The sequence below is a fragment of the Lygodium microphyllum genome, chromosome 21 (genome assembly GCF_053477565.2).
Source record: "Lygodium microphyllum isolate KBCC chromosome 21, Lygodium_microphyllum_v1.1.10, whole genome shotgun sequence".
Lineage (NCBI taxonomy): Eukaryota > Viridiplantae > Streptophyta > Polypodiopsida > Schizaeales > Lygodiaceae > Lygodium > Lygodium microphyllum.
In genome coordinates this window covers 92,018,256-92,090,344 of record NC_141155.1, presented here as the reverse complement: position 1 = coordinate 92,090,344, position 72,089 = coordinate 92,018,256, and the positions used below count along the sequence as shown (strand labels likewise).

Sequence of the window (72,089 nt, the reverse complement as noted above, 5' to 3'; positions counted from 1 at the left end):
TAAGAGAAGTATATAATGGTCCCTACTTATTGCAATTGAAAAATGTAATGGGACTATCAATTCCAATTGACAATAAGAGAAATATGTAATGGGTCCTACTTATTGCAATTAAAACATATTCACCCATAGAATCCCTAGAAGTTTATTATGAATATATTATTTATAAAATATACATTTATTAAACTAGGGTTTTCATAGGGGTATAACTAGGCTAATAACTAGGGAAAGAGGAGGTAGTAAGGGAGATCTAATAAAAGAAGAGGTGAAAAGAGAGAGGAAACATAAGATATATGTATTCCCTTCATAGATCTTAATATCTCAGTCCTATGAAACACACTCAAACACTAGATGAAAAGATACTAAAACATATGGGGGTGCAAAGATAATGATTAAATGTTACAAAACATCTTAGAGAATGTCTATTAATTTAAGACAATATGAGAAATATATAATGGACTCTAGTTATTACAATTTAAAAATAGTCCCCTATGGAAGCCCTACTTTAATATACACATGTTATTAATAAAAAACATGCATATTGAACAAGGATTTTCATATGGGAATAACCTAGGTTGATAACTATGTGAAGAGGAGGCTGTAAGAGAGGTAGAAAAAGAGAAGCCAATAACAAGTAGCAAAAGAAGAGATGGTATAAAAGGTAGGAAAGGAAGAGATAGAGATAGAAAAAGAGGAGGTGGTGCGAGCTTGCTTGAGAGATAGAGATTAGGGGTTGAGATCTTGAGGAGTAGAGAATGGAGCTTACTCAAGGTGAAAGCATAAAATTCAAGTAAATAAATTATAAGTGTATAAATATTAATCATTTCAATATCTTGTTGCTTAAACATGATAAGATTTCAATTGCTCCTTTATAATCACAAGCCAAGAGTCCATGATTTTATATATGTAAAAGGAGAAGTAGCATTTTTTTTTAAATGATGATGTGGGACAAGATAGTTAACTTACTAAAATCCCACTTTAGTAGTATGAATTATTATCTCCTGATCCTAAAAATTATCTTTTATATTATTCTAGAACACGAGTTAAGGTCCCACATTACGAGAGTTTTAAGGTCTCAAAATCACATTTTAGGATATAAAGAGAATGTGTGCTTTAGACCAATAGGAGTAAAGCCTTTGTAGTGAAACTTCTATGTTCTAAAAATAAAAAAGTCATTCTCTTAAAATTGTAATCTACCCAAACTTTTATAATATATGCACATGATCATGCCATATTTTCTCTTCTCACATACAAACTACCAAATTTATACTTAAATATATGTTCAAATACTCTCGCACAAACTAGTTTATTTTACTCCTTTCTCTATTTATTTTATTTAAAATATTTAATAAAGTTTTATTTTTAATTTTTAAAATTAATTCTAGTTATCTTAATTTATTTTATTCAAATTATAATGATTTAGCTTTTCACTTTATTTTCTTACTTTGTTCTAATTATTTACTCATTTTCCTCATTTATCCACATTTTTAATGAATTCTCTTGGCTTATTTCAAATTTTTATTACTTTTCTTGATTTATAATGAATTACTATCAAATTTCTTAAATTGTTTTTAATTTTTAATTATATTAATTTTCTTGTTGATTAACTTATCTGAATGAAAAATATGCAAAAATTTAATTAAAATTGTTTATTATTTATTTTAAATTTTAAAGAAAGTTTTGACCCAATTATTTGTTGATTTTATTAAATTTTCCTATTTTTCACGTTTTTTAATGTAAATTGTGATTTGAGAGAGAGAGAGAGAGAGAGAGAGAGAGAGAGAGAGAGAGAGAACAAAATAGAAATTTAAAAAAAATAAAAAATATAGTTAAAAAAGGGGGTTGGTTTAATCAATCATAGTTTGAGGGGGTCAAAAGTTCCCCTCTACCTTCAAATTCATATAAGGAAAAAAAAAAGACAAAAATCTTCCTTCTTTCTTCCCTTAGGAAAAAAAAAACAGAAATACTTTTTCCTTCCCTCTTTCAATCTTTGCTTCACTTTAACCCCCCCTTCCCCTCCCCTCCGCTTTTACAAATTAGTTCATTTTGGTTGTGAGAGAAGGCTTTTGATGAGAGAGAGAGAGAGAGAGAGAGAGAGAGAGAGAGAGAGAGAGAGAGAGAGAGAGAGAGTGTGTGTGTGTGTGTGTGTGTGTGTGTGTGTGTGTGTGTGTGTGTGTGTAAAAGAGAGACAAAATATGTGAAGAAGAGATAGTGGTTGTTCACACATCACCAATCTAGTGTTCTTCGACTACCATGGCCCCATGAAAGCGAATCGATGTTGCAAGTCCCTCCTCCACCGTTAATGCCGAAAATACTACAATCAACATAACTAAGGTTTATATTTTTATTTTAAAAATTATTAAACAAATAAAGTATTCAAAAAATATCTTGAAAATATTCATAAATTATAATTAGAATTATCATGAGACTTAACCCTTCTTTGTTCATTCTCAATTAAAGAAATGCATTAACTATATCTATAAAAAGTATTAAATTTATTTAAAAAGTTAAAACTTTATAGATGAAATTAAATTTATATTTTTAATTATCATAAAATTATTAATAATCAATTAAAATATCTTAGATAAATAAAATGAGTCATAAGTAAATTAAATTAGAGATTAAATCTAGATTTTTCTTAAGTTATTAGCCAAATTAGTAAGAAAATATTGAGAAAATGAGAAGATTTAGATTTTAATTCTATAAATTTATCAAAACTTTCACAAAAAATTATCTTTGGAATTATTAAACTCTTTTAAGTTATCTTTAAATAAAGCTTAGTAATATAAGTATTTTTAAAATAATGGCCTAAAATAAAGTAAAAATTTAATCTCTTTATATATCACGTGTGGATTATTTACATTTTTCATAATTTAGTCAAATATTGTAAGTAAATCACTTTCAAAAAGTTACATTAAATATTGTCTAGAAAGGTTTATTTTTATTCAATCAATTTGCATAATTGATTTTGATTGAAGAAAAATCTTGTAAATGAATCAAATGACATATGTGCCTTTGATAATCGGATGGGCTTAAGGCATTGTGTCATCCCCAAGGTCACACCCAAAAACTCTTCACCTAGAGTAATAATGGGATTTCCTTGTAAGAGAATTGGAAGACCTAATATTTGGGAGAAATAAAATACTAGTCACATTGACTAGGTATAAGATGTATGAGACTTCTATTTTTTCACCGTTCTACAATAATCAAGAAAGTCTATTTCATCTCACCTTCTCTTGCAACTTTCATGTCTTCCTTCCCTTTCTCTCTACTCGTCGATCTTTCTCTCCTCTTTTGTCTCTCTTTTGCACTCTTCTCTCTCCTCTCAAGTCTCTTCTTAACAAGGCTTGAAGATTTTTGAAGCAATTGGTGAAGTTAGTAGTTCTTAATAGTTCGCATGAGCTCATTATAGCTAGTGAGGGATGAATAATACTTGCTAATCTAGCACTATTTTTACATTATTTTTTATACAAAATAGATGGCTCTATTTATGTATTGTGAAATACTTTTAATAAAAATTAATCCATATGTTGCATTTAATGATGCAAGGAAAGAGTCAGAAGTGGAAGAAATTGGGATATTTTGGATAGGGAATTTTTAGAGTTTGAGAATTACTAAGTGATTACTGGTGAGTATAGGCTATGAATTTTTAAGCTTTAAACAAGTGGTGGACATTTTAATCCAAACATTGCATTTGATTATGCAAGAAAAGAGTTAGGAGTGGAAGAAATGGGGATATTTTGGATGGGGATTTTTCATTTTTACAAGAAGTGGCGGCCATTTTGTATCAAAAGAAAATGCATGTAAAATTTAGAACGTGGGGCAGTACATGGGGATTGATTTATTAAGTGTACAGTAGTAGTAACTACCTCAACCCAAAAATAATGTGGTAACCTTGCATGGCTAATCATACTATGAACTCGCTCCCGATTTGTCCTATTCATGCACTCAGCCATACCATTCTGGGGTGGGGTGTACAAGGTGGTCAACTGATGCTTAATACCCCTCTCATCACAAAATTGCTCAAAGGCTTTAGAGACATACGTATCCCCATTATCAGACCTTAGACATTTCACCCTTTACCCAGTTTGCTTCTCAACTAGACCTTATATATATAGTCATTAATGAAGGTAACAAAATGCTTCATGCCACCTAATAACTTGCAAAGCATGGGATTACATACATCCAAATGATTGAGAGCCAATTGCTCACCCATGCGTGTCATACCAGACTTTTTATATGTATGATGTGTATGCGTGCTATATAGAAAATGATCACAAGACTCAAATCACTTATAATCAAGGGACAGAAGATATTGCAAACGAGTAAGCATTTTCATTTCTTTTAAGGATACGTGGCCAAGGCGACGATACCAAAGAGATACGTGTGGAACTACATCCACTGCCAAAATATGGTCAACTACCTAGATATAAGCAAGGGGTAGAGAGTATTGGACTTAGCACCACGTGTAGTGATAAGATTCCCATGGGTAATCTTCCATGAGGAATCACCAAAAGAAACTATATAACCTACATCATCTAAAGTGCCAGTAGAGATAAGGCTCTTCGTAAGATCCAATACATGACATACATCATGAAGAGTAAACATGCAACTTAAACCAAATTGTAGGTAGACATCACCAATGCCAACTATCTCCAATTCTAGGTCATTACCCAAACGGAGTGATCCAGTCATACTGTGATAGGAGTGAAACCACTCTCTATGGGGGGGTCACATGAAAAGAAGCCCCTAAATATATTAGCCAATATTGAGTGTACCTGACAAAGCATCAGTTGACTATGGAAGTATCAAGAGAAGAAGTTGTAAGGATGAAATCATCATCAAAATTAGTATGCACAACATTAATCTCTTCAATCTTAACACTGGACTTGCTAGGGATAATGTTGCGATTATCATTTTTTTCTAGTGCTTTACCCTTGCCCTTTTACTTGCACTTTTCCTTACACATCTTGTGGCAATGTGGCCAAATATAACCTACTTTCCCATAGTAATGATAAGTCAATGAGGCCTTATGGCCACAAGACTTACCACAAGATTATCCACGTGATTGAGAGGAACGAGACTGTTGAGAGTCGCTTCCACAGCGGTCTTACCACTCCTACCATTATTGCCTCTAATTTTCAAAGCATGAGAGGTGAAGGAAGCATCAACATTCTTTTTGTTAACCTCTTCAATCAAGAGTACACCCTCTACATCCTGCAACTATAACCCATTAGGAGGTATGTTGGCACACATAGGAGTACAAAAGGTATCCCATGATTCATGTAGTATAACTGAGAGGAACAAGGGAAGAAGATTGCACTTGAATTCAATCCCCTACGAAGAAAAATAACTAATAATGGAACGAAACTCATTTAAGTGAGTTGACATAGAAGTGCCCTCCTTCATGCAAAGGTCCATGAGTTACTTCAAACAATGCATCTAAGAAGCAAGGCTCTGTTTATCGTAGACATTGCAAATCTTTTTCCATAATTCCCATACGGACTGCCTATCAGAGAGACAATATTATAAAACACCTACTTAGAGAGGGATAATATGATAATGGACTTACATATCTCATCTAAATCAGCCCAATCCTTTGCATCAATAAGTTCAGGCTTGATACCCTTATGCTTCAAAAGGAATCTTTTTCCATAATTTCCATATGAATTGTCCACCATCAAAGACAACATTATAGAATGCCTGCTTAAAGAGGGGTAATATGATAGTGGACTTACATAGCTAATCTAATTCAGCCCGGTCCTTTGCATCAATAAGTTTAGGCTTGACACCTTATGCTTCAAAATCACAACTTACATTTTTTACACTAGAACTTGCCAGATTTGGGCCTCCTAGAAATTGTAATTGGTGTCATCCAACTTGTCAATATTAGATATAGCACTATCATTCAAGCCACTATCCATAATGAAGGAAAACAAGTGCACAAACGATCAAATTAGGCTTTGCAAACAGCCCTAAAACCACTGCTAGATTGTTGAGATGGAAAGCTCAACACCTGTAAACATTAATGATGGGCCACCTGGCTAGATGGGTCCGCACACCTACACTTAGCACGTCATTGGTCATTATGATCCTCACATGGCCATTGACTGATCACTTATTATATTTAGTTTGTTGTACCTACCTACAGTTGGCATAGTTATAGTGCCAATTAATTAGTATAGTCAATGGCCTTTATGAGTTCGTTTCAAGTGAAGAAAATGAGAAAGAGCTAAGTATTCATGCAATTGCAGCTGAACTAAAGGCCTGGAAAGAATGGAATGCAATAGACAAAAAGGTGATGTATTTGTTATCTGCAGTCATTGATAATACTATACTAGCACATATCAAAAATGCAGAAAATTCACATGTAACTCGGATAAATTTTGAGAACATGTTTTTAATAAATACAAATGCACAAAAGATTCAACTCAAGCAAGAGTTGAATACCTTGAAGAAGGGAAAATGTCTATCAACAAGTATGTTTTAAAGGTGAGGAGCATTGTAGATGCTTTAGCAGCAATGCAATTGATGCAATGCCTGATGATGATGATTTAGTTTCATCTACTTTGGTGGCCTTAACAATGATAAGACTTGAAAATCATTTATCACTTTTGTATATGTATGGAAGCCATTTTCAAATTTTGATAAGTTAGTCTATCTCATGATTTACCGAAGAGATCAATATATAGGGTGACTCATTTGAAAGAAATGGTGAATACGTCCAAGCATTCTGATCAAGTTCAGGAAGGTGATATGGCAGATTCTCTTTGAGAGGTCGTGATATGGGACGTGCTGGTGATAACCAGCAAAACAGATTATATCAACAATTTAGTGAAATCGGGTTTCAGGAGGCCGTGGAAACTTTAGAGGCAGGGGGAGCTCTAGAGAAAGAGGTGGATGGCAAAACAAAGGTTCTAGAAATTCTGCTATTATTTTCCATTATTGTAACAAGTCATATTACAACCCATTGTTATACTGAGAAGGATGATATCTGCAGTGGCTATGAATTGCAGTAAGGAAACTATGTATCATTTTCATGACAAAATGAAGACAAAAATGAGCGTCTATTTGTTATGCAGCATATGATGAATGTTGTTACAAGAAGATGATGTATGGTATATCGATTCAAGTACATATAATCATATGACTAGTCATGTCGAATGGTTTGGAGAGATACATGACTTATAAAATCCAAGTTATGTGGAGATGGGTCATGATTCATGCCACCTAGTTTCACACATTGGAAATATTCCCTTGTCTTTGCATGATGGCCAAACAAAGAATCTATCAAATGTATTACATGTGCCATCAATCACAAAGAACTTAGTGTTTTTTGGCCAAATGGTAGAGCAAGGGTTGCATGTTCAATTTAATGCAAAAGGTTGTTTTGTAGAAGACTTTAATGATAAGTGCAGGGTGGTTCACAAAAGAAAGTAGAGTTAGTCGCATGTTCACTTTAGATGTTTGAATTCTTACAATGAATGCTGCTATGTATGCTAAAGGAAAGGGAGTGGTTGTAGACTTTGAAATATGGCATAAACATACTGGATATGTAAATTTGCAAAGGCTAAAATTAATGTAGTCCAAAGGATTAGTTATAGTATTTTTTGCCAACAAGAGATATGTTTTGTGTGTGAAGCATGCAAGTTTGGTAAGTAGAAAAACAACCTTTTTCACATGACAAAGATGTGAACAAAAATATATTGGATGTTGTGCATATAGATGTCTGGGGGCCTACACAAAATATATCTCTTGTTGGCAATAAATACTTTGTCACGTTTATTGATAATTGTTCAAGGAATCTATGGGTATATTTCATGAAGGAAAAGAGTGATGTATTTGAGCACTTCAAATCTTTCAAGACGACTGTAGAAATAGAAATAGGATTGAAAGTTACGTGCTTGAGATCATATGGAAGGGGAGAGTATCTCTCTAATGAGTTTAGTGGCTTCTTGAGGTCTCATGGGATAAAGAGACTGTTTACTTTGCAGGTATACTCCACAACAAAATGGAATTGCATTAAAAAAAAATAGGCATATTGCAGAAGTTGCACAGGCATTGATGGCTGAAAAGGATATGTCAAAACATTGTCTAAAGCTATTCATACTATTGTCTGTATTATGAATAGAACTCCTACAACTGTAGTTCATGGGATGACCCCCGAAGAATGCTTTACAGGCAAGAAGCCCGATGTGTCACACTTGAAAGTGTTTGGATATATTGCATATGTCCATGTGCTAGATGAGCTGTGAAAGAAACTTGATCCAAAGGCTGAAAAGTGTATTTTTATTGGATACTCTTTAGAGCAGAAAGGGTATTGTTGTTATAACCATGCCACGCGTGAGTTCAAAGTGAGTAGGGATATTATTTTTTATGAGATAAGCAATTATTATGCATCTACTGGTGATGTATTAGATTATAATAATGATCATGATAGTTATGTATAGAAAGAAAAGCAAGAATCACGAAGCCTTGGCAGACCGAAAACGTCATCTAGTACTTTACCTACAGTTAGCCCTTGGTCTCCTTGGTGTGGAAGACTAAGGAGTAGCCCCACATCTTCAGGTGGATCTACAAGTATTGCAGGTAAAGATAAAGGGAAGAAGAAAGTGTTGGATGTTAATGATGCATCTACTAGTCATTTGGGATTTAATGGAGATTCTAGTGGTTCAAAAAGTTTGGATGATGAGCTTGTGTTCCTTCAGTCAAGACACCACGTGTACAGAGAGCACACAGTAATGTAAAGGCTCCAGTGGTACGTAGGTCTAGCAGGGTCGGATACCATGTTAAAAGATTTGGGTTTAAAGGTTATGCATGTAAGCCTCTTCAACCATTGGAGAAAAATGTGAAGTTGAGTTCTGATGTTGGGGATGAGATAGAAGACCCTACTATGTGCAGGAGGATAGTAGGAAGTCTGATTTACATGACTATCATAATGCCAAACTTGAGCTATGTTGTTGGCCTTGTCGGTTAGTTTATGCAGATGTCTAGAAAGCCTCATCTGGATGCAATTAGATGCATATTGAGATATGTGAAGTCCACTTTACATTATGGACATTTTTATGAGGCAAGTAAAGATATACAAGTGTTTGGATACACAGATGTAGGGCTAGTAGCATGTGAGATAGAAGATCTACCAATGGATTCATGTTTTCTCTTAGTAGTGTAGCACTTACATGGAGTAACAAAAAGTAACCTACAGTTGCTTTATCGAGCACAAAGGCTGAGTATAGAGGTGCTGCTATGGCAGCATGTGAGGTGGTATGGCTACAAAAGTTATTGGGTGATTTGGATGTGCAAGGAGATGGTCTAGTTGTCATTCATTGTGACAACATGAGCAGTATACAACTAGCTAGGAATCCAATATTCCATGCTAGGAAAAAACACATTGAGGTGCACTACCACTTTGTGAGAGAGAAGGTACTTGCAGAAGAGATTGACTTGGTATATGTCAGCACACAGGATCAAATAGCTGACATTTTCACAAAGACATTGGGTGAGAGAAGCTTTGAAATTTTTGAAGCTTACTTGGAATTGCGCAAATACAATTGAGCTTGAGGGGGAGTGTTGAGATGGTAAGCTCAATACGTGCAAACATTGATGATAGACCGCCTGGCTAGATGGGTCCACATATCTACATTTAGCACATCGATGGTCATTATGATCGTCACATGCCCATTGACTTATCAAATATTATATTTATTTTATTGCGCCTACCTACAACTAGCAATGTTATAGAACTAGTCGATTAGTATAGTTGGTTATGCATTGTTTGACTTAGTAGGCTACTTTCCTTTATGTTTTAAATTATTTATGCTTTGTGTACATTGTGTTGTGTGTGGAAGAAGAAGTAGAAACTGGTAAGAAAACGTTTTGGCCTCTATCTCTCTTCTTGTGTTCTTGAGTGAGCTTCCTCTTATGTGTATGGTGTGTGTTTGGTGCAATAGCTCAAGAAAGTCCCCCCCCCCCCCTCCCATCATGCGATTCTTGACACAACACTCAATACTCAATGCAAACCAAGTAATGAACTGTCCATAATACTCAATGCAAAGAACTATCAAACGAAGGTTATTGCTTGCATAACTAGTGCAGTAAGCTACAATTACAGCATGCTAAAGATAAAGTACATCAGTAAGAAATCAATGCGAAAGAGGGGCAATCATTGATATAAGACAAACTGCAATTGCCAAGGAATAGCTCCAACTAGGAGTGAGTGAATATGCAATTGGCACAGAGAACTGTCAAAAAATTAGTGTGTCAAATTGAGATACATCCCATAGGCATAACCATTATCCATAGAGTAGGGTCTCATAGGTAACAAAAGAGACCAACTAAAGGCAAAATAGACTGAGCAATGTAATAAGAAGCTCAATACAAAACCAATCAAGATGCATACATCACCAACAAAATTGTGATAGAGATAGATGGTGACCCAAAAGTAATGTCAGATTAGCCCATTGAGCATCAACTATGTACATAAAGTATGACAAGAGTATGCACATGTCACCAAGTTCCATGGTCTCACTATAAGACCCTCAAGCTCCATCTGCATAACCAAATGCTCAATGTAACATGTAAGTGTCAAGAAGTGGCTCCCATTGGAATAAAATTTGAATTCCAGATGAGCAAATAAAGTGTAAAACATCATGTGGAAGGCATCCATACATCTAAGATCCAAGTAACATATATTCGAGAGTATCCAATCCATGTAGCTTGCAAAGCTCTTACACTAGAGCATCAAATAGCCATACCTAACAGTAAATAATAACCAATGTCAAGATTCAAAGCTCTAATCTCAGCTCAAAAATCATCCAAGAGTATAACCAAGCATGTAACAACATGAACCATAAGTATCGATACATCACCTCGAATAGTTGGTAAGCACCCCATAGCAATAAGCTTATGCTTTCACTGATAAAATAGCACTCAACCCTTCTTATTGCATAAATTTTAAAAAAAATCTCTATAAAATTGAGCAAAATCATGCTCAAATCAATCCCACATCATTCCAATACATTGGGATAACATTCCCAGATGATCCAACATCAAATAGACATCCTGGGAAGCATAAGTGACCTCTAGACAATGAATGAAGTGTTGTCTTGAATTGTATGATAGCAAAGTATCACAAACTATGAATCAATGGTTAATCCCAAGAGCTTCAATTGATGTCAATGCCAAATACATATTCCAGGAGGTGTTGCCAATGATGACCATGGATGCCAAGTGTGCGAGGAGCTTAAGGAATGGGGCAGACTGATCATGGGGATGAGGGGTAGCAAATAGGTGCAATTCACGTTGAACTGTTGGCCACTCATCCTATCACTGCTGATGGTACTAAGTGCTACTGAGAACTTACTAAAGCTTGAGCAATGGTCTTGAAGCTCCAAAACAAGCCTCAAGTGGAGGGAGCAACCAGGAAAAAAGCAAAAGCAAGATTCATACCTCAGGAAGAAGAGGGCTGAAATACCATGGAACCTTCAAGCTAAAGCTTTTCTCAAAACTAAAGGGGTCTCACCTTGAAGGGATAATTGAAACTATATTGCCCATAAGGCTAAGCTTGAGTACATGGCCAAGCTTTGACTCAAAGACATGTCAAAGAGAGAGTGGGAAACTATCTTGCCCATAGGACCAAGCTTGAGCACATGGCCAAGCTTTGACTCAAAGACATCTCAAAGAGACAATAGGAAAACATATTGCCCATAAAGCCAAGCTTGAGCACATGGCCAAGCTCTAACTCAAAGACATCTCAATGAGAGAGTGGGAAACTTATTTTTCCGATAGGGCCAAGCTTGAGCACATAGCCAAGTTGTACATCAATGGGACCTCAAAGTGAGAATTTAAACTATATTTCCTACTCTTGTGAAGCTTAAGCACATGGCCAAGCTTTACCTCAACAAGTTGATTTAAGCTAGAGCTTGGCAATGTGTGCAATCTTTGATATAGACCTTAGAGAGTAGGAGTTGATGTATGCTTGAGCACATGGCCAAGCTTTGTCTCAAACATATCTCAAAGAGGGTTGGCCAACATTTGGCATTTCCTAATCTACCGGTGCTTCATTTCAAGACTTGGTGTAAAAGAAAAAATTATTTCAAGAACTTGGATGTTCAAGGTGCATCCATTATGCACAGCTTGCTTATGGTGTAAAATGAGTTTCTATTCTTTGTGTATGACATAATTTACTCATACGAAGTGTGATTTCTTTGCTTCATGCTGTCCTTTTTAGTTTTAGTTAAAACAAGTGTCATATAAATTTATCCAATGTCAATCTAATGCATATAACAAAGGTTCTAATTATTGTTGTGTGTTTTAGAATTCCACGATGTACCACACATGAGCGACTTTGTGATCAATGTACCCTTGGTCTCAACAATGAAACCAAAATGTTGAGTAAGACGTGCTCAACAATATGACATTGGATACACCCCTATTGTTTCAAGATCTTTGATCACACAAAGCATAGCAACTCTCTCTCACTAAAGACTAACTAAAGCAAAAACTAACTAACATTAATAACTAATACTTTTTATCTAATTAAAAATAAATAAATAAATGAACAAATCGAGATTCATAATCTGACATTTTTTTCAGATTGACAAGGATGGTAGCCACCCTTCACAGAAGTTACAACGTGAACGAGAGTTATGAGCCATATTAATAACTGATGTTAATGTGTATAGTATGGATGGTCTGAATATGTTAGATTTTTGGGCAAAACTAGTATATTTTAGATATTACTTATTGTAAATGTCCTAAAAAGATATGGAATTTTCTAGAACTGGATGTCATGACTTGGAGATTTAAGACAAAAAAGAGGGATTTATGAAATCGCGTGCTGTCGTGCCACAACGCGCACACCGTGTTAAAAAATCTAAAGTGTGTCTTCCTTTTAGATTTAGAGAGCCAATGCCACTTTAGACATTAGTATTAGTGTCCATGGTTCAAAATATTAGATTTTTTTTGGACAAGTTTTTAGTCAATTTTTGATATTTTAGATATTATCTCTTGTAAAAATCCATAAAACTATAGATAACTTCTAGATTAGGAGGACATGTAAAAGAAAGCATATAGCTTTCAGCCAAATTGAGAGGATTTTATGTTTAAAAAAAGAGATTAGCGAAATCGCGCGATCGCTGTTTTTAGGCAGTGAACAGCACTCCGAAAGTGAGAGATGAAGAAGAAGTGATCTAGCAGGATTCTGGCCTGGTGTCCTGTTATTTAACCCCCCTTTCGAAGCCATTGGAAGCATCAGATTGGCAATCTGAGCAGCATAGAGAAATGTATTATTTTGTATACGTTTTTGTCTATTAGAGTTATATTTTCTCATAATGTTGAAAGAAACTAACAGGCTTCATCTCTGTTAGTATTCTTCTATATTTTCTAATTCTTTTTGGGAGTATTCTTCTACATCTTCAATCTCTTCGAGTCCCTTCTCTTCCGTCTACTCCTCTCCTTGAATCTACCTACACCCTGCTGTCTCTTATCTTCAATAACTCGGTTTGAAACCTTTAACCCTTCTCTTATCTCTATCATCTTCAAAGTCAAAGCTCTTGAACCCCCATACATTCTTCTCTTGCCAAACCCCTGTGGTGACCTTCAACCCTACGCGTTGTGACATTGGTGAACGCGATGTGAAGGTCGGTGTAAGAGAACTCCAAGATGGGGGATTCTTCAAGAGATACTCTACAACAATTGGTGCACATACTGCAGCAGACTCACCAACAACAAATTCAAATGTTACAACGACAACAACAAAGGCAAGAGAAGAGAAGATTGATTCCACAACTATCAAGGCCCTAAAGGAAGTTGGGCGTGAATTAAAACAATTTAATGGTTAAAATATCTCTATTTTTATTCGCTTATATGTTGAAAAAAATGCTCTTCTTTGGTGTACCACAACATGCATGGAGCCGTTATTTTGCTAGACTAGCCAAGCATGGTCTTCAAGAAAGAATCCATGGTCTTTTTCAACAAGATGCGGATTGGGCTGCATTCAAAAAAGCCCTACGTGAAGAATTCTTCTTAGAAGACTCTGGCCTAATGACAAAATAAGTTTCACTGCATGGGTTGAAAAACCCAACAAAGGTTTAGCTGCAACAGCTCTATACCATGAGTTTGAAAGTAAATTTGGACAACTTGATGATGAAGACCAACAAAGTATAGAAGGTTAGAAGATTGAATTATTTCTTAAGGCTGCAGATCCCATTTTGCAAGAGAAGCTTGTTGATCGCCTAGAAGATGCTACCTCCGAATCAAGAGTCAAGACTGCATGGACAGATGTTACTGATGCAGTTAACATGATTGCTCGAAGAGAGAGGATGCGACTAAGATTGGGCTCTACTTCAACTTCAACAACTCCATTGATGGAGCTTGTTCCACCTTCAAAATCCCCTATTCCTTTGACTAATCAACCAACTCTTTCTTCTTCTGTTCCTTCTAAAAATGATGTAATGGATGAACTCATTAAAAGCATGTGTGACCTTCATCTGAATCTTATAGAAATTAGTTCCAAAGTAGAGAAGCTGGATGTCAAAGTCAAAGAGCGAGGACGAGCATCAACTCAAAGACCCATGAGAGAAGGCTTTAAGAGGCACTGTATTTGGTGTGACAGCCAACAACATGACAAGAGGGAGTGTTCTGCCTTCCGTGAGGCTGAAACAGAGAAGCTCGTCTTTTGGAAAGACGAAAAAATTCATGCGGCTGAAACTAGTCTTCCATTGGAGCCAAATTTTGGCAATGGTGGAATGAAGAAAAGATTAGAATATTTAGCTGTAAAGAATGCCTATGCAGCAATTGATGCAGCTACCTATGGACTGCAAATTGAGCCAATTAAATCAAGTTTGAAAGCATGTAAAGCTAATGTGCAATCTAAAGTATGGATGCATGCAATAGATCAAATAGAACGTGGTAAATCAGCCAAAGAAGATTTGGCTAACGCCAGTCAGTATATTCGAGGAATAATTGGTTGGAAAGAACCAGTAGATTCTTTTTCTGCCTTTGCACATTTGGCTGACGTCAATCATAAAGAAGTCTTGATTGAAGAAAAGAGAAGAAGAGAAGATGAACAACATGATAGGGATCTTCTAAGGTTCTTTGTTGTTGTGGGATTGGTTCCTTTTGGCATGGTTCATGATCATCATCCCTTTTGGAAACTATTAGTGAAGGGAAACAATAGCCACTAGTAAAGGAGATTGCTATTTGTTTCTTCCACTTTGTGTGCATCCTCTACATACGTTGCAGACCATTGACGAGCCCAAAAGGAACCATTATCATTCTAGCCAATAGTAGGGGCTCTTCATCCTCTAAAGCCTCTATCATGTCCTCTTCATGGACATTTTCTTCGAGTTGTAGGGATTCTTGCTCTTCATTTATTTCATCATCTTCATCTTCAAAGTTATCATGTTTCTCTTTAGGCTCTATCTGTGCTTCTATAGGGGGCTCTTTAGTAAGAGAAGTACAAGCTCTCTATTACCTCTTCTACTTCTATCTCTAGCTCTACTATGGCTATAAGAGTCAAATGAGACTTCTATGGAGGTGGGTCCATGTCCTTTCTACAAACCATAGAGCTTCAACAAAAATTTATTGGGTCCCCTACCTAGGGTTAGGGTTTCTTTAAACCAATTAGTCCTTCTCGCTCATGCCTCAAACAGCCATAGTCTTCCCAACAAAAGGGGGGTAAGATGTTTTATAATTTTTTGGCTTCACTACTAAGTATGTCAACCTATAATCTCTTCTATAGTTGTGGATCTTGACATATGGGAAGATGCCTAGAGGCTTGATTTTGCTTTGATTTTTCAATCTGATGAGCCATTGTGTTGGTTGCATGCCTTGTAGGCCTAGATCTTTCATCATCACATCTATCATTATATTTACTGAATAGCCATCATCTATCAATGCACTTGCGATGAAGCATCTTTCTATCCAGACACCAATCTCTAGAGTGTCAAGATCCAAAAAAGGCATTGACCACGTCTACTTCTTTCACAAGGTCTGGGGCCTTATTGCTTTTTGTAGTGGTTGCAGGGTAGGAAATCTTTTGGCCACGTCTTCACATGAGAATGCTTTTGAATCTCTTTCTACAACTAGGAGATAACATGACCAATTGTTGGAATGTAAAATTAGAATGGAAGATATCCATGTCTTTCACCAATTCATACTCTTTTATGGGATCCACTGCCTTTTCTAACCAACTAGGGAATGCGTTAGTACCCACTTTGATTTTTCATCGTTCTTCAATCAATGGTTGCATCACCACATCTTCTATTAATGGAGATACATCCACCTCTTCCATCTCTTGGATCCATGGTTCTTCGTCCTAGACTCTCTATATCTTTTTGTGGAATTGAAGTGCTCCGCACTGTATTGTCATATTTTGGTACTCTATGGCTCTATTGAGAGCTTAAAGTCGACAGCTTTTGTAGGTGGAACATTTTCTTTTAAAACCATAGGTTCTCTTTTCTTTGCTCACATTATTGCAACTACTTCCAATTCTACTACATTGGAAGGCTCTTGATTATTCTATTGGTTATCCATGGCATTAGCTTTGGGGCTGAGGAGGACTGGGACAATCTTTAGCATTGTGGCATGCTCCTTTACATCAGCTCTACAAAGGGGCTTGTAATCCATGAATCTTCTAGGGCTTGGACAATTTGAGGGATGTGACCCTTCTCTTCGCATTCGTAAATTTCCACTTTAGATCTCTATCCACCACCAAATTGTCTTCCTCTATAACTTTGGGAGGGGAATCTCCTTGGACCACGAAATTAGGACCAAACTATGTGGGCTTTAGGCCAATATCTTGTGTTTTCACCTTGGATTCCAACAAGTTGAACCTTTCTTCTTCATCTTTCTTCCTTCTGTCATGCATCTCCTTCAAAGAGCATATATCCTCTATGTGGTTCTTTCTTAGGCAATAAGAATAGAAGGATCTAGGGATGGTTGGCTTTCAGGTACATTTAGTGGCTAATGTCTTTCTTGATGGCCCTTTCCACACCACGTGTTTGATCACATGACATCTCTTCTTGCTCCTATAATGTTTAATAGGCTCGAAATATTCACTTTTAGTATCTTTAATTATCATATGATTACATCTATTAGCTCCTTGATGTTTACAATTGGATAACTAGTCCTTCAAATTATCTCCACCTACTTATAGTAGGATTTTGGGGGGTCTTTGTAATCACTGCATAGACTGGTGGATTGATACAAAAATGCCTTTATTCTCATTCTAATTCAAAGCTCATTTTTAGACTATTGGCTGTTGATTCCAATTGGTAGGGTTTCATTGTTGTTTTGCTAATTTGCCCACTGGGGGAATTTTTTGAGGCCATTATTGTTGTGGTTGGACCATCATTGGAGACACTGTTTGTGGCGGTTGTGGATTTGGTGCACTATAGTATGGTAGTGTTGGTATTTGTGGGTAAAGGTGAGGAAACAATCCCTTGGATTGTAATTGTTGGATACACCATTCTTGGAATTGTAAGAGGTAGGACTCCTCTTCTTGAGGTCATAGACAATCTTGCATTAACTTCACCATACAGTCTTTCACCTTTTGCTGCAACTTACAAGTTAGCTGGTCTTCTCAATTCCATGAGCTTGTGAACCTCCGGTTGTAGGCCTATAGGGAAAACTCCCTTTTGGATGCCTTCATCCAAGTTATGGTTGGTGCATTGCTTGAGTATAGATTCCATTCTAGAGACATATGCTTCCGCTCATTCTTTAGAGGACTGGCTCAAATTCATGAACTCATTTCCCATTCGCTCTTCAAAACCTTCACACCCGAATCGTCCCATGTGTCGAAAGTTCCTACTGCTTGTCTTTCATACCACTAAAACACTATGCCTTTAAAAGTGGCAAGAAATATCTTCAAACAATGCTCTGGTGTTCTAGCATTATTGGCCACACAAGCTACCATGAACTGGACTATATGAAGTTTGGGGTCTTCATTGTATTCTCCCTTGAAAATTAGAAAATGGAACTAAATTCACTAGCCTATCATCAATATTTCTTGGACAGTGGATCTAGCTTGAAAGGGGACCTTGATTCACCATTGGGTCTTTTGTGAAGAGTGCTGCAAGGGTGTCAAAGGAGGCTTCTCATACTAGCTCGTTCTCATCTTTGATTTTTTCATTTTCTCTTCTCATGTACCTCTGAATTTGTTCTAGTGCTTGCCTCTTTATCGTGTCATTCATTAGGAAATTGGCTTCACCTAGTTTGTTGGTGCTCCACAAAAGGGAAACAAAGGGGCGTTAGTCTTTGGTCTTTCTACTTCTTTATTTTCACGATCTTTGAATTTTTCTTTCATGCCACTGTAGAGGGGAAAATATTCCATTCTGAAGGTATCAATTTTCATTTTTCTAAGAATTGCCATAGTGCCATCATTTTGCTAGTATCAACTACAGAGGATTTCGATGGCATAAGTTATGGAATACTGTCTTCTAGCTTTCAATGGGTTACCAATTGGACAAAGATAAGATTTTTAGTACACCAAGCATCCAACATGTCCTGTTGTTGTGTGTTCACAAGTAAATCCCAACTCTTTTCCTTCTTATGCTTATGGGCCTCCACTGACCACGACTCATGGAGCTTCTTCACAATCTCCCACTTGATAATGCCTAAAAACTCTTCAATGAGAGCCAAATCTACCATTGATAATCATTCTCTCTATTTTTGCTTCTTTAACTTTGCATTTCCGCATATATGTTAGAGAATTACTCGCACCCATCAAATGTTATTTTAACTTGCAGCAAATCTAGAGAATTTAGAGAGTTATTGGCAGGACAACAATAGGGGTTATTGCAAAATGTTGGGGTAAAAGGCCTCTGGGCCTACCCTCTATACTGTGACCGCCCATTCTTTATTCATATATAATATGATAGTGCAATAAGGCTGTCGGTTCAGTTGGACATCACCTACATTGTGTGTGCTCTTCTCTCCCTTCTTGACCTATAAGTTTCCAACAAGAGTTGAGAGTTGAAATGACTTGATTTTGTGTTGTTTTTTTGATGTTGAATGATTGATTTTATGATGGAATTGATTGTTTAAATGGTGTTTTGAAGTACTTTGGGATGGATTGAATGTTTTTTAGAAGCTCATGATGATTTTGGTTGAAATATGATGTTATGTTAGTCTATGTGGCATGTATAATTAGTTTTATTATGTTGATGATGATTGTTTGAGTCTTCATTTTGTTTGAGAGGTTGAGATTGTGAGTTGTTAGGTTTAAGTATGATTGAGTGAATGGTTTTGGTTTGAGTTAAGGGGTTTTATGATGTTCTATCGATCTTGTTGAGTCCATGCCAAGTATCTTGTCAATGGTTTTCTGTTGCAAATTGAAAATTTGCTCCAAGTGGATGCTATCAACAAGAGCAAGAGTTGGGAGACACTAGTATTTGGAGGATGTTGAGGCAAAATAGATAGGATGGAAAAGAGGCATATAAAGTTGGATGTTATGACCCTTTTGTATGTAAGTACAAGGGTTGATGTTTACAATTGAATATTCTATTTAGTAAAAACCAAGAGTATGGACATCCAAACTTAGGTCAAGTTCTCTTTATTTAGAAATAAGGGAATTGTTTATAGACAAACAAAAAGAAGAATACACTATTTAATAAATCGTCATTGAGTACCTATACATACAAAAAAGGCAGTAGGATTGTTAAGTCTTGAGTATCTACAAGACTACTAACTAAATGAATAAACACAGAAAAAAAAAACGTTTATCAGACTTGTGTGTAAATTTTGCATGCCACAAGATTGCTTTCTGACCTAAGTTCTATCTGTACTGCATCCAACTTGATACTTCTAGCATACATATGCTAACATATAGTTAGCATTTTTTGACGAGAATCCAAAACAGATAATCAATTGTTTTATCATTCATGTAACTCATGTGTATGTGTGATGTGCTTGTCATGTTAAGTGGAACAAGTGAAGATGGATTTTGTATATAACAAGGAGCAAGCGACAATTACTTTTGTTACTAGGATGCGTCTTGTAATAATGTGCATGTAATTGTGTAAATATGATGATAATTTAATAGGATTGAAAAATTTTACTGTGCAGCTTGTTGATGGATCTTTTGTACAACTTATCAATAATAAGGTCTAAGAGGTAATGTTGGGCAAAGAAGCATGACTACAGTAGTACTGAGTTCTGAGTTATGTCGATCCAACTAGGTGTGTTATAGAGCATATAGAAAAATGATCCCGAGGGATCTTACATTTGAAGTAAGGGAGGTCTTGATGTACGGGACTTCATGCATTATAGGGTATTTAGAAACAACAGTAAAAACATGAGCGGTTTGGAGAGGGAAAATAAGTAGGAAAGTTGCAGTTCCAAGGTGCTAAACTTGTACCAAGCCCTTGCTTGGGAGGATTGCGATCAGCCCACTAGATGTGTCTGTCTGTCTGTCTGCCTGTCTGTCTGTGTACATATATACATGTCTACATATTTACATATGTACACACACATACACTGGAGAGAGCCGACACATTGCTGGATGGGCTGCTAGAGAGACGGAGTGCTGGACATGACTGAACTTCTGTAGAGACAACAAACTGCTGTTTGGCCAACAAATTTGATCTTTGGATTCTTCTCCACTGTTTCCTTTCCAGTGTACAGGCTTTTAGATCATTCCTTTGCAAGCTTACAGAATGTACTTCATGTATAGAAGAGTAGCGTGAGACGCTCTAGACTATTATCTTGTGGCCTACCTACACAAGAAAATATTTGCTTTCATAATGCATTTGTGCAAATGAGAGCATTAAGGCTCTTGCAATACAAGTATACCCAATTACTTAATTGCTTGAAGTCCGAGCGTTAATGGAAGAAAGAATTTCTACATTAAACTTTTCGAGCCAGTGTTCTCTGCTTTGTGGCATGTTGTACAACTTTATCTTCAACAGGTAGGCCCTTTCGACGCCTCACAGCATCTATGAGCTTCCTTGCAGTGTTGGGGGGTACACTGGATCCATCCCCATACTCCTCAAGCTCCTCCTCTGTTCGAGGGACAAAGAACGGATCCTGAGGAAGGGCTTCCCAGTGGCTAAGAACAAGTTGCGGACTTGCTGCTCCAGATGTTTTCCTTCTCATCTCATCTGTAAAGCCAAAGCTCTCAGCAACTGGCATGTATGCATGTACAGTGAACATGGCTGAGCCTTCACGCATTTCTTCCTTTAAAACACGTGCACGCCTCTTCCCAAGTACACCATACATCTGACCCAGGTACTCGGTAGGTGTACTCACTTCACAAAAGTACATGGCTTCTACTAATCTGGGGCTTCTTGCTAACATTGCTGCACGACATGCATCCTTTACTGTTGACATTACTTGACCTGAAAAGGGGCCGTACTGCTCAGTGCTTGCAGACATGGCACCATTTTCACCTGCAGCAGACATATCCCCATTTTCAGCTGACCCTTTGGTTTTACTATGTATTGTAGCTTCAACAGTAAATGCTAAGCCCCACATAGGCTCCTCACAGAGTGGTCCTGCTGCAGTTGCCAACTGAAATCCCGATATTACACTGCTCTGAAGGGTTTCTGCCTCCAACTGCAAAGCACCAAGGCCCATACTTTGTGGACGACCAGATGACTTGGTCTCACTGTTGATGAAACCAAGTCTTTCTGAAACAAAAGGAGCTCCCTGTACTAATACCGTGTCTATGCTTGAGCTGCTTGCAGATGTCCCTTCAAGATCGCCAACTGGCATATGTGATTCTGGTGTGAGAAGCAGATTAGGCCCCACTTGTCTAGGCCCTAATGACCAGATCTTTGATAACCTGTTAAGCCATGTCCTTGTTTCAGCTTCACTTTTACGGTTTGTAGCTCCTTGTCTGCTATGTACAGTATCCATTTGCACTGCAGCCACCAAACGGTTTCTGAGAGCTGCCACAGGATCTTGAAACTCTCCTTCCTCCTTCAACAAGCAACCTTCAGCTTGACTTGTATGTTCTTGACCAGAATCTTGAAGAGATCTCTGCAGAAGCTCTGCACTTTGGTCAAGGACTTCTGTCATTGCTGGAGGCAATCTACAGACATGCACTCGAATAGTACATCTCCCATTAGGAGTAGTCTTCTCAATCACCTCTCCACCAGAATTGCTTCTGTGTGTTTCCAATGCAGCTAAATTTTCCATCTCAATGGTCTCCTTGAAAGCCACAAGTGGGGCAGAGACATCAATATCTACTTTGGCAAACCGTTCTTTTAAATCTTTGATGCACCTCTCTAAATGAACTTCTCCTGCAGCAGCAATAACATGCTCGCCTGTTGCAGAGACACTGATCTCAACAAAAGGATCAGCTCGGTTCAACAAGCGTAAACCTCTTGTTAAAGCTCCCAAATCTGCTGGATCAGATGGTTCAAGAGCTACTCGCATTATTGGGGCAGCTTGATATGTCATGCTTCTGAAAGGCCAGCAAAAAGGGGTGGTTGAAAGCGTGGCCGTTTTCAAAATATGCTGACCTAGACCCCTAATTGCCACAAGGTTGCCTGCTGAGACACAAACTTTTGGTTCTAAACCTCTACCCATCATCATGTAGAGTCCTTGCACAACTGCTTCCTGCAAGTCCCTTTGTCCGTGTTCCCCTTTAATTGGATCATATAAAGGGGATAAAACAAGCACTTTCTGGCCAGCCTGTAGTACACCACAAAAAACTCTGGCAAAAGCAAGAAAACACTCTCGGTGACCCATGTCACCTGAACTGTTCAATTCCTGCTCCATGTCCTGAAGCAGCTCCCCATCTGGCCCACGGCGAGGGAGTAAATCAATGGGGACAGCAAACATTTTTGAAACAAACACGACACACGGGGAATCAGCATTGTTTTCACAATTTCTCACAGCATTCCTTGTTCTCTCCAGCTCCTTACCGACCACACTACTTGTATCTATGGAGTTGCTTTCATCTGGGAAGAAACGGAATATCCGATCAGACTGTGCTGATATAGGATCTGGCAAGCATTCAATGACCATTGTAAAAATCATGTCTGCTAGAGGCAGCCACCGGCTCATGACAGCTTGAAGAACAACTTTAGGATCTTTGTGTTGCATATCACGAGCTGGGATGCTCAAATTCATGGACTTTATGATTTTGTTTAGCATTTCCAGACCTTCAGTACCTTGCAAACCTGTATTATATACCTGCCACAAAGGCTCTAGGATAAATTGGACAAACATAGGCTTTCCCTTACCACCAGATGCCTTTTTGCCCACAATTTTCTTAGCCTTTGGCATGTAGTAAAAATCACCCCACAAGGTCTTTTTCAGAGCATCCTGACTTGCCCCTAGTTTCACAGCATAGAGTGTGGCAAATTGATCGATACGAAAGCCCCAACCATCCAATGCACATGCAAATACAACATTTCCTCTCTCAGGTGCAAAGGCATCTTCCTCATCTTCCTCAAAGTCTGAGCCTATCTGTGAGCCAGGTAAATTGTTGGCTACCTCGTTCTCTAAATTAAGTCCCTCAGTTGCTTCTGCTGAAAAACTTGTCCCAGACAGAATGGAATCCACATCTGAAAGATACTTTTCTGAGCGGAACGTGTTAATTATATTGTTCACCTCCATAAGTATACTCTGCAAGACAGCATTGAGCTTTGCGTTAGTTTATAATCCATGTGCTTGAAATTAGGCAGATAAGAACATTGGCTCCTTTCAACAGAAAATTAAAATAGTTCAGCTCTAAGATGTTCTCGACAATACAGTTTATCTATTATTGACATCGATTCAGAAATCAACAAGATTACTAACTGAAAATCTTTCCAACATCAACACATCTTCAAAGACAAATGCATTAATGTCATAGCCAGTGAAGCTAACAGAATATTGTAGGTAACTGACCTGACTACACATGTGGATCATTTAAATTGTTGACACAACTTTATATGAAGATCATGACCTTATGTTACCTTATTCTATTCATGCAGGCCACTCTAATTATTGCATGACAATCTGTGTAATCTCCTTCTCCTACACATGGATCCTCTAAATTATTGACAGGACTTCATACAAAGACCGTCACCTTATGCTGCCTTATTCTATTCATGCACACTGTTGCATGACAATCAATATAATATCCTCCATGGAAGAAACTTCTTGTATGGGTACCCCCTTGAGCCCTCTGAAAGCAAAGAGCATGTAAGAGGTGGATCCTCCAAACAATCATCAACCACTAGATAAGGATCCTCTTGAAGATAGCTAAGAAACTCCTCAACAATGGCATCAAAGGAAATGAGATCATCCTCTAATATATGATCAAAACAAAGGACATCAATCGATGAATCAATTTCTACAACATCTTCATGAATATCCTGAAAAAGGATATCATGAGTGACTGAAGCCACTGAAACATCACCAAGAAAAGTATAAGGAGTACGAACAGGCACAAAAAGATCAAAGACTCATGATGAACCAGTTCATACCATGGAAGAATAGACCTACTAGATGTAGAAAGAGGATAGATAACTGTAGGTGAATTGGGTGAAACCTACAAGAAAGGGTGAATGGAAGGAATGTAGGCAATGGAGGATTAGAGGAAGGTATTTGGGAAAGAAGAGGGAGGGAAGACGTGGGGTGAACGTGCACAACCAAGAAGGGAGGCTTGACTAGTAAAGAAATGGGCATCTCAGCTTCTGAATGTGGGAAAATAGAGGGCCCATACTAGCCCTCATCTAGAGAGCACCTACCAGAGCACACGTCCTAACTGCTACTAGCCACAATGCCAAGAAGCCTATGAAGGAAGAAAATGTTATGAAAGCCTAGAAGGATGAGTGTCATTACAGTGCTTACTAGTTAATGTGATATTTGTGTGGAAACATCTTAAGGAGTTGGGATAGTGCGTATATAATAAAGTATATACATACAGGGTTAAAGGGGGTACGACTAATAGCGCACAAGTTACATGAGTGACCAAGGGTGTGCTTATGCCATTTAAAATACAAAGCTCCAGCCATTTAATGTGTGCACAAGGACTACAACCAAGTGGGTGATGTCACAGGCATGCATCACATCCTAAGAATTAATGCAATTAATGATTAATCACAAAAGGGGTCATGCCAAGGCTGCAAGGTCAGTGGTGCAACTCACACTCCTCTCTCTCATTCCTCGAAGGAACCTAAAAGAGCTACAAATCTGCAAAGATATGCTAGGGTTTGCCCTAAGGAAACATAGCATGTACGACCAAGACTAAAACACAAAGACTTAGACAAAGACAAGTAAAACTCAAACCCTAAACACAAAATGCAAAATGCAAAAACTCAAAACTCAAACACAAAGAGAAGAAACTCTAAAGTGAATGAATGCTATAAAAGAAAGTAAGAGCGTCCAAAATGCCCAAGGGCAGAGCAATGCAATTTTGAAGAGTAATATACACTGGAGATGGATCCCAAGTTCAGTAACAACCAGTTGGAGATGAGAGAGTACTAAGGCAGAGAACTGTCAGGCGACAACAAGAGAGATGTGTACTGATGTAGGGGGCCTATTGGACAGCAAAAATACAGGTACTACAGCAGACGCCTGGTGGGAGAAATGGCAACAGCCTATTGCCAAGCACTAGATGCTGAAAACGCAAGCTTATCAAGTGCTATGATGATGCAGCAGATGGAGACCTCCAAATTGTCAGAGTGCAACGGTGCGGAAGCGTAGGACTGAGAGAGAGAGAACGCAGAGAGAGAAGAGAGAGAAAGAGACAGTGGACGATGAAGATCTGCTGTATAAAGAATGCTGAATACAAAGATATGCAGATATTCACAGGCGCAGTGCGCTGGACTGTGTGTCTCCACCTCGACGATGCAACCTGCTGTTCACCTCGAAGTCCGCTGCAGTCTGCACTGTCTGCTGTCTGAAATCTACGAACAGAGACGGAATCTGCGCGTCACCGGTCTGTAATCTGCGAGGAGAGAAGTGTACCAGACTGCTGAAAGTGCCAGGTATAAATAACCGAGAAACGGGGCAAAAGAGGGCGCCAGAAATAGCCAGGCGGCTGCATTAAATGCAGCCGACTGGCTGCTGCAGGTCGGACTGCCACGTGGCAGTCCGACTGTGCAGTCCGACTGCCAGTCCGACTGCACCAGCCTGCTGCCCCTGATCAGGCTATGATCTGATCTCTAACACCCCCTCTCAGAGCCTAGGCAGGGCAAAAGCCTGAGGGATCTGGAATGTCTCCAAAGTAGAGCCTGAGGAAGCGCCTTCGTAAACAAATCCGCAAGATTGTCCTCCGTCTTGCAATACTCCACAGTGATGGTCTCATCCAGAAGCTTTTCTCGGATGAAGTGGTACTGGATCTCTATGTGCTTCGTCCGGGCATGAAAAACAGGGTTCCTTGCCAAGGCAATGCAACTCTCATTGTCACATCCCAGCAATGTAGGACGAGTCTGGCGGCACCCAAGCTCCTCCAATAATCTCCGAAGCCACACAACCTCGCATGTGGTGGAAGACGCGGCCCGATACTCCACCTCAGTAGACGAAAGGGCTACCGTGGGCTGCTTCTTGCTACTCCATGAAATAACACCTACACCCAAAGTAAAACAGTAACCTGTAGTAGACCGCCTGTGGTCCACGTCACCGGCCCAATCCGAGTCGCTCCAACCTGCAAGTACAAGATCTGACCCATCTGTCCCTGCGGGGTAATGAATCCCTAAATCAGACGTCCCCCTCAAATACCGAAGTATCCTCTGAGCAGCCTGCCAATGTACCGTCTTAGGTTCACTCATGAACCCTGCCAAGAGCCCAACAGCAAAACATAGATCAACCCTAGTGTTGAGAAGCCAAATCAAAGACCCAATCAACTGTCGATAGCGGGACGCATCCGCCAAAGGAGAAGCGGAATGGGAAGTGGCCTTCCAATTTGGATCCATAGGAGTAGATAGGGCCCTACAATCCTCCATCTCAAAAGACACCAAGAGCTCCTGTACGTATCTCTGTTGAGAGATAAAGATCCCCCTCTGAGACTTATAAATCTCATGGCCCAAAAAGAAATGGAGTAGACCCAAATCCGTCATCTCGAACGTCCGATGTAAAGCTGACTTCGTCTCTTGGACCTGCTGTGCATCATCACCTGTGACAATCAAATCATCAACATATAAGACAAACAGCACACAACCATCCTCGGAAGTGTGAACATACAGCTGCGGATCGGCCTTGGACCGCCGATATCCCAACTGAGATTGGAGGAACGAATCAATCTTCTCGTTCCATGCACGCGGAGCCTGCTTGAGGCCATACAAGGCCTTCGTCAACCTGTAGACTTTCCCATCTGAAAAACCAAAGCCAGGAGGCTACTCAACATAGATCTCCTCCTTCAAATCACCATTGAGGAAGGCCGACTTCACATCCAACTAATAAACAGGCCATCTCCTATGGCCAGCCAAAGCAAGAACAGCTCTAATGGTCGCCATACGAGCGGTGGGGGCAAAAGTATCATGACAGTCAATACCTGGGCGCTGTGCAAAACCTTTAGCAACAAGGCGAGCCTTGTGCTTATCCAAAGAACCATCGCTAAGGTATTTGGTCTTGAAGACCCACTTGACTCCAATCACCTTCTTCTTCGGGGGACGGGGCACGAGTAACCAAGTGCCATTCCTTTCAATAGCCTCCAACTCAGCTGCCATAGCTTTCTTCCATGGGGCGGACTGTAAAGCCTCTTTCACGGAGGTGGGCTCTCGATCCTGCATAACACGGGTCATCAAACAATAGTTGGAGCAAACAAGCTCCGTAGAATGTGCCTGGTGCCTCCGTGACCGCCGCGGACCATCCTGCGGTCCCCACTCCTCAGGATCCCCCTCGATCCCTGAATCACGGAGTGTGTCACGGGCCCAGCGAGGAGGAGGCCGAACCTCCCCTCGACGTTCTCCATCACCAGAAGACTCTGGAATATCCACCGGCGGTAACTCCTCAAAGGTGTCCGGTGGAACAGTAGACTCTGTGTCAGAAACAGAATCATAATCAAAAGGCACGGGCTCCAGTGGAACTGTCGAAGGAGTCCAACTCTCCCCTGGATCTCTAAGAACGGGATGCTCCTCACCCGTTGAAGTAGCCGGAACCTCCACAAACCGCACATCACGGCTAGTGTACACATCCCGCTTGACAGGATCATACAGTCGGTAGCCTTGGGACTGAGAGCTGTAGCCAACAAATACCTGTTTTCGGGAATCTGCTTCAAATTTATCACGGTGAGCCTTGGGGATGTGAAAATAGGCATCACACCCAAAGACCCGAAAGTAAGAAACATCTGGCTTCGTCCCAAAATAAGCCTCAAATGGGGTCATCCCTTCCACGGCCGAAGTAGGGGATCGATTAAGGATGTGAACTGCAGTAGCCACAGCCTCGGCCCACAGAACCTGAGGGGCCTGTCGGTGCTCCATCATGGTGCGCGCCATCTCGATCACACTGCGGTTCTTCCGTTCAAGAATACCATTTTCTTGAGGAGTGTTGGTATTGGCAAACTCCTGGTGAATTCCTCTATCTGCACAAAACCGAGCAAACTCATTAGAGACAAATTCACCTCCCTTGTCGGATCGCAAGGTCTTCAACTTCCGGCCCGATCGGTTCTCCTCAAAGAGAAGCCAATCCTTGAAGTGCGAGAAAGCTTATGACTTTAATGCCAAAAAATAGGCCCATGTCATCCTGCTGTAGTCATCCACGATCAGCATGAAGTACGAGCTCCCACGTAAGGACTCATTCCTCATAGGACCATATAGATCCGTAGATACTAGCTCCATCGGTGAAGTAGACCGCCGCGAAGCTGTGTGGGGAATGGCATCCCTATGCTGTTTCCCCCGTATGCAGGAGACACATGGCTGCTGGCTCACCACTATATCCGGCAACCCTCGAGCAAGCTGTCCACGTGACGCCCTCCGAAGATAGTCATAGTTCAGGTGACCAAACCGAGCATGCCATAATTCTGACTGTGACTGAGAGGTAAGAAGAAGAGTAGAGAGGGCGGTGGAAGACTTCAGTTTGTAAATGCCGTTCTCCTCATATCCGGATGAGAGAACCTTCCTCGATCCACGATCAAGGACTCGCACCGTAGAACTGTCAAACTCCACCAAAAGACCAAGGAAGCAAATCTTATGAACTGAAAGGAGATGGTACGCTAATCCTGGTACATGCAAAACCTCTGAGGTATGGGTACCACCTCGCCCATCAGGAATAAGCTGCATCTTACCCCAACCGGCAATAGATACTGAAGAGCTGTCTCCAATGAGAATCTGCCCACGCGAAGGTCGCAACTAGGCAACACCATCTGATGAAGGAGTCATGTGCCGAGAGGCATCACTATCAACTATCCACTCTTGAGCCTGGGGAGCCGTCATCGCAGCATCAGAAGCATTCGGTGAAGCGTCCTCAATGACAGCTAGATGAAGAAATGCAGCTGATGAGGGTGCAGCCACCGCTCCAGAATCCTTGGTGTCCTTCTTCTTGGTGTCCTTCGTATCTTTGTCAGGGCAATCCTTCTTCCAATGGCCAGTCTTTCCACAAATATGGCATGTGGAGTCTTTGTCATTGTCCTTCTCCTTGTCCTTCTTGGACTTGTTATCCCCCTTCTTCTTCTTTTGGTCCTTCCCCTTCTTCTGAGAGGCTTGACCTGTCAATGCCTCCGACTTGGAAGCATTCTGTCCCTTTAACTGTTCCTCTTGGTCCAAGACCATAGGAACCAACTCTTCCCACCGAAGAGTAGACTCTCGCCCCAAAGCAATAAGGGCAAAGTAAAATGTACCGAATCATGGCGGCAACTGGGACAATAGTGTGATCGCCATGTCTTCGGAGGAAATCGGCTTCCCCGCATTCTGAACCTGCATCTGTAGCTGCCTTAGCTTGTTAATGTGCTCCCGTAGCGAAGAAGACTTATTTACAGACAAGGTCCGCATCTGTACCTCCAAAGAAACCCGCTTCATTAGGGTCATCCGATTGTACATCTGATCAAGCTCCAGCCATATCTCCCGAGCCACCGTCAAGTGCTCGATGTGAGCGATCACGGCTGTAGTGCATAATAGAAAGAGAAAGGATCGAATCCTGGCATTCAGTTTGTCCCAATGAGACTGGGCCTTGGCCAACTCCGCACGAGCATCAGAAGAGAGTTTGGACTCATCTCTTACCGAGGGCCGGTCAATCTCCTCCTGTACCAACTCCGCCAAATCATAGGACTCAAGAATGGCCAACATCATGACGCGCCAAATGCGGTAGTTGTCGCCGTCGAGCTTCTGATCTGTAGGAAGAGCCGGTAAGACAGGCACCTTCCGGTCCATAATCGCCTGAAACTCCAAGTCAATCTCTGTAGACATCTTCACCTGCAATGCCTTCACAAACGCAAAAGCAGCCCCCTCTGACTGGGAAAACTCAGCCTGCTAAGGCTCTTCCGCGTCTTGAACTTCTTCACCCGCCGGAGGCGATGAAAAAGCAAAACCTGCACTTGTAGGCTGAAAACTCAAACTTCCTCCGCGTCAAACAGCAGTAAACAGCAGCAAATCCACCACCTATACTCCTTTCCTGTGCGCCCACACTCATTTCAGCCTTGTTCCAAGGCGCAGCCCTCCTGTCTGCCCTTAAACGCAAAAAACGCAAATTTGTGTCGCAATGGAAACTCCTCTTTAGGTTGATTCTGCGCTCAGTCAGCCCTCGAACACTGCTCTGATACCATGTCAGAGTGCAGCGGTGCGGAAGCGTAGGACTGAGAGAGAGAGAGAACGCAGAGAGAGAAGAAAGAGAAAGAGACAGTGGACGATGAAGATCTGCTGTATAAAGAATGCTGAATACAAAGATATGCAGATATATACACGGGCGCAGTGCGCTGGACTGTGTATCTCCACCTCGACGATGCAACCTGCTGTTCACCTCGAAGTCCGCTGCAGTCTGCACTGTCTGCTGTCTGAAATCTGCGAACAGAGACGGAATCTGCGCATCACCGGTCTGTAATCTACGAGCAGAGAAGTGTACCAGACTGCTGAAAGTGCCAGGTATAAATAGCCGAGAAACGGGGCAAAAGAGGGCGCCAGAAATAGCCAGGCGGCTGCATTAATGCAGCCGACTAGCTGCTGCAGGTCGGACTGCCACGTGGCAGTCCGACTGCCAGTCCGACTGCACCAGCCTGCTGCCCCTGATCATGCTATGATCTGATCTCTAACACAAATAGCAGGGCGATGGCTGAATAAGTTGCCTAGGGCTGAATAGTGATGGGCTGCAGTCAATGATGGCTGGACAATAGATAGTACGTGGCTGATGGCTAAGATCTGCTGCACAGTAGAGTGAGAAACCTGCACAAAAGGATAAGGCTAAATGGTAGAAAGCCTGTCTATTTATAGATGTTGAAGGGTGTCCCAAAAAAAAATGGTTTTGAGGGACCATTGAAACTCTCTCGAACCGCACACCAATTTTGTGTTTTTCATTAATTAAGCATGCTTTGGGGCTGTTTAAAAATGCTAACCAGCTATAAAGCATGTTTTAGCTCAACACCCCCTCTCAAGCCCAAAATTGAGCCTAAAAGCAAAGACTGGTAATGTGTACCCCAAGGCGTCCCACCCCAAAGCAATCAGGGCATCCGACAAACGAAGCACGTCGGCCGCCCAATGGCCTACCAAGACTACAAAGGCAATGGTTATCTTACCGAGGGAGTCCAAGTAGTCGCCCCAACGAGAACAAGGCATCATCGGACAAAGGGTGCTCGTCACCTGCCCAGTGGCCTACCAAACCCTACAAAGGAAAATGGAGCCACATTGACCTTTTTTTGGTGGAAAGTTAAGTTTAGGGGATGGCGGCCGATTAAGTAATAGTGACCCAGAAGACGGAAGTAGGGATGGTACACATCACAAAATAGTATAAGCTAACCCCTCCACTCAAAGATGTCAATGATGAGGGAAAAGATAATGAAGTATCATGTGAAGAAGGATAGTGGTATAATCTGCCGGAGGAAACAACGTGGGATCTATTCTATGGTGCTTTGCACAATGGGATGTATAGTATGCTACATGCTAAAGAATGCTCATGGAGCAGGTGCCACTTGGACAGTGTCCCTCGTAGAAAAATTATTCACTTGCCCGAGCACCCTAGTACAAAGATGATGAAATCATGCAATGCATAGGGGGAGATACAATAGGGAGGGAAAGGCCGATGTCAAAGACAAGTGCCAAATCCTGTAGAATACCAAGAAGAGTAGGAACCCCCTCTCAACCTAGATGTCGATGCTGAAGAAGAAAGAGGAGCCTGAGGATGTCGATCTTCATGTGGTGCCGAGAACCATGTGGATGAAGATGATGTACCATCCCTACTGGAAGAGCAAGAATAGAAGACATCGCTATGATAGCATCCAAAGAGATGTTGCATGATCTGCCTTGAGAGAGAAAGCCTCCATGCTAGTAGAAGAGCAAAACTCCAAGTAGATGGAACCATGAAAGGAACAACACGCATCTCCTGTCTCCAGCTCAGAAAGGATTGGTGCAAGCCTGCATGTTAGCTCTACACTAAAATACAAAACCTTGCAAAAGAGATCAAAATATACAGGCACGGAGGTGAGTAGTGAGATGCTTCAAAAGACAAAGCTGAAATAGAATAAAAGAAAGCAAAGCTAAGTGCAATACAATGAGTATGTAATTATGCAAAAGAAGTCTAAAAAGAGAAAAGCTAAGTCTGTGGCCACCATCGCGTACGGCGAGGTGGAAAATTTGTCCTAGAAGGTGCAGTGGATGTCTTAGAAATGGATGCATGAAGTGCAATAGGTGAGCCACTAGCAAACCAACCGGCCAATCCTTCAGGAATAGTGAAGGAGATACGCTGTTGAGACTATCCATGTACCACATATCCAGTAGCCGCTGGGGCAAATGGAGCTTAGGATGCAGCAACAAGAGTTGTAGCCATATTGGATTGGCCAGCCAAAGTGAAGGCAATTGCAATGACCTATTGTGGTTTTCTAGGAGAAAGACCCTCAGCCTTGGTGCTACACTCCTTGTCCACATGGCCCAACCTTTGGCTATGTGTGCAAAACCTATTTTTCTTAGGAATTTGTTGTCAAAGGGTTTATGTTTCTTTGGTTCCGTTGGAGGAAGTGGTGTCACCCTTGTTTTAGCTAGCCTTCACATCTTCCGAGTTCTTGCCACTATTGATTTTCCCTCCCGAAGAAGAAGAAGAAGACAACCAACCCTCACCCCTTTGAATGGATGTTGTGGAGCACTTCTTTTGGACTTGATCATGAAGCCTTGCATAACGCAAAAACTGATACGTAAACTCGTAGAAGGTTAACAAACTAGGTAGTGAGATGATGTGCTGGATAAAATGAAAGTATTTGTTGGGCAACTTGTTCAAGAAAAACATGACCAAATCGTCATCTGACTTCAGGGAGCCAATACTAGCAAACTCGGCGAGTAACAGCCAACTCATACAACTCTCAAAGGGGTTATACAAACCTAACACAAGGTCTGGTTGAGATAAAGGAGACGGATCACCAAATGTGCCGAATGTCATGGTCCCTCCAAGATTACAGAGAGAACCAATCTCACCAATCAATCTAGATAGAGTAATAGCACTCGTTGGAGAAGTGTAAACCGAACTGTACGTGATTCGCAAGTGCTCCTCAAACTCATCATCTGTAAGATGACCAAAATGAGAAGAAGAAGAAGACGGTAAAGGTGAAGGTGTGTCTACCTCCTCCTAAAGACCATAAAGCCTTCTCAAAGCCTCCAATGAAGGAGAACCATGCTGAATGCATGCTCTAAATAGCTCTAAATAGAGCTACCTCCTGCGTTAAAACACTCGAGAGACTGAGTGTCAAGGCTCTTAATGTCCCCGTGTGACTTAGACTAAGTCTTACAGGCAAGAGATAACTGTGTATGACATAAGACTACTGATACAAGATCATGTGATACAACTAGGAGTGTAATATATAGAAGCCTTAGGGTGATAAACGAGACAAGTGAGGAAACCCTAAAAGCCTCATGGTGAGACATGATACAAAAGAAGAAACCCTAAAATGGGCCATCCAGCTACCTCTATCCAATGCCCAACTAAAGGCTAAATACAACGCCTAAAGCCCATGACATGTACTAAACTAACAGTGTGCTGCCTTGAACTGCACATAAACCACTTCAATTGCATTGGATTGGTCTATAGTCACATTACGAAAGCTGCCACAAGCAGAGCAGGTTCAATATCAGCTACCAATGCAACCTCCTACTGCCATGGATCAAGAATAAGGAAGCGCTAAACACTGATGCAACAGCAGACATAATCAGCTGCAAAGCCTTCTATTGCAGGTTTGAACCACAACACTCCCACAAACAGCTTGCAAAGACCTTCCATGGAAACTTCAATGGTAAGATGGACTCTATTATTTGATACCATGATGGAAACATTAAGAAACACAGAATGTACAACCAAGACTGAAACACAAAGACTCAAACAAAGACAAGTAAAACTCAAACCCTAAACACAAAAAGCAAAACACAAAACACAAAAACTCAAACACAGAAACAAACACAAATGACGCAGTAAATAGAGACCTCCAAACAGCAAGGAGATGGCTGAGAACAAGCCGCATAGGGCTGGATAGTGATGGGTTGTAGTCAATGATGGCTGGACAGCAGATGGTAGGTAGCTAATGGCTGAAATATGCATGGTAGAGTGAGAAACCTGCACAAAAGGATAAGATTGAATGGTGGGCAGCCTATCTATTTATAGATGTTGAAGGGTGCCCCAAAAATTTAGGGCTATGGGGGACCACTAAAACTCTCTAACCATGCACCAAATTTGCATTTTTCATCAATTAAGCGTGTTTTGAGGTTGTTTAAAAATCCTAATTAGCTATAAAGTGTATTTTAGCTCAACATCTTCCTAGGTTTATTTGGATTTTATCGTAGATTTATTTGGATTATCCCTTGATAGATGTTCCCATGACCAATCGACTTGAAGGGAAACGGAAAGATTTTCAATGGGGAATAGACCAAAAAGAAAGCTTTGAAAAGCTTAAGGTAGCTATTGCTACAACTTTAGTTTGAAATATAGTGGATCCCAATAAACCCTTTGCGACTGAAATTGAGACAAGTAAATTTGTATGTGTACAGTCTTGTTACAAGAGGGTCTAACCATAGCTTTTGAGAGCAAGAACCTTGACCACGCACCACACATTATTATATTTAAAAAAGGGAGTTATACGAAATAGTCTATGCTCTAAAGAAATGGTGATCTTATTTGTATGATGCCAAAGGGATGATAATGTTTGACCAAGGAGCATTGAGTGGCTTACAATTCAATTTGATCTTAAGGACTGTAGGAAAGATGGGCCGATCTCCTACAAGATTTAACTATGAATTAAGATAGTGAGAAAGAAAAGTATAAACATTAGATGCTCTTAGTAGAATTCGCCCATGATAAATGAACTGAGGGTTACTCGATTTATTTAAGATCTACTTGAATCCATTAAAGCAAAATGTTAGGTTGATCATGCAAATTCTAAAGTATGGGAGACGTTGAAAGAGGGGATCAAACGTAAGGGCCTCCACCTTAGGAAGGAACAACTCTATGAAGGTATAGTATATTAGTATGTCACTTGAAAGATCAAGAATTTATGTGCTAGATACTCTATAAGCATCATGACATCCTACTGCGAGACACCTAAGAGTTAACAAGATCTATGGTCTTGTTAAGAGAGTTTAATTGGCCTAGAATATATAAGGACATCCTAGGTTACAAAATTGTTTATAATAACAGCCAGGTCAATAAAGCTGAAAGATTAAACTTCTTCACGGTTTAGAAACTCGTTTGGGAAAATGGAAGAGCATCTTGTAAAGAAAACTGCTAGGGTTTATACTAAGGAAACACAGAGTGTACAGAGTGTACGACTACAACAGAAACACAAAGAGACAAACACAGACACAGAAAGCAAAACTCAAACCCCAAACGCAAAACTTAAAACTCAAACACAAACAAAACAAGGGAGAGAAGAACACAACTCTGAAGTGTATGAATATTGTAAATGAATATAAGAGTGTACAGATACTCCAGGGCAGAGCAAAGTGTCGAGGAGTGACGTCCACCAAGAACGGATCCCAAGTCTGTGACCACCAGTCAAAGTGTGGAGTGAGGAATCTGCAAAATGTTGATGCCAGGAGGCTAAGGAGACTGAGGCGACCGCTATAGAAGAGAGAGATGATGCCGAGCAGCTCCAGAAGGGTGCAAATGCAAGCTCAAGAATGTTGCCTCATGGAGAGGGAAGCAGCCACACTGTCGCCGAGCAGAGGGAGCCCAAACGCAAGCAGCTAGAGAATGTGGAGACTAACGGTTGGCTGATGTGGGTCAAAAGCAGGCACCATGAGATGGTGGAGATGCTGGCGATGGTAAGTAGATGCCAAACATACTCTGGAAGATGGCGCCAGACAGTGAGCGACAGCTTGAAGGAAGGCGCCAAGGCGCTGCAAGGGTTGATGGAGAGGTAGCAGTAGTCACGAAGGCTGGACAGCCACGTGGAGATAGACTGATGGCTGAAATCTGCACACAAGGGTGAGAAATCTGCAAAAAGGGATGAGGCTGAATGGGGGCAGCCTATCTATTTATAAATTTTGAAGGGTTTCCCAAAGAATTAGGGTTTTTGGGAAACCACTGAAAGAGTGTGTTTTAGGACTGTTTAAGAATGCTAATCTGCTGAAAAGCGTGTTTTAGCTCAACACCCCCTTTCACGCCCAAATTTGAGCCGAAAGGTTAGGCTAGCCACTTTGGATTTTACTTTACCCAAGGCGTCCCATCCCAAAAAAGCTAAGGCATCGAATAAAGGGTACACGTCAGCTGACCATTGGCCTACCAAGACTAAAAAGGCAATGGTTATCTTACCAAGGGAGTCCAAGTAATCACCCTAGAGAGGATAGGGCATCGAACAAAGGGTACACATCGACTACCCAATGGCCTGCCAAGCCCTACAAAGGCGAATGGAACCACATTGAACTTCCTTTTTTTTAAGTGAGAGTGAAATTTTAAGGAATGTGGCTGATCAAGTAACAGTGACCCAAAAGACGGGAGTAGGGAGGGTACACCCAACACATCACAAAACAGTACAAGCTTACCCACCCACTAGAGGGTGTCGATGACGAGGAAAAAAGGTGATAAGAGGTATCCATGTGATGGAGGAGTATGGTGGTGTGGTGACAACAGCCGCCGATCGAAATAGCTTAGGATCTACTCAAGTGGTGCTCTACACAATGAGATACAAAGTATGCTACATGCTGAAGAATACTCATGCAACAGGTGCCACTTGGACAATGTCCCTTGCGGGGAAATTGTTTACTTGCCCAAGAGCCCCAATACAAAGATTATGAAATCATGCAATGCAAAAGGGAAAGGTACAACAAGGGGGGGAGAAGCCGATGTCAAAGACAAAGTGCTGAAGCCTGTAGAATACCAAGAAGGGTAGAAACCCCCTCTCAACCTGGATGTAAATACCGAAGGAGGAAGAAGAGCCTAATGTCAGTCTTCGAGTGGTGCCGAGAACTATGATGAATGGAAGAAGATGATGATGAAAAGGATGAACCACCCTGCTAGAGGAATAAGGTAGAAGTCACCACCATGTTAGCATCAAGAGAGATGTTGCATGATCCGTCTCAAGAGGGGAAGCCTCTATACTGGAAGAAGAGCAAACACTTCTAGGATGATAAAACCATGATAGAAACGGCACCCATCCCCATATCTCCAGCCCAAGAAGGACCAAAGCAAACCTACAAGTTAGTCCAACTAAAATACAAAACCCTGCAAAAGAGCTGAGAATCTGCAAGCACAAAGGTCAGTAGTGAGATGCTCCAAAGCAAAACACAACAAAAAGAAAAGGCTAACTGAAAGTACAATGCAATGAATGTGTATGTGTGTGAGTAAATGCAGCGAAAGATATAAGAATGAAAGGCTTTTTAGTTGGGAGACCTTGGGCTTTGGAGCGACACTCCTTGTCCACAAGGCTAGATCTCTAGCAGTATATGCAAAACCTATTTTTCTTAGGGAGTTGTTGCCAAATAGGTCTTGATTCTTTGGTTCCATCTGAGAAAGAGGTGTCACCCTTAGATTGGCTTGCCTTCACATCTTGCGAGTTCTTGCCACTGTTGGTTTTCCCTCCCGAAGAAGAGGCAACCAACTCCCTCTACTCTAAATAAGGCTGTGATGAGGACTTCTTGTGGACTTCATCGTGCAGCCTCGTGTAATGCAAGAACTGACAACTTGTAGAAGGTCGGCAATCTAGGTTATGAGATGATGTGCTCGATGAAATTGAAGTATTTTTCGGGCAACTTATTCAAGAAGAATGTAACATGATTATCATTTGACTTTGGAGAGCCAATAGTGGCGAACTTGGCAAGTAACCCCCTATATTCAATCAACTTGACTTTCAGATCATCCCCTTCCTTAATAAAGAACTCTTGAAGCTCAAAGTTGAGATTTATGCACTGAGTACGATCTCTTGCCACATAGTGGTTGAGAAGGTGACTCCAATGCAACGACGTGAGCAGAAAGTGTTGTAACTGAGAGTGAAACTCAAGAAGCAATCCCTGCATCAGCTCAACATTGGATGTGGCATTACAGGCTCTCCATTGACGGATATAGTTAGGGTGAGCTAGTTAAGGGTATAACATATTATGAAAGACACTTCCTAACCAAAAGGCAAAATTGCCACTAATGGTATAATCGCGAAAGATGGGCCGGCTCTTATCCTTAAATAGGGCTCTACCAAACATTCTTTAAGCCCCGCTTTTGTGACATGCTAGATTTCTGGTCTTTGTTTCCAAGTAATCAAGTAAGTCTTATGCCTCGCATGTGAATTGCGGTTTCACAATCAGTATTCCTATAGGTGAGCCTATGGCCGCTCTACCTAAACCAATCATCATATCACTTCCTGAGACGCCCCATTGCTGCTAGAAAGACTCCGCTTCAAAACCGTACATGCAGCTTACACCTCATATGGCTTCTCTTAGATTAAATAAATTTTATATCTATGTAAGCTAAAAGATTAAAAATTGTGTGTATTTAGCATAGCCGTGCTTATATGGGAGTTAAAGTTGATATCTTCTTTTTATTTCTAAACAATTTAAAATAAATGTATTAAAGGGTGTATATATATAGTTAAATATAGATCCGGATAGTTTAAAGAATTCATATCCGAAATAAGGCTAAGCTAGCTTTTGGCCTTTGCTTATAAAGTCTTTTTTTCTTTGCTTGTAGTTCTATTGATCTGAAATAAAAATAAGCTCTATGCTTGATAAAGCTCCTGTTCCATCTTTAGCTAGCCATTTTACAAGTTAACTGGGTTAGACGCTCATGCAAGCCGGGTTATTGTTTAGAAATTATGGAATTTCCACCGTGCCTTTCTAATTTGGCACTTAAGGAAATACTTGTTGAGCCTGATCCTTTCAAACGCAACCTTACATTGAATGCTGTCACTAAATTTATGTCTGAAGCTCCCGGCAACTTTATGGTCTAACCTTTGAAACGTGCTGTCACATTAGAAGTGTTTGCTTATTATTTTATTAGTTTTCACTTAATAAATTAAGTTTTTTCCATTCCATTCTTGCTTGAGGTCCATTCGGACACGATGGACCATATATGAAAATCTTAGCCAACTTTGTATTTCCTTAGGAGTCCGATTCCCTAATCCGACCAGATTTTGGCATTTTTATTGAGTAAGGATGCCTAGATCTGTTTTGTGACCCTCTTAATCTATGAAGTACAGCGTGGTGGTCACTGAATCTTATTTGTGTCAAAACTGTCTATTTGAAGTCAACTTGCTTACAGTGACTACTTTCTTAAGCTGTCTCCACTTTGTCGGCCAGCAGCTATGGAGGAATTACATTATAGATGAAGTGTCTATTTCATTGGTTTTCATCAAAGATTCCATTTCTTGGCCATAATATTGTCTATTCTAATTAAACTTAAAAACTACCGCAAAATAAGTAGGCGGATAAAAACAAAATCCGCTAAAATACGACAACGTGCCTTATACTACAGCAAGAAAATGAGTTGTGGAGGCAAAATCGATGGAAAATAATCAAAATTAGTTTCGTTTAACATGGCCTGAGCCTATAAGTTGTCCTTGCCAACTGAATTTTACTTTGTAAACTTTACAATGGGCAAAGAAACCTCTTCCTATTACCTAAATAACTTTCCTCATATATAGTATGTAACCCGGAACTCTTTATTGCCCACTCAGACCTTTGCCTGAACAATTCTGTGCATAAAATTCAATTGTCCAATGGTTGGTTAGCGATATGAGTGAAGATCAAAGAAGCCAAGCAAAATGATTGCTTCGTTTGCCTTGCTATCCATACCTAACAAATGGATGTTATAGCTCTGCCATTTGAATGTGGAATTTAAGGTATTTTTTCTTTCATCACCGAGCGTGACTTGTTCTAATATAGTTTTACCTTTCTATTTTGTATGAATCCTCTAGATTAAAGGGTATGCTAGGGGCCTGAGTCAATTTTTAATCAAAGTTTACAATCATGTTGCTCGGTCATAAGCCAAAGGATTGAAATATCGTTTAGATATTCTCCATGCAAAACTTACTTATTCTCTATGCCTCCCTTCATTAATCACTAAAATCCTAAGTCTTCAGGTAAGCATATTATATCAGGGCTCTGCTTATTGAAAAATCCTACTTTCATAGGGCTTATAGCTTGGCACCCTACCGTAAAGGAACCCTATTAGGATATTCCAATTCCGAGTATATTGGATAATTTTAGTGGCCCGTAGGCGCAAAATGTGCTTTATGGGGTGGTCAACTAGACATCGTCTTTTTATGCAATGGCCATTTTATGTCCATGGCCTATTGGATGTTTGATGCAAGGCCAATAATTGATTGACACGACTTGTACCCCTTTAACCTGCTCTTCGCTCACCGGGCTTGTCCCTCAGTGTGGTTAATAGTGGATACTTTTGGGCAGCAAAGCTTACATCTGTTCACTTATGAAGGTTCACCAGGGCCTCTTTTCTTCCCCCTTTTTCGCTAGTCTGTAATATTACTGCGATAGTTACGATATGAGGCTTCAATATTGCTAGATACAAAGAAGAGTAAAGTATGGCTAAAAATAGAAGGAATTGACCGAAAACTTTTCATTCTATTCGTAGCTAATCCAATCCTTGCCATTACAAGCCATACAATATAAAAATGCTTGAAATAACAATTGCAAGTCATATTGCCGAGGCTAAACAAACTTATGAGACTGTACAGGACCATTTCTAATAATCATAATTGACTATATGAAAGACATATTTAATATAATTTTATCATTGCTAGAACCTATGCATTTACCATAGATAATATATTTACTGAAACCAGAACATATTAATATATTTATTGAAACCATAGTCAAGGGTCTGACATAGGCTCTAGACCAACGACAAGGTCCCAAAGACCCTGAGACTCAAGCACTTGTTGCATAAAATTTGACCAAGTGGTAAAATTCAACCTGCTAAAACAAGTCTTATCCGTGAAAGCATTTTTGGCTCTTGCAACAAGAGTGGTGTTGAGCTCGAGTGCTATGGAGTGTGAGACTAGAATAAGCAAGGATAGAGCTAAGAGCTGAGAGGATCGAATGTAAGTGTACCAGTGTGTTGCACGGTACACAAAAATAAAAATGTATTTATATGTTAGGGTACAAGTAAAGGGTGTCTTCACACCCATAAGTTTATACACACGGGATGAATGGGAGTTTACACCCAAGGGGGCTTTACACCCAACAACCTCCCACTTAAAGGCCCGAAGTGGTGCCTTTAAACTATCCAACTCCCACTAGTCGAATACAATGCTCATGTTGAGCCTTTGCAAGGCTTTTAGTGAGAACATTTGCAGGGTTATCTTGGGTTTTGACCTTAGTTAGTGTAACAAGGCCATCATCCAAGACTTGTCAAATGAAGTGATACCGAACATCCATGTGTTTGGTACATGCATGAAACATGGCATTTTTAGCCAAACATACTGTACTCTGGCTATCACAACCAAGCACTGGAGTTCATGAAGAAAGACTAAATTCCTTGACCAAATGGCCAAGCCAAATACTTCCTTAGAAGTTTCTATGGCTGAAATATATTCAGCCTCTGTAATACTTAGTGCTACAATTTTCTGCAATCTTAAACACCAAGAAATAGCCCCACGAGCCAAAATAAAGACATACCCACTAGTGGTTTTTTCAGTGTCAAGATCTCCTGCCATGTCTGAATCACAAAATCCCTGCAACTCTAGTGTACCCTTTCCATAGCATATACACTGGTCTTGTGTACCTTTTAAGTATCTAAAGATACATTTCATTGCTTCCCAATGTGGTTTACCAAGGTTAGACATGAATCTACTAACAACTTCCACTGCATGAGCAATGTCTGGATGAGTTGCAACCATGGTGTACATCAAAGAACCACAAGCTAATGCACAAGGTATGTCCTTCATAGCAGTAGCAACTGCATCATCTTTTGGGCAATCAACTTTGCTAAGCTTTGTATATGATAGTAAAGGCACACCAAGAGGCTTAGCATCAGCCATATTAAATCTATCAAGTACTTTGATGATGTACTTGTCTTGTGAGAGAAACAAGTACTGTCCTCTATCTCTTTTAATGTGCATGCCCAAAATGTGTTCAATTGCTCCCAAATCTTTCATTGAGAAGGCTAAACTTAGCTGCATTTTAAAAGTGTGTAAAGTATTATTATGTTTTCCTGCAATCAACAAGTCATCCACATATAAGACCAGCACAATAAGACTTCCATCATCAGCCTTTTTAGTGTATAAGCAGTGATCTGCATGGCTGCATTTGAAACCATGGCTGAGCATAAAAGTATCAAACTTTTTATACCACTGTCTAGGGGCTTGTTTTAGCCCATATAAGCTGGTTTCAGCTTACAAACTAAATGCTCTTCATCCAGGTCACAATGAAGAAAAGCAATCTTCACATCCATCTAATCCAACTCTAAATCCAAGGATGCAGTGAGAGCAAACAAAACACGAAACGTAGTCATCTTCACCACCGGTGAAAAAACCTCTTGGAAGTCTATACCTTCCTTCTGCATATAGCCCTTAGCAACCAAATATGCCTTGTATTTGGGCTTTCCATTAATACATTTCACCTTATAAACTCATTTATTAGGAATAGCTTTCCTGTCCTTGGGCAAAGGTACAAGCTCCCATGTGTTATTCGCATACAGAGACTTCATCTCTTCCTACATAGCAAGCTTCCACTTTCTCTTGTTTTCACATGAATGTGCTCTTTAAATATCAAAGGCTCACCTTCATCAATCAATGAAATGCAATCCAAAGATGACTGAAACCTCGGTGGCTGCCTTCTGACACGTATAGACCTTCTCACCCAATGATCTGTATTGATAGGCAATGGGCCTACGTCCTCAGGTATGTGCACACCATCACCTGGTGGCTGATTTTCAGCATTTTCTTGCTGTTGTAACCTGTTTTAAGCATGTTCTTGTTGTCCTATTCCATCATGTGCATCAATTTGTTGTCCATTATCTTCTGGCTGTAACACAATAGGTTGCTTCTCATATTCAGTATTAAAAGGGGTAGAATCTTCAACTAATGGTTACTGAATGGTTGGCTGCTCATGCTGAAATTTGACCTTCTTCTTGTCAAGGTCACCATATGTAGCATTTTTCAGCAACTCTGTCTCATTAAATACTACGTCTTGGCTGCGTACTATCTTCCTAACCTAAGGAAGCCAAACTCTATATCCCACCTCTCCCTTGAAGATGCCCTTGATAGATTTCATGTCTAGTTTAGTCCTCTGATTTACAAGAATATGCACAAAAGCATCATAACCAAAGACACACAAATGGTCATACGAAGCAAGTTTGCCAGACCAAACCTCTTTAGGAATACCATTTTCCAATGCACAATTGGGAGATCGATTGCACACATGAACTGCAATTTTAAGAGCCTCTCCCCAAAACTGCTGCTGGAGATTAGCTGTGGACAGTATGCATCTGACCCTCTCACAAAGTGTGCGATTATATCTTTCAGCCATGCCATTTAATGCAAGATTGTAAGGGGCTATCAACTCCCTCTTAATGCCAGGCATCTCACAAAACTTTTTGAACTCATTAGCCCCATTATCCATTCTTATAGCTTTTAACTTAAAGCCCTTTCTATGTGGTAACAAAAGCATAAAACTTTTTAAAAGCATCCAACACTTCCTTTTTGCTCTTTAATACATACACCCATGACTTTCTACTGAAATCATCAATAAAGGTGACAAAATACCATAAACCCTCATGTGAATTAACAAGCTAGTGCACACATCAAAATGTACTAAGTCAAGAGCATTGGACTTCTTAACGACACCAGAGTAACAAGGAAACTTCACATGTTTTTCATATATGCAATCATTACAAATCTCCTTAAAGAGGAGAGAACCTGAAGGCTTTTTTGGCTCATATGGCCAAGTCATTTGTGCCAAAGTTCCATCTGTGAATGAACTTCAGCCATAGCCAAAAACTTGTTAGGTAATGCTTTACAATGCAAATAATACAAAGTCCCCTTTTTGGAGCCTTTAACAATCACCATAGAGCCTTTGTGGACCTTTCATGATCCACCACCAAAGGTAGTAAAATACCCTCTTGCATCAAGCTGCCCAACTGATAGTAGACTCTTCTTTATGCCAGGTACATATCTAACATCATGCAAAATCAGCTCTTGGCCATTTTTAAGAACCAAGTCAATGGTACCTATTGTTGGGTGTAAAGTCCCTTCATCTCCATGTAAATAGTAGGTGTGAACACACCCTTATTGTACCTTGTACCCTAACGTATAAATACATTTTTTTATTCTTTGTGTACCATCACGAACTAGTACACCTATCTCTACGTTCACTTCCTCTAACTCTCAGCTCTGCTCTACATCTCACGCCTTGATCTCGCACCCCATTGCACACTCTCCCCTTCAAACAGGTATCAGAGCACAAAGTGCACGCTTTCCGAGGTCAAAGGTAGCTTTGTGAACAGTCAGGACCAGGAGGCAGGTCCAACGTGACCAACGTGGACTAGCAAGAGCAGGCAGATGTGGGGCAAGCAGTCGATGGGACTACTGACTAATGGGCGCCAGGTGTAACTGACCAACGCACAAGAATTGCATGCGACGAAGACCAAGGAGACGAGCACTGTGGTGCTCCAAGTCGAGCGAGCAACTAACAACCAACGTGGGCGAGAGCAGGCAATCGACAAGACTACTGGGCAACAACTTTGCGACAGTCGACAGGCGACTAGACAGGTCATAGGCGACAGGCTGACGGGGTTCCAAGAACGCTCTTTTTTTGCAAGTCAACAGACCTCATCAAACAACAAGGTTCCACGAACGCGACTGATGAGTCACACGTTTGGCACACGGAGCTGGACAACGGAAGACATCATCTGACGGGCAGGTCAACGGACCTCACCACTCCCCTTTTTTTTTAGTCACAAAAATTGTTTTCTTTCTCCAAAATTCTCCTTGAATTTCCCCTTGGCATGACGGGGGGTCGTGCAAAGAAGCACAAAAATCAGATTTATACATATTTATGCCTAGAAATTTGGGGCTTTTCAGATTGAGTGTTGCTCATGCAAAATTGAGGCATCTGCATCAGAAATTGCAAACATTGTGTGCGTTTGAATTCGGGATTTCGCCAAAATTACTTAAATTTTGCTCATTTGAGTGAAATTTCTCAACATTGGACCCATTAAATTTGGGGCTTTTACTATATTGGTGAAATTTTGTTCAGCTCAGTCAGATTGACTAACATTGGTGCACAATTGGACCCGAGAAATTTGGGGCTTTTGCAAAATTTTATGAAATAATTTTTCCCGTTTTATGCTTTTGGGAACATGTATTAATGCAATCGAGGCAGATCGGTCAATGAATTTTTAGGGCTTTTGCTGAACTCTATGGATTTTGGCAAAGTTAATGCGTGAAATGCACTTTGGGAATATTGCTGAAGCAATCTTGTGGTTATAAGCAAAGTGATTTGAGCATTTTTATCTCCCACTTGTGCAATTTTGGAGAAATTGCAGAGATTTCTAGGTGTTTTGGGTATCAGAAGATGATACGAGCACATATGTATGCAATACACATGTTGGATAGCTCCTATTGAGTTGATGTATTGCTGATTATTCATATTGCAGCAGTCTTAGTAATCATTTGCAGATCTGGGATTGGTGCAGATGTATTTTTGGTGATATTGCTGAAGTGGGAGTTACCTGGCATTGATGTATGTATTTAATGTATGCTGAAATTGCAGTCATACTGCTGAAAATCATTCGTTCTACTGCTGTACATGTACTTGGACTGAATCTTGCTATTATTTGCTGAAAATTTGGGCTGAGCTGAATATTTAGCTCATTTTTTGCTGTCATAAATTACAGCATTGAATTTCTGGTTTATTGCTGAAAAATGGCTGCAAATGCTTCTAGCAATAGTGACACTAAATCCCTCTTTGAAATCAAGAGGTTTGATGGCACTGGCTTTGACTTGTGGAAGGATAGGATGAAAGGCATTTTGTTTCTCAAGGACTGTGAAGATGCTCTCTTGGAGACTAAGCCTGCAGCTATGACAGATGTGGATTGGATTAGACTTAATAAGAAGGCCATTGCATACATTAAGATGGCAGTGTCTGATGATGTACTTACAGACATCAAGCATCTTGATACAGGTTATGCTATATGGAAAAAGCTTGAGGACACTTGTGAAAATACAACTCCTGTGAATCAAGTGCATCTTATGTGTAAACTTGTGAGCATGGAGTTGGATGAGTCTAAGCCAGCATCTGAGCATTTGAGTGCTTTCACAGGGTTTTGAGTCAGTTGCACGACTCTGGTTTGGCGGCTTTCGATGATAAATTGAAAGCTATTTTCTTGTTGATGACTTTGCTGACAGCTGGGAATCTTTGGTTATGTCACTTAGCAACAATCCTGCTTTGACTTTTGATGGTGTAAGAGGTTCAATCCTTAATGAAGAAATCAAAAGAAAGTCTAGTGGTGAAAGCAATGGCTTAGCTTACCATGTGAGAGGCACGTCTGAAAAGAGGGATAATGCAGCCAGTAAAGGGAAAAGCAAAAGCAAAAGCAAGGGCAAACAGCAAGATGTCACATGCTATCAGTGTGGGTGTAAAGGGCATAAAAAGCCCGATTGTCGATGCTTCAATAAAGAGCAAGAAAGAAAGAAACAGCAAGGTAAGAAAAAGAAGGATGATAAGAAAGATGATGACAGCTCTTCCTCAAAAGAAGTTGCAAAGGTAAATGTTGCATCTAGTGTGGTGATTGAAGACCTTTCTGACACTGAAGAGATACTTGTTGTAGCCTCATGTAATGATGCAGACATTATGGCAGCAGCAGGTGATATGCACATCACCAAAAAGGAGGTAATTGATGCCTTACTTTCAGCTCATGATGGACTGTCACAATCATGGATAGTGGACAACAGTGCCGCTTTTCATGTTACTCCCTCTTTGGAGTCATTTTCTGAATACATTGCAGGTTGCCTAGGCAAGATTTACTTGGGTAATAACTATGCATGTGAGATAGAGGGTGTTGGTACCATTCACTTGGCTCTTGAAAATGGCCAAGAGCTGATTTTGCAGGATGTTAGATTTGTACCTAGCATAAAGAGAAGTTTACTATCAGTTGGACAGCTTGATGCTAAAGGGTATTTTACTACCTTTGGTGGTGGATCTTGGAAGGTCCATAAGGGCTCTATGCTGATTGTTAAAGGCAGCAAAAGGGGAACTTTATATTGCTTGCATTGTAAGCATTACCTGGCAAGTTCTTGGCTATGGCTGAAGTCCATTCACAAATGGAGCTTTGGCACAAAAGACTTGGTCATATGAGCCACAAAGGCCTTCAGGTTCTCTCCTCTTTAGGAAGATCTGATGTAAAAGGCCCTGTTCTCGAATTTTGTAATGATTGCTTATATGGAAAACATGTGAAGTTACCTTATTACGCTGGTGTCATTAAGAAGTCTAATACTCTTAACTGAGTACACTCTAATGTGTGCACTATGCCTATTAATTCGTATGGGAGTGCACACTACTTTGTTACTTTCATTGATGATTTCAATAGAAAGTCATGGGTGTATGTACTTAAAAGCAAAAAGAAAGTGCTGGATGCTTTTAAAAAGTTTCATGTTTTTATTACCACACAAAAAGGACTTAAGTTGAAAGCCATAAGAACAGATAATGGGGGTGAATATGTCTGAAATGAATTTGACAAGTTTTGTGAGATGCATGGCATTAAGAGGGACTTAACAGCCCCTTGTAATCCTGCATCAAATGGTGTGGCTGAAAGATTTAATCGCACACTTTGTGAGAGGGTCAAATGTATGCTGTCCACAGCTAATCTCCCGCAGCAGTTTTGGGGAGAGGCTCTTAAAACTACACATCATGTATGCAATCACTCTCCCAATCATGCATTGGAAAATGGCATTCCTGAAGAGGTTTGGTCTAGCAAACTTGCTTCATATGACCATTTATGTGTTTTTGATTGTGATGCCTTTGTGCATGTACCTGTAGAATAGATTACCAAACTAGACATGAAATCCATCAAGGGCATCTTCATGGGATATGGAGATGAGGGAGAGATGGGTTATAGAGTTTGGCTTCCTCAGGGCAGGAAGATTGTACGAAACCGAGACGTAGTATTTAATGAGGCAAAGTTGCTGAAAAATGCTACACATGGTGATCTTGACAAAAAGAATGTCAGATTTCAGCATAAACAGCCAGCCATTCAGCAGCCATTAGCTGAAAATTCTGTCCCTTTTGATGCTGAAAATGAGGAGCAACCTATTGTGCTACAGCCAAAAGATCATGGACAACAAATAGATGCACAGGATGAAATAGGACAGCAAGAAGAACATGCTGAAAACAGATTACAGCAATAAGAAAATGCTCAAAATCAGCCACCTGGTGATGGTGTGCACATTCCTCAGGATGTAGACCCACTACCTGATAATACAGATCATTGGGTAAGAAGGTCTACACATGTCAAAAGGCAGCCACAGAGGTTTCAGCCATCTTTGGATTGCATTTTGTTGACTAATGAGGGTGAACCTCTGACATTTAAAGAGGCACAGTCATGTGAAAACAAGAGAAAGTGGGAGCTTGCTATGCAAGAAGAGATGAAGTCTCTATATGCAAATAACACATGAGAACTTGTACCTTTGCCCAAGGACAAAAAAGCTATTCCTAATAAATGGGTTTACAAAGTGAAATGTATTGATGGGAAGCCCAAGTACAAGGCACGGCTAGTTGCTAAGGGCTATACACAGAAGGAAGGCATAGACACCAAATACAAAGCTTAGCAAAGCTGATTGCCCTAAGGATGATGCAGCTGCTAGTGCCATGAAGGGTATACCTTATGCATCAACTTGTGGATCTTTGATGTATACCATGGTTGCAACTTGCCCTAACATTGCTCATGCAATGGGAGTTGTTAGTAGATTCATGTCTAACCCTGGTAAGCCACATTGGAAAGCAGTGAAATGTATCTTCAGATATTTGAAAGGTACACAAGAAAAATATATATGCTATGGAAAGGGTACACTAGAGTTGCAAGGATTTTGTGATTCAGACATGGTAGGAGATCTTGACACTAGAAAATCTACCAATGGGTATGTTTTTACTTTAGTTGGTGGAGCTATCTCTTAGTGTTCAAGATTGCAGAAAATTGTGGCATTGAGTACTACAGAGGCTGAATATATTTCAGTCACAGAAGGTTCTAAGGAAGCTATTTAGCTTGGTCGTTTGATCAAGGATTTTGATCTTTCTTCACGTACTCCAGTGCTTGGTTGTGATAGCCAGAGTGCAATATGTCTGCCTCAGAATGCCATGTTCCATGCACGTACCAAACACATAGATGTTCGGTATCACTTTATTCAACAGGTCCTGGATGATGGTCTTGTCACACTGACTAAGGTCAAAACCCAAGATAACCCTGCAAATGTTCTCACTAAGTGTCTTGCAAAGGCTCAGGAGTCAGTATGAGCATTGCATTCATTTAGTGGGAGTTGGTTAGCTTAAAGGTACCACTTCGGGCCTTTAAGTGGAAGGTTGTTGGGTGTAAAGTCCCTTCGTCTCCGTGTAAATAGTCTTACGGGTGTGACACATCCTTATTGTACCTTGTATCCTAACATATAAATAGATTCTTTTATTCTTTGTGTACCATCACGAACTGGTACACTCATCTCTACGTTCACTCCCTCTAACTCTCAGCTCTGCTCTGCAGCTCACGCCTTGATCTTGCACTCCATTGCGCACTCTCCCCTTCACCTACACCCTCTATTTCACAAGCATAATTGTTACCCAAGTAAACCTTGCCTAGGCAACCTGTAGTGTATTCAGAAAATGACTCCAAAGAGGGAGTAACATGAAAAGAGGCACTGTTGTCCACTATCCATGATTGAGACAGCCCATCATGAGCTAAAAGTAAGAAATCAATTACCTCCTTTTTAGTGATGTGCATATCACCTGCTGCTGCCATAACATCTACATCATTACACGAGGCTAAACAAGTATCTCTCCAGTGTCAGAGAGCTCTTCAATCACCACACTAGATGCAACATTTGCCTTTGCAACTTCTTTTGAGGGAGAGTTGTCATCATCCTTCTTTTTATTTCCTTGCTGTTTCTTTCTTTCTTGCTCTTTCTTGTAGTAGCGACAATCGGGCTTTTTATGCCCTTTACATCCACATTGATAGCAAGTAACATCTTGTTGTTTGCCCTTGCTTTTACTCCTGCTTTTGCCTTTGTTTCTTGCATTACCCCTCTTTTCTGACCTGCCTCTAAGATAATAGGCTGAACCACTACTTTCTCCACTAGACTTTCTTCTAATCTGCTCATTGAAAATAGAGCCCCTAACACCATCAAAGGTTAAAGCAAGGTTGTTGCTCAATGAAACAACCAAAGACTCCCAACTATCAAGCAAGGTCATCAACAAGAAAATGGCCTTCAATTTATCATTGAAGGGCTGCAAACTAGAGTCCTACAAACAACTAACTCAAAATCCTTGTGAAAGCACTCAAATGCTCCGATGTTGGCTCAGACTCATCCAACTTCATGTTTACAAGCTTATACATGAGATGCACTTGATTTACTGGAGTTGTATTTTCATAAGTGTCCATCAACTATTTCCATATGGCATAAGTTGTATCAAGACGCTTAATGTCTGTAAGTACATCATCAGATACAACCATTTAAATGTATGCAATGGCCTTTTTGTTGAGTCTAGCCTGAGACAGAGTTTCAAGCGATCATGGACTAAAAGGTGCCCTATCTACTGGCTCTTCCATCAAATCAAAAGCTCGAAGGCGAGAACTAGTGCATCTGGCGGGTCATAATGCTTGCCATATTAGAGTCCTATGATTTGGCGGAGCTTGTTATGGAGGCTATCCATTGTCCTTCGTGTGACGAGTCCAAACTCTCTTCCAGTGAGAAGGTGGAGTTGGCAAAGACTTAAGCACATTGGGATAAATTGAATGCTCGCATTCGCTCGTTTTTATTTCTCTCATGTACTATAGCTATTATTTCTCATATGGAGCATTTAACAGTGGCTCGAGAGATATGGCTGGAGTTGGATCAGATGTATAATCAAATGACAGTCATGAAGCGAGTCTCTTTGGAGGTGAAGATGCCAACCATGAGTGTCAATAAGTCATCATCCATGCGGAAGCATATCAATAAGCCCCATCCTTGATCGTTCCCCTACTTAAGTTGTTGTTGGTACGACTCCTTATGAGGCATACTTTGGGTCAAAGCCAGATGTTTCTAATTTCAAGGTCTTTGGGTGTGATGCATATGTTCGCATCTTGAAGATACAATGTGACAAATTTGAAGCCACTTCCAAAAGATGGGCGTTTGTGGGCCATAGCTTGCAGTCTCAAGGCTACTAATTGTATGATCCTGTTAAGCGAGATGTCTACACAAGCGGTGGCGTTCGGTTCGTGGAGGTTTCAGCCCCAAAGGGAGGTGAGGACCACCCTATTCTTGGAGATCCCGATGATAGTTGGGCCCTTGTAATTGTTCCTCTCGAGCCCGTGTCTCTCGAGGACTCTTTTTCGGATGAGGAGCCTAGTTCCGAACCACCGAATTCACCAATTGCTCCTACGTTGTCGGTGGACCTTCTAGAAACTTCAACAGAAGGAGAGTGTTGAGGCAAGATCCGGCCTCCTTGTTGGGCTCGTGACACGCTCCAAGATTTAGGGATTGAGGGGATCCCTGAGGAGTGGTAACCGCAGGATGGACCGCAGAGGTCATGGAGGCACTAGGCACATTCTATGAAGCTTGTTTACTCTAACTACTATTTAATGTCCCATGTTATGCAAGATAGAGAGCCTACCTCCGTGAAGGAGGCTTTACAATCTGATCCTTGGCAGAAAGCGAAGGAAACCGAGTTGAAGGCTATTGAACGGAATGGCGCTTGGTACCTTGTGCCTCGTCCCTCTCAGAAAAAGGTGAATGGTGTCAAATGGGTCTTCAAGACCAAGTACCATAGTGATGGCTCTTTGGACGAGCACAAGGCTCACCTTGTTGCTAAAGGTTTTGCTCAGCGCCCACGTATTGATTTCCATGATACTTTTGCCCCCACTGCTCGTATGGCGATGATCTATGTTGTTCTTGCCTTGGCTGGTCATAGGAGATGGCCTGTCTTTCGGCTGGATGTGAAGTCGGCCTTCTTGAACAATGATTTGAAGGAGGAGATTTATGTAGAGCAGCTTCCTGGCTTTGGTTCCTCAGATGGGAAGGTTTATAGGTTGAAGAAGGCCTTGTATAGCCTAAAGCACACTCCGCGTGCTTGGAACGAGAAGATTGATTCGTTTCTCCAGTCAAAGTTGGCATATTGGCACTCTCGGGCCGATCTGCAGCTTTATGTTCACACTTCCAAGGTTGATCGTGTGTTGTTTGTTTTGTATATTGATGACTTGATTGTTACAGGTGACCATGCCCAAAAGGTCGGAGAGACGAAGACAGCTCTACATCAGAAGTTCGAGATGACGGATTTAGGACTTCTACATTTCTTTTTGGGCCACGAGATTTATCAAACTCAGAGGGGAGTTTTCATCTCTCAGCAGAGATATGTAGAGGAGCTCTTGGTGACTTTTGAGATAGAGATGTGTCAATCCATTTCTACTCCCATGGATCCAAACACGAAGGCCAGTTCACACTCAAATTCTCCTTTGGCAGATGCTACACGCTACCGTCAGCTGATTGGATCGTTGATTTGGCTCCTCAACACACGAGTTAATCTATGTTTTGCTGCAGGTCTCTTGACTGGGTTCATGAGTCCACCTCAGCAGTGCATTGGCAGGTTGCCCAAAGGATACTACGGTTTTTTAGGGGAATCTCCAACCTAGGGACTTACTATCCAGCAGGTACAGGTGCTTCCAATTTTGTCCTTGCAGGTTGGAGTGATTCGGATTGGGCTGGCAGTATGAACCATAGGCGGTCTACTACAAGCTATTGTTTTACCTTGGGTGCACGTGTTATCTTTTGGAGTAGCAAGAAGCAGCCCACGGAAGCCCTATCTTCGACTCAGGCGGAGTATCAAGCCGCATCTTCTACCACATATGAGACTATATGGCTTCGGAGATTGTTAGAGGAGCTTGGCTGCCCTAGACTCATTCTACTATTCTGCAATGCAACAATAAGAGTTGCATTGCCTTGGCAAGGAATCCCATATTGCATGCCAGGACGAAGCACATAGATACCACCACTTCATCAGGGAGAAGCTTCTTGATGAGACCATCAATGTGGAGTACTATAAGACCAAGGACAATCTTGCAAATCTATTTACGAAGGCGCTTCCCCAAGCTCTACTTCACTAACATTCTAGATCCCTCAGCCTTATGCCTCGTCCAGGATTTGAAAGGGGGTGTTAGAGATTGTCATCCCCTGGACAAGCATTTTTCTCAGTTAGGGTGTATACATATGCAGTTTGTTTTCCAGCCGGGCAGTCATCTGAGAGAGTTCCGGTGTGCAGAGCAAGTTTGCCACATCAGCAGCAGCCATGCAGGATGCAATCGGACTGCCACATGGCAGTCCAATACTGCTGTACAATCGGCCAGTTTTTTTGAACAGTCGACTGCATTTAATGCAGCCGACCTGATTATTTCTTGGCATTTTATTCAGGCTTTAAATAGCCTGCCACCAACACTCTCTCTCATTCTTACAGTTGCTGATTTCAGGGCAGAGATCGAGCAGATTGCTACAGACTTCAAGGTGTCCAGTAGGGAGACAATGTCGAGGTCGAGATACGCAGACATAAGGACTGCACCCGTGTACATATCTGCATTCCTTTGTATTCAGCATACTTTATACAGCAGATCTTCATGTTCTTCTCTCTCTCTCTCTCTCTCTCTCTCTCTCTCTCCGTGTTCACTCTACTTTCTCAATCTTGGTCCCACGCTTCCGTACTGCTGCACTCTGACAAGGTCCTGGTTGTCTATGTTTGTGCTAACACCTACCATGTTGGCGGTCTCTTGAACCACTAAGGTGTCAATGAGGATGACTAGGTCAGCTAAGGACACATCTCTAATTGTGGTTCGTTCCTTTCTTCCGTCTATTATCAGGTGGTTTAAGATTGTTCACTTCTCAGTGTTGGATTTCTTGGTTTGTTTCCGTGGTCCCAAGGATTTTGCAAGTCCTACTGGTGTTCGTTTCTTAGCTTAACTCCCCTTTAGTGAGTTCCTTGTTAATGAAATCTCTTCGCAAGTTCAAGCTTACTTACACACTTGGATGGTGAAATGCAATGTGCAATCACCGTGTACAAGCACCTTTTACCACGCAAGGGCACTGCCACATTGCAATACGGCAGCTGTCATCATTATTAGGTATTATTTTATGTGCAATCTGTTGCATTTATTGCTAATCGACACCTTTTTCAGCTGGTCAACCAGTTTGCTACCGCCCTACTAGCAGCCTACCTGCCCATCTCACTTGTCATTCCAAGTGGTGCAGATAGAGATCAGCTCGAGGAGACACTTCGACAGCCCATTTGGATATCTACCTTCTTCATTTTAGCATTCATTGACTGCAAATTTCTGCGTAATTCTATTTATTTTCTCTCTCCCTCTTCTCTCGTGTTCATTGTCTTTCAGCCTTGTCCATACGCTTCCAAATTTGCTGCACTCTAACACCCAAATGCCTACTTCTAAGCTAACACCCAGCTGTCTAGATTTCATACATGGCTGCGTTTTCAGCCAGCCTGCTGTCGCCAGCTGTTGCCCCATCATTTCCACCTGATCAGCTGCATTTTCTGCATTAGCAAGCCACCCTGCACCAGCAACACCTCTAGTGCTGTCATCCAGCCTTCCTCAGCTTTTGATGATCAGCTGCCTTTGCACTCAGGTGGTTACATGGCTGTGTTTACCAAATTCAACCTCCAGACTACTACATTTTGGCTTCCATCCTGCTACCCTTCCACTTTTCAGCATCATCTCAACTGCAATTGGTGTTACAAATCTCAAGATCCGTCTCCAATGGACATCACTCTCCAACTACTCCCATTGCTCTGGCTTTGAGCATCTTGTATACTCTCATTCATTTACACCATTCATTCATTCACTTCAGAGTTGTCTTTCTTCTCTCTATGTTTTTGTATTTATTGCATTCTTGTCTAAGTTCTTGTGTCTATGTCTTCTCAATGCAAACCCTAGCATCACTTCACACCACTTGGTCAACCAAGAGAGCGCAGCCATCTCCAAGCTTTGCTCAGCATCATCCACTCATCTCATCTCGTTGACTTAGTACCAATCTACCAAACAGGAAACCTTGAGGCTCGGTAGTATCATCGTTGTACATGATTCATCACTTCATTCATTCTTTGAGTTTCTGAGTTCATTCAATACTCTCTCTGTGTTTCTTATACACACTTTGTGTTCCTACTCGCAAACATTATAGTTTCTCCATAGACACCTCCTCAAATTGTTAAAATCTACTAATGTGGAAATAACCACTTGTCAATGTTTATAAGCTGCCGTCAAGAGCAGCTTATAATTGTTCAGTTTTTTTTAATGTCCTCATGTCAAAGTACAACAAATCTACTGCATAATTAGTTGCTTGTAGAGAACTCTAAGCAAGGTTGCTAACAAACTACTAAAAAAATCACAAAGGGAACACTCTCAATCAATCTAATCTTCAAAAACCATCCTACCTACTTTTTCCACATATGGGCCTACTCATCCTTGTGCATATCCATTTGTACATTACCAATCAAGAGCCGCATGGCATATTACTACTATTAAGATTTGGAGCTCACCCTAATTTCTCGACAAAATTCTGAAAATGTGAATTCAATCAAGATTTAAATTTTTTGTACAAAAAAAGTGCATTGGATGTGCTCAACATGCACCACCATCATAGAAACAGGAAACAGCCAGAACGGCTCCCCAACACGCCGAATCGCCGTCCCCAGCACGAAGCCATCATGGGACGCATTCCAAAACTATGGAACGTTCCCTGTCCAAAATGAGACAAGGAACGCCATGTGGCATCCCACTTACCTTCGGCCCACCTACTTCTCCCACCCGCTCTCCAAGACCTGCGCACTCCCACCCCCCTCTCTCTTGTTTACACAACGCATGTCCCGCCCGCCTCCTGTCCTGTCTGCTGTAGCAGCCAGTGACCAATCCCCCCATTCCGTCAACGGCCAGTCCCCCCGTCTCCTCCCGTCTCCAACCTCTCTTCTTCCTTCTTCCTTCTTCCTTCTCTTCCTTCTTCTCCTCTTCTCTTGAGGATCTTGACCATGGGCTTGCAAGCTTTGCCCATACAAGTGAACTAGTGGAGCAAACATTGTAATCCATTGAGCCAAGCATTTCTATTTCGATTTTTTATTGATTTTAATTTTTCAAAGTTACTTAAATATTAGAATATGGAATACCAATTGCCACTTGTTCCGTTTTATACATATTCAAGTCCAAGCTCATCTCCTACATGAGCCAAATTCAGAGATACAATTTTTTCCAAATGTAACCTTGAAGAAGCAAAGGGAGCTTCATGACCATGTAGCAAGTTAACAAGCTTATCTTGCATCTAGACCACGATGTGTTGCAGTTAACCCTACAACTTTTGTCACACCATCCCCATCAAATTGTCTAAAGCAAGGTTAGTATCAGGAAGTGCTACCTCCACAGCTACTGTAGGCATTGCATCGGCCATGGCATCAACAACGCCACATGTTGCACGTAGATAGAGCACACTTGATGCTAGTTGGAATCCCAAGAAGGAAGAGGTGGATACATTAGTGGCACGTTTTTTTTTATCAAGATCACATTCAATTTCATGCAGCCACGTCAGAGTATTTTAAATTGATGTGCAAGAAGATTGGTGAGTATGGCCCTTCGTATGTACCTCCATCATTAGAGACCTTACGCACCACTTTGCTCGACAAGGAAAAGCGTCTTATTAAGCAAGCAGCAGTGACTAGAAAGAGCTTGTGAGCTAAAATGAAGTTTCCCTGATTGCTTATGGTTGGAGTGATACACACAAGCGATCCATTCATGGTATGGTTGCTTATTCTCGAGGGGAAATGTATTTTATATCTTTACATGATGCATCGGAGACGAAAGTCAGCAGATGTACTTGCAGCAGAGTGGGTTACAGATATTGAGCTTATTGGCCTAGAGCATATTGTGGGATTTGTTGCTGATGGAGAGCCCGCAAATAGGGCAACAGGTGCTATTATCCAGGGATATTATCTGCATATCACAATTTCATATAGTATGGCTCATTGCTTGAACAACCTACTAAAGGATATTGGTAACTTGTCATGGATTGCACCTATCATAGAGCAAGGAGCTTAAATGGTTAGCCTTGTTTTGAATCACCAGTTTCTTCACCATCAGTTCTCTTTGTAGTCGAAGAAGACACTTTTAAAATATTCTGACACTAGATTTGCCTTAACTTCTTGATGCTAGGCAGATTAAGAGAATGCAATGGTATCTTGAGGCAGTTATTTCTTAGTGATGAGTTTGTTGTGCTAAGAAATGCACTTAGCCACTTAAACAGCCCCAAAACATCCTTATTTTAGGCTTATTTTAGCCAAAACCCTAAAACGGAAAGCGGATCGAGAAAGTTAAGTGAGAGAGGATCTAGAACCCTAATTTTCTATAAATTGGCAGCCAGCCCTCCACTCTTTCACAATCTCGTTTTTGCAGGTTTCAGGTGTTACCAGCTTGCTGCCCACACCCCGGTCATGGAGGACATCTCAGCCCTTGCTGTCCATCATTGTTCCCTACAGTCTGGTGCCTGTTTCCAGCCCTCCACACGCTGATTGCTGCTATTTCTGCCTGGCGACTGACTGCTGTTCGTCTACACTGCTGTCATACAGCCTGCCACGCCAACAAACTGCTGCGTTTGCAGGCTTCAGCTGCCGCCCTGACAGTTTTCTCTCTCCTATCTGCAGTCATTGCAGTCTTTCTCTCTCCTGCAGGCTGTCCTGCCTGCGTTTTTAGTCTTTCGCTCTCCTACAGGCTCCGTTTTTAGTCTTTCTCTCTCTTGCAAGCTGTCCTGCCTACGTTTTCAGTATTTCTCTCTCCTGTAGGCTCCGTTTTTAGTCTTTCTCTCTCCTCACTGCTGTCTGCATCAGATTCAACTTCTCACTGCTGCGTTTGCTAGTGTTCGACATCCGGAGGCTGCCTTGCTGCGATTCGGGATCCATTCGGAGTATGACACACTCTCCAACTCATTACCCTTGCCCTGACCCTAGAGATACAGGAGTTCGAGGTTCAGTATTCATTCACTGCATAGTGTGTTTGCTGCATGAGCATCGTATCATTAGGAGTCATACCATTTTATTTATTCACTCTGTTCATTGTCTCTGAGTTACTCTAACCCTAACCCTAGCTGTGTTCTTTTTATCAGTATGTGCTTTGTCGTACGGTTTCTGTTTATGTTTCTGTGTTAGGGTATTTTTCTTTATATGGTATCAAAGCCTGGTACTCTCTGAGAAACCTAGGCCTTTGATCTGAAAGCTCTTTGCAAGAAGCAAGAACAACAGTAGGTTCAAATGACTTCGAACACATCAACACCGATTCAGTCTCCAGATCAGCCTATGCCGAGAACCGAGCGAGAGTGGGCTGATCAGCTTGCTCCACAAAGTTCCGATATGGTGGGAGAAACATCTGAGTATATGGAAGAAAAGATAGGCAAGCTGACCTCTGAGAAATATAAACTGATCATAGCTTATCGACAAAAGAAGATTGAGGAGCTCGACCGAAGGATCGCCCTTCAAGAAAAGCTTCTAAATGAAGGTATGCATGGATTTCACTCTTCAAATGTTCCGCATAAGTCTGATGATGATGCAGGGCCGTCGAGACCTCCATCAAGGATGGGCCCCGCTCTTGGAGAGCAAGATCCGGAGTATGTTCCACTTTTTCAAACTCTTTCGTCCTCTCCGATACAAGGTACTTTTGATTCGTCTTTTGTGCCTTCTTCTTTTATCTCTTCTGTTTTGCAATATACTGGTAGAGATCATGTGGAAGAAAGAGTCCAGTCTGTTGACTACAGAAAAGGTCCTCTAGAGGATCAATTCTTGTATGTTAACACACATCGCGGGGATTATAAGAAAAAGCCAGGTAACTCTTCTTCTGTCCTTCCTTCTTTTCCATCTACTTCACATAATCAGAATGAATTTGGTGTTCCTTTCACTTCATTACATGGTTTATCATCATCTTCACAGTTTCATTTTCAGTCTTTAAATGATAAAATGAACAAAAAGAATCTGCACCTCATACACCTCACTTTCAAAACCCACCCATCCCACCACATTCTTCCACTGCTTTACCACTTCCATTTACACCATTTACATTTCCATTTCAGACACCTCATGTCGCACTACACATCACTCCGGGGGGTTATGAGAACATAGGCATATCCTTTAGGACCTCATCCTTCCCTCAGCCGGGTGGTGTTCCACCTACCTCATACACACTTTCGGGATCATTGCAGCCTAGGTATCCCACTCAATCTCTCCCGAGTGTGGATCAGTTGCCTCCATAGTTTGCCTCCATGGCATTGCCTAGTGGACCTTCTGGTCATAATGTTGTGTCCCAATCTTACTTTGGACAAGGCTATTGTGTCCCAATGCCTCCACCTACGCTGATACCTTATGGAAACATTCATGTTCCAGTGCCTTCGCATCAATCGGCACTCGTTGGACACTCACAGCCTACTTCTGCCTATCCACCTCTTCCCCCTCCTTCTTACTCTTATCAGACACTCTCACCTCCACCATCTTTCCCACCATCATCTTACTCCACCCACCCAACACCTCATGGTTCTAGCTCATCTTCTGCCAAGAATGCATTTAATGACAAGACTCGTTTTAACGAGTCAAACTTTATTACTTGGTCGAATTTGATGAGACATGTCCTTGATTCACAGAACCTATGGGATCTAGTGTAGAGGTTGGAACCCCAACCCGATCCCGCATTTGTTCCATACGAGGTCATCCGCTCATGGAAGGCTACGAATGCCTCCGCTATTGTCAAGCTGATGCAGGGCTTATTGCCAAAGTTTCATTCTCAGCTTCAGCATTTTGACTTAGCGTCAGAGCGATCGGCACACTTGACTGACCACTATGCGGCTCGAGATAGGACCCATCGTATTAATCTTGACCATGAGCTTCAGCTTTTCAAAATCACGAACCAAGATGACTTGAAAGTCAAGTTGGCTGAGTATCGGCATCTCCTCGCTGAATTCTCCACTACGGGGACTCCCAAGTCCTCTGACGATCAGAACACATTGTTCCTAAATAAACTCTCCAAGAAATACTTCAGTTTTGTGGAAGGAATAGTTTCAAAGCCTACCAAGCCTACATTCTATGAATTTGAGTGTCAGCTGTTGAGTTGCGCACGGTTGTTCGATCAGTTTCATATGAATTCCTCTTCAGAGAGGGCTCTTCTTGCTTATTCTCAGAAAGGGCAACAAGGGAAGGGCAAACCAAACCAAACCTCCACTCAAAATCAAAATCAAACTCAAAAGCTAAATCAATCTGGGGATTCTCAAGGAAACTCCCAGTCACAACTCAAACCTAGGTGGCAGAATGTACCTAAAAAGAATAGGTATTGTCAACATTGTCAAAAGGCTGGCCATTTTAACGACGAGTGTCAATCAAAGGCACGAGACACAGCACCAAAACCTAAGTCTCAGACCCCCGCTCCTCAGTCGAGCAACCCCCAGCAAGGGAGGCAGGGTGATGGCAAGGGACAATTTAAAGGTCAAACTCACACTGCCACCGCACAATCATCTCAATCGACAACGTTCTCAACTCCAGAGGGCTTGTCTGACTGGTTTGCAGAGGCCCATATCGTCTCCATAGAGACATCATATGCGAGTCTCGTCCACATCTGTGAGTTGCCTCCTGACGAGGTTACTGCACAGGCCCACTCGTCACAGCCGAGCACTTCAACTCCAGTTTGGATTGTGGACAGTAGAGCTACACATCACATGACTCCTATAGAGGACATTTTCCGTACCCGAGCCCCTACAGCCGGGCAGGTCCGTGTAGGAAACAACTCCTTGGTCAAGATTCAGGCTCAAGGTTGCGTCAGTTTTGCCACTGACAAGGGTCCAGATCTGGCATCGCTGGACAATGTATATCATGTCCCTCAGCTTGGGGTGAACTTGTTATCTGTTCAGTAGCTTTGTCGGTTGGGGCGAGCAGTTTTCTTTACAGCGACCACAGTCGAGGTCCTTGACTCTCTGACTGGCTTAGTGATTGCTCGCGGTGAGACCAACCTAATGGCCTATACCACATGACACTTTCTGACCGAGCCGACCGCCTAAGGCTCCATGTTCCATAGCTTCCAGGCCTTAGCCACATCTCAAAAGCCTACGCACAATGAGCGTCTTTGGCATTTTCGCTTAGGGCATCTTGGTTATGACTCACTTTATGAGTTGTCACGCCATGAGCTGGTTGAGGGCCTTCCACGCCTAAAGCTAGCTCGAGATGTTTGTAAAGCCTGTCAGCTCGGGAAGCAACATCGTACCCCATTTCCTCTGCAGTCTACACATAGAGCTAAGGATCCTCTTAGACTTATTTACGTTGACCTTTGCGGGCCGACATCCACTACTGCTTTGAACGGCGCGTTGTACTTCTTTTTGATAGTGGATGATCATTCTCGATACATGTGGGTGTACTTCCTTAAGCATAAGTCAAATGCTTTCACATATTTTTTTGCTTGGGTACTGTTGGTTCATAACAGACTGGTCGTCGTGTTGGGTGCATAAGGAGTGATAGCGGTGGTGAGTTTATCTCCCACGAGTTTTCCGAGTTTCTACAGAAGCATGGCATTTCTCGCCAACTCACCTCTACCAACTCCCTCTCTCAGAATGGAGTCGTAGAGCGTAGGAACCACACAATCATGGAAATGGCACGCTCTATGCTGTTGCAGCAGAGCTTCCTGAGCGCCTTTGGGTCAAGGCTATTAACACTTCTGTGTATATCCTCAACCGGTGCCCGACTGCGGCTCTTCCTCAGAAGACCCCGTATGAGGCATTTTTTGGCTCTCGGCCTGTTATTTCCCATTTTAGAGTCTTCAGGTATCGTCGTACACACACACGCCTGATAACAAGATAGGAAAGCTTACTCCCCGAGCTGATCTCCTTATTTTTGTGGGATAGTCCTTTGAAGCGAAAGCCTATCGTTTGTTCAATCCTCGGACAAACAAGATGATCGTTAGGCGGGATGTCGTCTTTGACAAGAGGGATATTGTGCAGTCTTCTACACCGGATTCCGATCTGCTTCCTTCTTCCACGTCATCAGAGATCGTGCCTACTGAGCCTGGTCTACTTCCCGCTCCTGACATTCCCACAGTTTCTTCACCTCCCAGGCCCCCTTCGCGAGACTTGTTACCTCGCTGGTACCAGCAGACCATGAGGGATTCGAGGATCGAATTCCACTTCGAAGGGACCTAGAAGATCTGCTCGGCTTGCTCCTCAGGCATCATTTGTATCATTGTTTACAGCTGATTACATAGCGCATTCTGAGCCGAATACCTGGCAAGAGGCTCTTCAACACCCTCAATGGCGAGAGGCCATGGAAAGGGAGCTAGAGAATATTGACAAAATGAGACTTGGACATTGGTGGATCGTCCGAGCAACAAGAAAGTCATCGGAACAAAGTGGATTTTTCGAACAAAGCTAAAAGCTGATGGGACTTTAGACAAGTACAAGGCTCGCCTTGTAGTGCAAGGGTTTCGAAAGAAGCACGGCATTGATTATGAAGAGACCTTTGCCCCTACTACACGGTTGACTTCCTTTCGGTTGCTACTCGCGCTCCCTGCTCACCACGGCTGGCCGATACATCAGATGGATGTCAAGAGTGCCTTCCTGAACGGATACTTGGAGGAGGAAGTCTATGTGGAGCAACCACCGGGCTTTCCCTCAAGGAACCCTAGGGATACGGTATTCCGCTTGCAGAAAGCTCTTTATGGGCTGAAGCAAGCACTGCGGTCTTGGTTTCATAGAATGAATGAGTTCTTACAAACTCATGGATACCATTCTACCCCTTATGACCTGAACTTATATGTTCGATCCCCTCCAGAGAGGGTTAGCTATATCCTGCTATATGTTGATGACTTACTTATCACACGTTCAGATTCTGCTGCTATAGCAGAAATTAAGGCTAAGCTTAAAGCTACATTTGAAATGACAGACCTTGGTTTTGTCTTATTTTTTGGGGATGGAGGTAGTTCATTCTGGAGGATGTATTTTGTGTCACAACAGAAGTACGCACTTCAGCTTGTGGAATAGTATACTTCGGATCAGACATGGCCAATGGCCACACCTATTGATCCTACTATCCACTTGTCGAAGGATACCCTAGGACAGCCCTTTGATGCACACACCTATCGTTCTGTTGTAGGAAAACTTCTTTGGTTAATTCACACTAGGTTAGATTTAGCTTACTCAGTTAGCATACTCGGTCAGTATTTCACAGCACCTAGGATGTCACATTGGATTGCATGTCTTCGTGTGTTGCGTTATTTGCGGTGTACTTTTTCTTATGGCTTGACATATGGTTCTGGTTAATGTTTGCAAGGGTATACTGATTCTAATTGGGCAGGAGATCCTAACACCCGGCGTTCCCATGGCGGCTACCTCTTTACCTTGGGCACGACTCCCATTTCTTGGTCCAGCTGTAAGCAAGAGACGATGGTGGCTTCCACGGCCGAGGCTGAGTACCGGGCTCTCTCCAATGGCACCACCGAGGCCATCTATCTGAGGAGTTTACTGGCGGCGCTTCATTTTCCATGTGACTCTCCCACAGTTGCCTACTGCGACAACCAAAGTGCCATTGCCCTTGCGGACAATCCGATCATCACACCACGGACATGGCATGTGAGAGTCCACTTCCACTTTTCCAGAGAGCAAGTTGAGCTAGGCACTATTCGCCTAGAGTTTGTGCCTTCATTAGATAATTTTACAGATATCTTGACCAAAGCGGTCGACCGGCCGGTTCTTCAGTACCTGCTACCCAAGATCGGCCTGGGTATACCCTCCCCTACTTCTTCAGCTTAACGGGGAGAGGGTGCTTTCCTCTTGCTTTCCCTTTCAGTTTGAGAGGGGGCGGCTCCTACTCTTGATCGTAACAGTGATCATGCTTACAGTTTTTTAGACATTACATTCACTTATTCTTTTGTATTGTATTATGGGCATTTGTAACTTCATCCGCAATATCAGAATGACCTGATTGTAAAAGGACACTTGGACAAGTGAACACTTCCCCTGCGAGGGCACTGTCCCAGTGGCACTGTTGCATAGTATATTGCATGAGCATAACATCTTGCATCTCCCTTTGCATTACCCTATGCATTGGCATTCTGTTCATATCAACATGCATCTGTGCGCCCCTTTTCGGTCTTTAGAAGTGGTCGACTCTAGGATCCACCATATTCATAGCATAACACATGGCAGTTCTCCTAAAGGCAGTTTCCCTACCCTTGCTTGCTTGCTTACTTTGCTTATCTTGCTAAGCCCACCGTTTTTTTGCCTCGCACATATTCAACACATGATTGACACATACACTCACTTTTATCATCCTTAGGTACTTATCCTCGTCAGTGCGAGGGATTGGCTTGCTAGTTTTGTGAATAACTTGGGTTTAAAACTCTCTTTATCTTTTCCTATCTGTCAGTTAATTGGCCACTGCCCCTATATTACTTATGTATTTTCAAAACACTTTTTTTTTAAAAACAAAACAAACAAGTCCATTGTTGATTCCATCCGCCTTTGTAGGCCTTAGTAGGCCCGTGGGCAGCCAATGAGCACCCTTGGTCCGATGCCCTGATCTCTCTAGGGTGATCACTTGGGCTCCCTTGGTAAGATATCTATCGCCTCTATAGTCTTTGTAGGCCATTGGGCAGCCGACGTGCACCTTTTGTCCAATGCCCTGGCTGCTTTGGGATGGGAGGCCTTGGGGTAAATCAAAATTTAGGCTGGCCTACTTTACTCACCCTATTTTGAGCTTGAGAGGGGGTGTTGTGCTAAGAAATGCACTTAGCCACTTAAACAGCCCCAAAACATCCTTATTTTAGGCTTATTTTAGCCAAAATCCTAAAACGGGGAGCGGATCGAGAAAGTTAAGTGGGAGAGGATCTAGAGCCCTAATTTTCTATAAATTGGCAACCAGCCCTCCACTCTTTCACAATCTCGTTTTTGCAGATTTCAGCTGTTACCAACTTGCTGCCCACACCCCGGTCACGGAGGACATCTCAACCCTTGCTGTCCATCATTGTTCCCTACAGTCTGGCGCTTGTTTCCAGCCCTCCACACACTAATTGTTGCTATTTCTGCCTAGCGACTGACTGTTGTTCATCTGCACTGCTGTCGTACAGCCTGCCACGCTAGCAAACTACTGCGTTTGCAGGCTCCAGCTGCCCCCCTGACAGTTTTCTATCTCCTATCTGCAGTCGTTGCAATCTTTCTCTCTCCTGCACGCTGTCCTACTTGTGTTTTTAGTCTTTCTCTGTCCTACAGGCTCCGTTTTTATTCTTTCTCTCTCCTACAGGCTGTCCTACTTGCGTTTTCAATCTTTCTCCTACAGGCTCCATTTTCAGTCTTTCTCTCTCCTGCAGACTCCGTTTTTAGTCTTTCTCTCTCTTGCAGACTGTCCTACCTTCGTTTTTAGTATTTCTCTCCTACAGGCTCTGTCTTTAGTCTTTCTCTCTCCTCACTGCTATCTGCATCAGATCCAGCTTCTCACTGCTGCGTTTGCTGGTGTTCGATATCCGGAGGCTGCCTTGCTGCGATTCGGGATCCGTTCGGAGTATGACACACTCTCCAGCTCATTACCCCTGCCCTCACCCTAGAGATACAGGAGTTCGAGATTCAGTATTCATTCACTGCATAGTGTGTTTACTGCATGAGCATCCTATTATTAGTAGTCATATCATTTCATTTATTCACTGTGTTCATTGTCTCTGAGTTACTCTAACCTTAACCCTAACTGTGTTCTTTTTATCAGTCTGTGCTTTGTCGTACGGTTTCTGTTTATGTTTCTGTGTTAGGGTATTTTTCTTTACAGAGTTCACCTCATCAACATTGGCAAATACTCCTACAGGTATCTTATGCTTAGAGAAAGCAAATAACTCCACTTTTTGGGATGATGTAAAGCAAATAGATGCTATGGTATTACCTATAGTGCATTTATTGAGGGTTATGGATGTTATGCAACCTTGCATTAGCAAGGTATATAAGGCTATGGATAGCCTAAATGAAAAGCTGTAGGAGTTGGCACCAAATGATGAGGCATATGAGGAGATACGCCATTTAGTTGTGACAAAGTGGAACTCCTATAGCTCACCCATACATGCAACTACATTTGTTGTGGATCCTGAGTTCCAGGGCAAGGGTCAGGAAAATGACACTGAGGTTATGGATGCATGAAGACTTATATTGTCTCATCTAGTGCCTGATCATGGCACTAGACAAAAGATCAGAGACCAACTTTCATGTTATAGAACCTTTCGGGGTTCTTTTGGTTGTAGGGATACACAGGAGGATCACTGTAAGATTGGGGCAGCTTTGTGGTGGGAGAACTATGGTTCAGATGGTCCTGAGTTGCAACAACTAGTCATCCGTATTTTAAGTCAGTCAATTAGCTCCTCTTGTTTGGAGCAATTATAGAGAAATCGTCTTGATGTGGAGAGGGCAAATGATCTATTATTCATTAGTGCTAGTTTGAGGATGTTATATAACAATATGACAACAAAGCGTGATCCATTCACAGAGTAGGAGATGCAGCAAGAAGAGGAGACACATGCTGATGTTGAGGGCGATACAGCAGTTCATGATACACATGATAATGAGGCTGGAACTTCAAGAGTAGCTAGAGCAACCTCAGATCATAGTAATGATCTTTGATTTAGTTTACTTATCATGAGTCTCATGATACATGACACATGCACATTGTATATGATACTATGATCATTGATGACAATGTGACACTAGGGCTATTGTGCCATGCCGACATTATATTTGTACTTGCAATCTTGCAATTGCCCTCTGAGCTATTTTGGCATGCTGCATTTTGCTTCAGTCTAGAGATTAGACTTTATATTTGTAGTTTTTTTTGGAGCAATGTGCATGTTCTTTTAAAGATTAGACTTCATATTTGTAATCTTTTAAGTTTTTTGACAATGGGATCATGGGCATGTTCTTTCATCTTAGAATTTAAAGTTTAGTTCATTGTTCATTGTTTTATCATTTATGGCATATGTATGTATTATGCATTTAATAATTGAATAGCTTACCTCTTAAGCCTTGCAAGTTGTAATTCAATTTCTAATGAGTAGTTTTAGAATGATGCATGATATCTTAAAGTTAAAACTTAAATGATTTGTCCTTGTGGATTATATACCTTGGTTTTAACACTCCAAAGTCCACATGGATTATGAGTGAAATATTAAAAATTTTTCATGAATTTTAATTTTTTAAATGCCGTTCCCATTCCCTAGGTTTGGCATCCCCGTCACCATCCTCGTTCCCCGTTTCATGCTTCTATGACCACCATGCAAGGATGATTAATACAAAAGATATCCCCATAGCTCCAAAATAATGTTTATTCCATCTATGGAGCACCTTCACAAGAATGCATAAGACAACCCAAGTATGCAACAGATTGTGACACAAGGTATGCCTATTGTAGTGCAAAAGAATGCCCAAAAGTGTTGTTTCAATAAGGCATGTATTAGAGGAGAGAGGCTTAAAAAGATGTATGAGGCATACACATGAAGCTACAAGAGAGACAATCTAAGGACTTTACAAAACCTACAAGGAAGCTTAGGCTGTAGAGATGGTTAGGTCAAAGAGTAATGTGTGAGACCCCCTTTTAGCAAGAAATGGCTGCCAAAACCAACTCTATGGAGTAGGTTGCTTCGCACTCACACCCAAGCCTCATATGACACACATAATAAAGTGGATATAGAGGTTTGTCACAAATCTCTTCTTTCTCTTAGTGCAAGGATGTACATATTTTGCAAGTTACTTAAACATAAGGAGAGCTTGTGTATGGAGAACTCTTCTTGAAGCAAGTCCAAGGACACAAAAAAATGCGCACACTACTGAATTGGTTCCACGACAAACTCTTGGGTCTCTTCTACATGTAGGTTCCAGTACTACTAAACCAGTTCTCGAACAAATCCAAGGGTAGAAACTTGATCATGGTATTTCATAAATTTGGTTTCGTTTATGAATCTCTGGAATTATCTTGAGACTGTGCAGTGTGTTTGATGTTCTGATTGCAACGTTAGGCAGGCCTACTGGCAATGTTTATACAACATCTATTTGTGTAAGTGGCACAGTGCATTTGAGACACAGGATTATGCAGAGATATTACTCTCGAAGGAACAGGATAAAGCCTTCTTCTTGAAGGCATGAAAGCCAACCTGTAATCTGGAATAAGCTTCCATGGGACTTAGCTTGAGTTCCGTGATAAGCCGATCGATCTTATTCAGCACAAGGCAAGGTGTTACTCTTTCAAGCCAGGCCTGCCGGAGAACGGCATGTGTCTGGATGTGCACACCCTCACAGGCATCCACCAGGACCAAGGCACCATCGCTCAGGCGAGCGGCAGTGGAGACCTCGCTGCAGAAATCGACATGGCCGGGGGAGTCAATGAGGTTGATGACGTGACCCTGGAAGCTGAGGGCAATGGAGGAGCTCTTCATGGTGATGGCGCGGAGCTGCTCGTCGTCGCGGTAGTCGAGGTACCGGAGCTTGCCTGCCTGCTTGGGATGGAGGACCCCGCCTCCTCCAGAGGCAATGAGGTGGTCCGCCAGGGTGGTCTTGCCGTGATCGACATGGGCGAGGATGCATATGTTGCGCACTTTCCTAGTCTGGATGTCGGCTTCTTCTGCTGATGCTGCTGGTTCCGCCATAGGAGGACGAAACACAGGTAGATCTCCCAACCCGGTTTCGATTCTGTGCCTGTCTCAACTATCGAACCTGGGAAAAGACTCGTCTATTCTTCATCGATTTTATTTTCAAACTAGGTTGACACGCTAAGCTAAGTAAACTAGTTCCATATGCAATATGCAATTCTTACATGTTTGTTATGCAGTAGTTTTATTGATGGTGTTTAGATATGTTATGTGTTTTAAAGCAAATTACGTTTGTAGACCAGATTTAACATTGTTTAAATGATAGAGAATCTCGATAAAATAATATGTATACTTATATAGTGTATTTTTTATTATGTTAAATGAGGTTTTTTCCCTTCAAAAAATATTACTTTTTACATGTTGTTGGATGTCCGTATAGGTTGTTGTGCCCTGTCACATTTGCATTTTTCTTACGGATGGTGGCTTGCTCGAAATTCCTAGCTTTATCTATGCTATCAACTATTACTTCTATATGAACCTCCAAGTTATCATAGAATGGTTGGAATGTTTATATGTCTTTCTTCATTTTCTTAATGGGATTTGTTCGGTGTTGTTGGATCCTTTTCTCGATATTGGTCATCTGTCCTATGTACTCCTTGTCGTTTTTTTAACGTCTTATGCTATAAATGAAGTACTTGCTTTTATCTCTCTATGTTGGCACTTCTGGACTGGCTCGTAGATTTTGACTGTAAATGGTGACGAATGATATGAAAGTATTTGAGTTGGTGGCAGGGCTTGCAGTAGATGAGGCTACGTACTTGGCGTTGGCAGAATTTTGGTTTCTTCTTGGTTTTCTTTTGTTTGCATTTTTGGGTGAGAAGTTATTGTTTTTTTTTTTAATGTTTGAGAAGAAGTCATGTTTGAGAACTTGCGTGTTATGTAGTTTATGTTATTGAATAATTTGGTGTAGGAACCATGTTTCTAGCTGGAGGCCTCTCTACTCAATAGATACGTGACCTTCTCGATCGTTATTACAGGATTGCCACGACCATGATTGCAGTAGTTCTTTTTCATGTAATCTTCCAATGTGTCCTTGCCTTCTTTTTTCATAACATCTACCAATTACTTAAGTGAGATGTTAAAACCATAGTACAGCACCTCAATTGGATATGTTCCAATGGCATTTGTTCTTGTATCCATAAGCACTTGGGCTGTGCTTATTCATAGTGGATTGTCAGTCGAGTCTTCATACTCAAGTTTGAGTCTATCAAGTATGTCTTTGAGGAGTCCAACATATTAAGTGCATTTGAGTTAGTGTTGTTTCAAGTAAAAATGAAGGTTGTGAAGTTTGTAGGAGGTTGTTACCAGTTGTGATCTCGTTATTTAATGCAAGACTGTTCATTGTCGAGAATTTGAGTGGATGTAGCCATCAAATTTTTTGGAGGTCGTTATACATTGCAAAGCCATTGATGTATGTTGATGGCTTTTGCCTAGTGACGCTTGCCATTCTCATCTGGTTTGTCGTTATGTACTTGCAATTTTGTGTGTTTGCAAGACGGTTCTCGACCTAGCACTAGGTGTTCTTGTGATTTTGAATGTGTAGCTAGAACATGAGCATCCATAGGTCAATGTGGTTAGATGAGGTAATATATTTCTATTTTTATACATATTAGGTATCATTTGGATTGTGTGTACCTCATCCGAAGTCATCTTTGCCTTGACAAGTGATATGTATTTGTAAGAAGAAAATTAGGAAGACACATTAGTATATTAAGAAATCACGTTTGAAAGAAAATTTAGAAGATCGCTTTATCGCTTGCTCCAAGAAGAGTATGAGATTGTTGTGTGATGAAATGTATTGTGTTCAATCTTTGTTTGTTTTTTGTTGAGATGTATTGTTTCTCTACTTGAGTCATAATATCAAGAAAGGTATCGAAGTGAAGGCAAATAGATCTGGAAGGCTGATGATACACAAATTTCTTCTTTCAGTTTTGTGGAAGAGCATTATGTAGACTTTTTGGGCACAAATACACTTCTTATGTGTAGAAGTGTTTTTTGGTTAATTGTAGCTCCTTTTGATTTGTGACCAGATCACGCATGTGAGTGTCAATGAGAACACAGATTTATGGTACCACTTGCTATTCAATGCCTTGAGTTGGTGCTTAATGCATCGTAGGGTGAGTTGTTGGTTTGTTGACTAGATCGTGACTTGGATTCCTAATATCACTTTGTCGTTTAATGTGTTGATACAGGTAATCTTACACATCACACCATTTGTTACACCTACGATGAGGTCAATATTATCAGTTATCCTTGCAATTGCCCCAACTGCTATCTCCTCTATCTCATGGAAGTTCTTGTCATGTAGCCAGGTTGTTGTAGTTGTGAACATCTTTCTTGTGTATGCATATGATTGTTGTTTTTTTATCAAAGAAATCTAGGACATCCTTCTTGTCGATCATGCACTAATGTAAGCATTCACGTATATTCTCGCTTTGTTAGACAACAATGCCTAGTCACTTGTAGAAACTGTAGGATGGTAGGTCACATGCATGTCGAACTGAGGTTTGGAGAGTGTGATGCTTTCCATTTGCCCAGTACGATGAGGAGGTGATGTGACATTGTTCACAAAACTCAATTTGATGGTTGCAGATAGGCGATAACTGTCCAAGGTCTCCAAATAGTATCACAAGCTTCTTGTTGCTAAATGGACTGAGCAATGAGCCTTGGCAAACACTCACTATCTGGTGCACTATTATATCAAACATTGTCCTTGTTAACATGGATACCTCATCGATGATGATTGCATT

The 72,089-nt window shown here is 41.3% G+C and overlaps 1 protein-coding gene across 1 annotated transcript; it reads right to left on the bottom strand.

Moving 5' to 3' along the window:
* Positions 1 to 20,028: 20,028 nt before the first annotated feature.
* On the bottom strand, positions 20,029 to 69,437 carry LOC148018273 (Ribosomal protein S5/Elongation factor G/III/V family protein). The gene is made up of 2 exons (XM_087661443.1): positions 68,845 to 69,437; positions 20,029 to 23,574 (listed from the first exon to the last, which is right to left on the bottom strand). Exons 1-2 carry the CDS (start codon positions 69,334 to 69,336, stop codon positions 20,845 to 20,847), a joined length of 3,222 nt encoding a protein of 1,073 aa, XP_087517569.1. The 5' UTR covers positions 69,337 to 69,437; the 3' UTR covers positions 20,029 to 20,844.
* Positions 69,438 to 72,089: the final 2,652 nt, after the last annotated feature.

Coding starts and splice junctions, on each gene's coding strand:
- LOC148018273 (XM_087661443.1), bottom strand. CDS start 69,336: ATGGCGGAACCAGCAGCATCAGCAGAAGAAGCCGACATCCAGACTAGG. Junction 23,575..68,844: donor AAGCTTATTCCAGATTACAG/GTTGGCTTTCAT, acceptor GCTGTCTTGCAG/AGTATACTTATGGAGGTGAA.